The following is a 69,677-nucleotide window of genomic DNA, read 5'->3' on the forward strand; positions in this document are numbered from 1 at the left end:
GTGGAACCCCGATATAACGATCCTCGATATAACGATATTCCCGCTATAACGATAAATTTTTTTATGTCCCAGCAAAAGTTACAGTAAAATGTATGGGACAGAACCCCGATATAACGATCTTTGATATAACGATATTCCCGGTATGACGATGTGAATTTAGCGGACTAACGTAAAATCTTTTCTGATATAACGATATTATCAGTGCACAGTCACAATTTAAGCAAAATATTGAATTTAGTCCAATAACATTACAGTTATCGAGTAATCTCTAACGTCTCTGACAACAGCTTTGTACGATGATATACGAAAATGATACTAAGCCTCTTTATCCAGTTAAAAAGTATATGTTTGGTTTCTCCCGATATAACGATATTTTCGGTTATTTTACGGCCACATTGTTGTATCGGGAAAATCGATATAACGATCCCTCGATATTATGATATAATTTTACTGCTCCCTTGACATGCCTTGAGATATCGTTATATCGGGGTTCCACTGTATTGCACTTTGACTACTGAAGCAATTGAAGCAATTGAAGCGATGGAACTTTGCATAAAGGCGATCCGAGCGTGGATGATTACTGATAAGTTAAAGCTAAATGACGACAAAACCGAATTCCTAATAATTGGCACGAGACAACAGCCTAGTATCAGCTGCTAGGCTTATATGCCTAACTCCGCGTTTTAGTCATATAACTCCGGTTTTATATTTTTTACATTGGTTACCCGTTAAATTCAGAATTGATTTTAAAGTTTTAATTATTACTTTTAAAGCTATACATGGCAGAACGCCGAACTACATTATCGATCTTATTGACATCAATTAAGAGTCCCTCTATGTACGGTCTTCGTTCGAATTCGGAACTACTTCTCGCACCATCCTCCTTAAAGATAAAGAAGACACTAGGTGACAGAGCTTTTTCGGCTGCTGCTCCAACGCTTTGGAATCAATTACCGAGCGAAATAAGACACGAGGAGAATTTTAACCTTTTTAAATCAAAACAACATATTTTTAGGCTTTTTAATCTCTTTTTAGTCATATGTACATTATTGTAAATAGCTAGTTTTTTAAAACTCTTATATTCTTAGTATTTTTAATTTTTTAATTTTTTATTTTTTTTTTCTATATATTTGTAAGGCGCATTTGGTCATATTTACATGTTAATTTGCGCCTTAGAGATCTTAAATATTATTATTATTATTATTATTATTATTATTATTATTATTATTATTATTATTATTATTATTGCTATTATTATTACTTCGAAAAATGAATTCCCACTGTTGATTGCATACCTTAATTTATTTCAAGGTTAGATGTGAGAAAATGGAGGTACATCAAGATAGCATTGTTACTTGGCGATTATCTTGAACTTCGTACCCAGTCTGTTTGATGTATTAATGCTAGGAGAGTTTAGTTGTTCATCACCGAAACACGTTAATTAATTAGGCTGGTCATTAGCGCGCAATGTAATTTATTCTTAATAAATCTTAACCTTAAAGTTTTAATTGTTAATAATTACACCTAAGCAACAAGTTAATTAATTGGGCTGGTAATTAGCGTGCAATGTTATTAATTAAGAGAGATTTTCAGCTTGGTTAATTAACCATGAGAAACATCATTTAACTCTTATTGTTGTAGCTGAAAGCTTTCCCCGACAGCGCGCGCTTTTATTGGCTACTTCGAGGTCACATGACATCTTTCAATAAAACTGTTTCCCACCATAAAATTCGGGGCAAGCAACATTGAAAGACCTATGACGTCAGAGGGTAACAGTGCACTGTAACCCACGAATGTTGACCGATCGACAACCGCCAATCTTCCTAAGTCTGCGTTTTGCTAAATTACAAATCACTTAATGAGTGGCCTCCGCCTCAGGAAACACTGAGATTCTCGGAAAACAATATTTATTCCATCCCTCGGGACCAGCATAAAGTGTTATATTCCATACTTTGTATTCACTGTTTTCTCTTTTCGTTTAATACCGTTTAGTTCGTCTAGTTCGCTGCTTAAAAAAAAATTCTAGATAAGTTTAATTTGTGCTAAACTGCTATTTCATTTTCCTTGTACCTCAGTGTATCTGACTTCACTTGCTTCACGGTTACTTCAAACGTGTTTTCACTCAATACTGGTAAAGAGCAATGACTCTGTTAATTAAGCATTAATAACTGAGAAAAACAAAATAATACAGTCCTCGTATTTTGATTGGTTAATAAAAGAGTTACATTCGATCCCAGTTTTCTCTCTAACTTGCGGTAGCTCCTTTATGTTATGCCATAAAAGATGCCGGCCAATTTGTAATCAAGAAATTCGCCTCCCTATATGGTCATATTTTGTTTTCCGCGAACGAGTGTAGGTAATTTCTTTACTATTTTCTGTTGCTATAAATCTTTACCCAATTTTTTTTTTTTTTTTTTTTACATACAGAAAAACATCAAATTTGCTTTTTTGGTGATTACAGTGAATTCCACTCACATTGAATTTTGATATTTCTTTTATCGATTTATTTTCGCCTTCCTTTTTCCAGTGGCACAATCTACCCACAAAGTTACCGATATCATTATCCTAATTAAATATAATTTAGGGCGTGTACCCAAGAATCTCGCAATTTCGTCCATAACTAAACGTCATTCTCCCTCGATTACCTCAGTCACTGAACACTGGCAAAGATGCGAGCAAATCGACAACCTCCATCCATGATGGATTTATGTGAGATTTTCAGAAAGAGAAAAGAGTTCATGTGGAACCAAAACCAGTCCATTTCAGAGCACGATGAAACTCCCTCTGCCTCAAGCGAACCGTCTTCGACCCCACCAGTGGTCAATGAACGAAAACACACAATGGAAACTCTTCAAACTGGAAGAGAACGGCCATTACGTTCGACGAAAACTCGGCGTTCTACTAAAACCCACGAATCGCGAATTTCTTACTCGCTCGCGGAGAAAGAATGGAACTTTCCTTTTTGTGAAAAGAGAAATGGTTTGCAATTTCCTATTGCTGAAACAGCAACGGAGTTCTACGAAAGCGAGGCAGTCGAAAGCTCTTCGGACGAAGAGTTCTACGCTTTTGATGATGGCGACGCTCGACCCGGCCCGTTACAAAATCAACATCTCTACAGAATGAAGGCAAGAAATGCCGAACTATACAGAACGGCATGCGATAAAATGAGCCCACCACAAAGAGACGAGGAAAGAATTCCAATGCGACAGAGGGAGATGGCACGTGAAGGAAAACAGTCTCGAGACCGGTTCACACTTCCAAGCAAACCCTCGAGGTTATTCACGTGCACACTACCAAGCAAGCTTTTCCTCCAACGCAAACACTCGAGGCGCCTGTTCACCTCACCAACTTCAAGACAGAAAAGAAAAGCGGACAAGCCGTCAAACCATCAGGTCGTCCGTGTACCTGCAGCAGAACACACAACTAGAAGAAACGGGCTCACCAAAAAGAAGAAACGAATACAGTAACAGAGCTGTAACAACACTGCCACCAATACAACAGCGGCGTACCACGGCAGCCCGTCCTCGCCAGTTACACGGACCTGAAGGACAGAGAAGTCAACCCTCATCACGTGCTCGCCGGTGTGGCCGACAAGAAGTTTGTGAAGAAAGAAATTCTGAATACTGTTGGAACAGACGAGTTGGAGTATGCAAACAAACGGATACTACTCAGGGGCAGCGAACATTTGTCCGAGTATTAGGGAAACGTTTTTAAGGGCGAAAATCAGGGGCCCTTGGTAAATATGTATGCCGTAGAACCTCTTGAATTTCTCTTGCAATTTTTGCAATTTCTTTAGTCGATTAATTACGAAGATTTGATTAGTTTGATTGGATTTTCTATATGTGGCTACACGTAATTATTTTTGTACAGATTTTACTCGTTTTGTGTACATGACGGAGAAATCAAGTTTTCTAGGGCGCGTGAGACTGAGGATAACTCAATTTTCTCGCGCGCACCGGCATCTCGCAGCTAGTCTTAACTGATTTCTTACATTTGATATTTTAATAATAGTTTGAGAAATTGTGATACATTATGACAGTGTCCCCTACTTCATCTCACCATCTCTCGTAATAAGAAGTTAGATTTTGAACACTCTTGGAACACTGTATAATTACTGAAAATACTCTGACTTGGCTGGCAAAAGCCGAAACTAGTGTTGACGTTCGAGATCATCCTGTAGAAAATGATAACGTAATTCGCCTTGAATAAAAGTAGAACACTGAAGGTTTCGGAAACCATCCCTGATTTTTAATTTGATGTTTTCTTGAAAGTGGAGGGGGGGGGGAGCTGGGAGAAAAGAAGGCGGAACTCTACGGGAAGTGAAGCAAATGCTGTTTCGTTCCCAGTGTCACTCGGTATGTAAGGTCTTTCGGTCCCTTTTGTCCATAGCCTCCTGCGCAGACGTTCTTTGGGCTCGTCACACGTGACGAAGGACGTCTACACAGGAGGCTGTTTTGTCCATCGATTCGCTGGAGTCTAGTCTCCTTCCCAGTCGTCTCTAACAAGCAGGGAGAAGTAACATATGACGACCCAAACAACGGCTGCGAAGTCTTACTACTACGGTCGCTTTGTACTTTTTCCGAGAGATTTACTATCGGTTTTGCGTCTTTCTCTAACTCGTAGTAACTCGTACTTGCTTTTTAGGAGTTATTCGCACGGAGACAAACAACCAGGATTACAATCGGAACGTGTTGAATCATTTTTGTTACAACGATTCATGCAGCAAATCAGTATAACCGTTTTCAAGTTGAATAACACCCCGTTCACCGTGTACTGAATCTGTCTGGAAAGCATTTCAGTTTGATCAACTAATCAATTGCTTTATCTATTTTCGCCTATAGTAATACTCATTTCTCGACATTATATCTCCAAACCTAGGAGACAAAAACCAAGGAGGAAAGCCTGGATTTCTGTTTCCCCGCCAGCCCTTCTTTTTTGGTGAATCACGTTCAGTGTTTCATTGACAAGTTGCCGGATAGAAAACTAAAAGGAATTGGTCCAGATAAACCACCAGTTCTTTGATATAAGTGGGAGATGCTAAAAGTTAGAAAGAAAGGTTATATAGCTAATACAAGAAAGGATAATTAGAATGGGGTGAATGAGGGTTGCAACTTCAATTCCATTAGGATAATTCTGGGAGATGATGGATACATTTTCATTTTACCATTAAGTTGTCAAAGAACAAAAGAAAAAACAAATTAAGTTACTGGAAAGTAAAAAGTCGAACTTTCTCAAGTGCATCTATCGTCTAATGGTGTACATGATGAGCTGATTTGTCATAAACGAAGTTAAATGCTCGTCAAAGTTTCTTTTTCATATATCAGTTCTTATTAATGTTTTTTAGGAAGAATTCTTCTTGCTGCCAGAGCTTCATAGTACGGCATGCACTCCTTTACTTCTGCAGTAACTTCTGGTGGCAGATCTTTAACATTGCTGCGTGGGGTATTTGTCGTACCAGGCTCTTCATAACCTCATCATACCATCCCGTACAGGAAGCCCAGTCGGCAATAGGACGTGGCTGCCACGAAGGCCACGAAGGTTTTTTTCTTTGAACTAAATACCGACCGCCTCACAGTAATTTTGCATTATCTCATTCGGAAACTTCAGAAGATCGTTAGCATTTACCAGGGGCACCCAACGGAATATTTCGTTAAAATATCTGTTCGGAAGACGATTTGAGATCTAGAATTTTCGGAACATTCATTGTAAATTTTTTTTGCTTGCCTACCTTTCCTAGGATTTTCGAATATCTAAAAAATGGTATAATTGTTCATTTTTAACGGATTTTTTACTCTAAAAAGGTCACCTAGAATTTTCGGGAGCCTTTCTCTGGCTGGAATTTTCGAAAAGGTAAGTTTTGATCCCTATAACTTTCGGATCACTAGACTTTCAGCTAGAAAATCCGAACAGATAAAAAATTTTTAGGGGATAAAAATATGCCTATATCTACCGTTTAAATACTAAAATACGTTCAACGGTGCTATCTTTAAGTGGTTTTGAACTATATTCTCGATGGGTGCCCCTGATTTACAACAACTAGGTCTTTATCAAAGTGATGCTCGATAAACTCGGCCTCCGCTGGATCAAAGTAATCCTATCCCGCAAGCTCGGGATTTGTTGATAGTTTAAAGGGTCACCGTAATTCAAGTCATTTTTCTGATCGGTTATAAATTGAAGAAAACCTCAAAATAAGAGTTTTCTAACATGGAAAAACAAAAAAGAAGTATTAAAAACCCGAAAATAAACAAGGACGGTTTCGACTGACGACGACGGATTACGAAAGACAAACTTGAAAAACTTTGCCAATTTTTTCAAGTTACATACATGGATCCAGAGTTTCAGACTTCTGGTCCAAATTCAAAAGAAAAGTGAGCACTCATTAAGTCAGGCTATTGTGTTTTGCGATGTTTAACAATAGCCTGACTTAATGAGTGCTCACTTTTCCTTTGAATTTGGACCGGAAGTCTGAAACTCTGGATCCGTGTATTGTGACCCATTGTCCGTGACGTAGCTCCTTTAAACAGCGAGCGGATTGCTGGTTCGTGACTACTTCACCTGTGAAGTATTTGTCAAACTTGGCACATTCCCTTGCCCCCTCTAACGGCCCCTGGATCTCCAAGAATGCTTTGATGTATAACTATTAAGGAGTAACGTTTAGTTGTTCATTACTCTAAGAAGTTAATAATTAATTAGTTAATAAATAAATTAATTAATTAATTAATTAATTAGTCTAGTAATTAGCGAGCAATGTTATTAATTTTTGCTTAGGTGTAATTACTAACAATTAAGAGTGATTTTCAGTTTGGGTAATTAACCATGAGAAAGATTATTTAACTTTGAGCGAGCAACATTGAAAAATCTATGACGTCAGAGGGACACAGTGCACTGTAACCCACGAATGATGACCGATCGACGACCGCCGTTCTTCCTAAGTCTGCGTTGTGCTAAATTACAAATTACTTAATGAGTGGTCTCCGCCTCAGAAAACACTGACATCCTAGGAAAACAATTTTTTTGTTTCTCTCGGGACCAGCATTAGTGTTAAATATTCCATATTGTGTATTCACTGTTTTCGTTAATGTTTAGTTCGTCTAGTTCGCTGCTTAAAAAAAAATCCCCTTTTTTTTTCTAGGCAAGTCAAAATGAATTAACCGACTCTTTAATTTGGGCTAAACTGCTATTTCATTTTCCGTGTACTTCAGTGTATCTGACTGCAGTTGCTTCACGGTTGCTTCAAACCTGTTTTCACTCAATACTGGTAAAGAGCGATGACTCTGTTAATTAAGCATTAATTACTGAGAAAAACAAAATAATACAGTCCTCGTATTTTGATTGGTTAATAAAAGTGTTGCATTCGATCCCAGTTTTCACTCTTACTTGCGGTAGTTCCTTTATGTTATGCCATAAAGATGCCGGCCAATTTGTAATCAAGAAATTCGCCTCCCTATATGGTCATATTTTGTTTTCCGCGAACGAGTATAGGTAATTTCTTTACTATTTTCTGTTGCTATAAATCTTTACCCCAAATTTTTTTTTTTTCATACAGAAAAACATCAAATTTGCTTTTTTGGTGATTAGAGTGAATTCCACTCACATTGAATTTTGATATTTTTTTTATCGATTTATTTTCGCCTTCCTTTTTCCAGTGGCACAATCTACCCACAAAGTTACCGATATCATTATCCTAATTAAGATATAATTTAGGGCGTGTACCCAAGAACCCGCAATTTCGTCCATAACTAAACGTCACTCTCCCTCGATAACCTCAGTCACTGAACACTGGCAAAGATGCGAGCAAATCGACAACCTCCATCCATGATGGATTTATGTGAGATTTTCAGAAAGAGAAAAGAGTTCATGTGGAATCTAGACCAGTCCATTTCAGAACTCGATGAAACTCCGTCTGCCTCCAGTGAATCGTATTCGGCCCCACCAGTGGTCAATGAACGAAAACACACAATGGAAACTCTTCAAACTAGAAGAGAACGGCCATTACGTTCGACGAAAACTCGGCGTTCTACTAAAACCCACGAATCGCGAATTTCGTACTCGCTCACGGAGAAAGAATCGAACTTTCCTTTTTGTGAAAAGGGAAATGGTTTGCAATTTCCTATTGCTGAAACAGCAACGGAGTTCTACAAAAGCGAGGCAGTCGAAAGCTCTTCGGACGAAGAGTTCTACGCTTTTGATGATGGCGACGCTCGACCCGGCCCGTTACAAAATCAACATCTCCACAGGAAGAAGGCAAGAAATGCTGAACTGTACAGAACAGCATGCGATAGAATGAGCCCACCACAAAGAGACGAGGAAAGAATTACAATGCGACAGAGGGAGATGGCACGTGAAGGAAAACAGTCTCGAGACCGTTCACACTTCCAAGCAAACCCTCGAGGTTATTCACGTGCGCAGTACCAAGCAAGCTTTTCCTCCAACGCAAACACTCGAGGCGCCTGTTCACCTCACCAACTTCAAGACAGAAAAGAAAAGCGGACAAGCCGTCAAACCATCAGGTCGTCCGTGTACCTGCAGCAGAACACACAACAAGAAGAAACGGGCTCACCAAAAAGAAGAAACGAATACAGTAACAGAGCTGTAACATCACTGCCACCAATACAACAGCGGCGTACCACGGCAGCCCGTCCTCGCCAGTTACGCTGCGCTGAAGAACAGCAAAGTCAACCCTCATCACCTGCTCGCCGATGTGGCCGACAAGAAGTTTGTGAAGAAAGAAATTCTGAATACTGTTGGAACAGACGAGTTGGAGTATGCAAACAAACGGATACTACTCAGGGGCAGCGAACATTTGTCCGAGTATTAGGGAAACGTTTTTAAGGGCGAAAATCGGAGGCCCTTTGTAAATATGTATGTAGCCACAGAACCTCAGTTTTTCAATTTCTCTAGCCAATTAATTACGAAGATTTGATTAGTTTTGTGTCAAATTAGATTTTCTTTCTGTAGCTACACGAAATCATTTTTGTACAGATTTTACTCGTTTTGTGTACATGACGGAGAAATCAAGTTTTCTAGGGCGCGTGAGAGGATCACTCAATTTTTCTCGCGCGCACCTCCTACAACGCGAGCGTATCTCGCGGCTTGTCTTTACTGATTTCTTACATTGATATTTTAATATTAGTTTGAGAATTTGTGATACATTATGACAAGATCCCCTAGTTCATCTCATCATCTGTCGTAATAAGAAGCTAGATTTTGAACACTCTTGGAACACTATATAATTACTGAAAATACTCTGACTTGGCATCAGCCGAAACTAGAGTCGACACGCGAGATTCACAATAGATATAAAGGTGCTACTCATTTTGTAGAAAACGTTAACGTAATTCGTCTTGAATTAAAGTATACACTAAAGTAGCAGAAGTAGATTTGTTTACTTTGATTTTTCTTTAAAGCGGGGTGGGGAAAAAGGGTGGTAGCTGGGAGAAAAGAAGGCGGAACTCTACGCGATGCGGAAATCCCGCAAGGTTCCGGGCGGCGGGAGAAATTAAAAATAGGCAATTGTTCGAAGTATTTTGCAAAAAGGACGGAATCACTAGGGAAGGGGCGGGAACCAGGAGTAAAAGCCCCTCACCCCCTCACTCCCCCTCCCCCCTTCAAAAATAAATCCTCCCCGCAAATACGTACGCCCACCTGAAGGAGAGAACACACCGTGACATTGAGCAAATATAAGCCCAGGGCATATTTTTGGGACCCTTACCTGAAAAAATGATGAGGAAGAACTTGGCTTCTCTTGATGGAATTATAAATTAATTAGGTGAAATAATTGAACTTCTTTTCAAGCTTGCGTGAATTGCGCTCCTTGATCTTGGAAGCCTTGGTTGAATTACGAGCTCAACCAGAAGTTTTCTCTTCGCCGCAATTTTCAAAAATCTAACGAATCGGCACGTTCTCTACTCAAGACCAGTTTGTCACCGCTTGACAGGACACTACGCTGAGTGTCGAGCGAGTGTGAGTGTCCTGTGGCAGGTTCAAAGTGCGCGCCGCATGATGGGTGTTGTGAAAGCGAGGCAGCAAAGCTTTTATGTATGTGGCAAAATGTCGTGAACCTGTAAATGGCTGATAGTGGTCGCGAAGAAAAGCTGGCTGCGGCCAGAAGAAAGGTACGACAATGTAGTTATCGCTTTTTATCGTGAAGAGAACTCACTGTCGTTCATAGTGAAGTGATCTGATTTTTCTGTTGTGCGTTGTAGTTAAAGAAATTTCAACAAAAGCGGACGCCTTCTTCGAGTCCAGCGGTGAAAAATGTGAAACATACAGTGGATTGTTCTTCGACTTACTCATCAAGTTCATCGGAATCTGGAGGAATCCCATCAACAACAGATAACAATGTTAGTATTATGTAATTTCTGTGTTTATTTCAAGTGATAATGTAAGGCCGGTACAATCCTTTAAGTTTCAATTACCAAGAGTATGTTGTGTAGTGTTCGAGTCTTCTAGCGGGAAGTTGGAAGTGATAAGCTTAGTATAAGCTTATGTGTAAACACACGTTCAATACTCTCCACGGGTAAAAATATATCACGCACTATTCTTAATAGCTGCTTCTCCTAGCAGAAGTTTCATTGGGCTTGATGCTGATTTTCGTAAGAGTTTCAGATGGGTGGTCTGTTGCAGAACTGATAGTTTTTTCATTGTTTATATTCGGCCTCAGCTGATTTCACTTGTATGACGATTTGGCGAATCCTGGTTGGCTTGTGTTTTCGCAGCTCAGATTTTCGCTGAAATACGATCTATTCTTCCGAAATTAACTACATGAGGCTCTTTTATTTCTGTAAAACGTATCTAGGGTACTTTTGAACTAGTAGTTCCCCTATTGTTGAATTATTTTTATTCTTGTTATTTCAAGTGAGGGTTTCGAAATACTTTTGTTTATGATCGATTGCCCCAGTGATCGTGCATGCAGAATAGGTATTTTAATTCATTTGACACAAATTCGAATTTCAAGTTTCTCTTTAAAATGCAGTTGCATTAAAACAACAAATAAGGAATTTATTGTTGTAAAACTTATAAAAAGTTCATGTATATGACAATTACAATAATTCAGTTACTTAAAAGCTACAGTGAAGCAATCCAAAGAGTGGAGCCTTGCTCTACAGACATCCACTTATAATTATACATTGTAGTCACTACCTGTCTTCTCATTGCCAAGAGTCTACAGCTAATTAATTAATCTGAGAATCAGCACAACCTACAGATTATTCACTAATCTGCCAGCAGATAAGTTAATAATCTGTAGGTTGCGCATGTAATGCATGATTCCCGGAGCAATTTCAAATTCACATGTGGTGAGTGGCATCTTGCACACAGCAAAGTAAAAACATTGCTCGTCGATTCACTTCTTCGTCTGAGCAAGAAATTAAGAAATTGCTGGACTATAAAGAGACTCAGAAAACACAAAAAGAGTGACAAACGTTGAGGTTGAACTGTTCCATGAACACCTTGAGGAGAAAAAATACAGTACTGTAATTGTGTAAAAATTATCCACTTTAGCCTCGACTTGAAATCATTGTTCGCAGGGATTGAAGCATAATGTAGGAAAGGTCTATAACTTTTTGGGCACCAGTTCCTTTGGACAAGACACTTTTCTGTGGCCTGAGTTGCACACTGTTATGCAAAGTTATCCTCACTTTGCAGACCCTTATGTGTGCGCTGTATATTTTTCATTTGTCACCATAATGTGTTAACTGTACCCTACATGTCTACATACATGTATGTGAACATGAATGTGACTGTAAATTAACAGTGTACATGTATTCACTACAGTCAACTCCCTCTATAGTACTTAGCATGTAAGGGCATCATAAAAATCAAACTGATTTGAAAAAATTTTAACAAATGATAAATTTAACGAAAGATAAATTTAAACCACAATATATACATGTGATATGGTACAGGTCAGATATAAGCGATGAATGGGCACACAAAACACATGCATGCTATTCATGTTAGCACCTTTTTAAAATGGGTGATGAAGCATTATTTTTTTTTGTCTTCTAAATATTACATTTGTTTTGTACTGCACTGCCATAAATTTGCTTTGTGTGATTATAAATAGCAAATTATTTAATTGGCTTGTTGTACCAAAGGTCCAAGTCTTATTCATCTTCTACTTTCCTAAAGATAGAAATTCTTCAGTATACAGTTTGATTTTGATTTTTCATTTTCTCATATTCATTATCATAATTTGAAATAAAGGAAAATAAAAATCAATTGAAAGTGGTTTGAAAAATTTTTAACCGTAGATAAATTTATGCCACAGCGCCTACATGTACAGTTTGTCTCTAGGTCAAGCTATTCTGTGATTCAAAGGATACACTAATACTTTCAGATTATAATCATGGTCTTAAAAAATGTTTATACAGCTGAAAAGAGCAATGAAAGGACTGTTAATAGTGTACATGTAGTTGCCATTGTGTTTACATTGTACCTTTGTAGTCCTTCGACAATTTAACAAAAATGATTGTTCAGTGCCCAGGGGGGTACTTAGGATTTTAAGTGACCGGGATGATAGAAGGAATTTTTGGGCTGGTCATTTTCGATTCTGGGATTTTTTTGGGTAGAAAAATTTGTCAAGTATTTGCAACCAGCGAACAATTACCAGCGCAGTTCGCTGGGAGCAACTCTAATGTTGGTGAGGAAAGATTTCTCTGACGCTGACTAGCGATTCCATTATATACTCCTAAAATTCGCAGGCGCTTGTATTGTTCTCGAGCTATATTTGGCATTTAGCACGTGAACAAATGTTCCTGCTCATATGATTTTAATTAAATTAATCCATATTTGGTGCAGCGAAACATGCGTTCAATACAATTGAAAATATTGGTTTCCTGCTCCGGATACATAGTTAAAAGGGTTCAAAATGTTTTCAAACTCGGAGCGCAAATAAAATTTTGCGTTCAATAATTCCATATTCCTTATTTGGCGTGTTCGTACGTGCCCGTGTTTTCACGATGTCAACATGTTTTCACATCGCTCATGAGTTTTCTGAGCGGTTAGTGTGAAACGAAGACTAAAATGCAGATTGAGGGTAAAATGAAGACTGCAGACCGGGAGAAAAATGCAGACAGAGGGTAAAGTAACAAAATACGAGTCACAAAGCCTTCCGCCGACTCCAAAGTTCGAAGAAATGTATGTCAGATTATGTTTCGCATGAGCGAACACGTGAATGGACTGGTGGTATTAAAATGTTTTTATGCCGACACAAAATGTGTTCAATTTTTTACTTTTATTACGGACTTGACCTTGTGAGACTTCAAGTCTTCGTCACCAGTAAACTAGATGAAACTGAATGGTTAACAGCCCTTTCAGCTGTTTCAGGCTGTGCCCTTTCGGAAATTATTTTTTTACGCACACGAACTCATTAAAACTCAAGTCATTTGTTTATCGCTCCTTGTGTTGCAGCCATACATGTCACGAAATCCTCGATCGTCTGCAATTCGCAACGCAAGCAACCAAGTTAACCGCTCGCTATAAACATAAAAGTGTTGTACCTTTTATTTTTTTATATAGTGTTTTATTACGACGGTTAGCGAAGCAAAGCGATTATTTATAACCTTACTGCGGAAGCGTTTAATCTGTGCCAGTTAAAAACGCTTGAAAGAGCTGTTGCGGTGGAGTAATTTGATCGCTGAACGTGACCTTGCTGTATCGGCATGGTATAAAAGAGAATTATTTTTCTAAATTATCCTTAAACCGTCCAGTTAAATGGGTTAAATCGGGTTTTCAAACGTATCAAAAAGTTAATTTGATAGCTTTTGATCAAATTATCTATTTTGTATGACATTTATCACCAGTTCATTTTCATGATAGCTCATGCGCAGCGTTGTCTGGCGTACATTTCTTCGAAATTTGGAGCAGCTAGCCGGCAGGGAAAAATGGCTTTGTGACTCATATTTCGTTACTTTACCCGTCGGTCTGTATTTTACCCCTGGTCTGCAGTCTGCATTTTACACTGACCGGATTGAAAAACAATAATTCACATAAAACATAACTCATTTCTAGAATTCACATTCCTGTAGTTTCTTTTATTTCACAACATTTTTAAAAGATAATTCTATACAAAATACACATGGTCGCACTACTTAACGTATCGTTATTACTAGTTTATATTTGTAAATGTACATGTATGTATGTGCAGGAAAATCAGATTGAGCTTTTATAAGGCTTTTATGAGGGTTATGTATAAGTCTGATAGCTAGAGAGTCTTTTATTTTGCTGGAGCTGTCATGTATTTTTTTTTAAACCTAAAACAAATTTAAAGCACAGCACAGTCTTGTACGTCCTGGCTAAAGCTTGCCTGAAGGGCAACTGCACTTTGCAGTCATGTTTTAAATCTCATTGTCTGTTTGTTAACTCTGTTGTTTGCATTTATTAAAGGTAAATATTACCTCACATGACCCATCGTCTTCATCACCACCCGTAAATGGGTAAGTACATGTATTTATTGAAGAGGCTAACTGAAATTTAGGCAAGGTTAAACTGGAGACAATATTCGCTGGCCAGCGGTTGCTCTCCTGAACTTGGGGCAGTCTCAGGGTTTTATAAGTGGCCGCAGTTACTTTACAGCTTTCCTGTGGAGTTCAATCCATTTTACTCACATTGCCTTTTGAACAAGGACTGCCAATTCGCCTTTTCATCCCCGCCCTCCCTTTCCCATAGGTAAGTATCAGTAAGTATTTAGTGTTGCCTTTCCACTGAGTTTTTTCTCTCAGTGTGACAGTTCCTGGTGGTTGCCACTCGCAGGGTTGTCATGGTTACCTTTCGTGCTTGCTGGCGGCTCCTACATGTACGTAGACTCAGGCACCATCCCCACACTCATCTATTGGTGATGAATTTAATGAATGTAAAGAAACCATAATTATTTTTCAGATATGACTGACATTGTAGAGTAAGTAATGATACACGTGTCCTTCAAACCCAACCCACCCTGCAGAACCCTGGTTAAGAAGAACTATCATGTTTATAAAAGAGATCCAGGTTACCATCATCATGAAGTTTAAATTTGTTTTTGTTTTTTGTTGTTTTTACAGAACCTACCTTCCAGAGGAGCACAACACCCAAACACAACACGAAGTCAGTGTACATTTAAGTACTTTACAGTAGTTGTTTATACAATTCGGCCATAAATACATGGTGTATTATGTTAAAATCTCCCAAAGTGCTCATCAACACCTACAGCTTTCATCTGTATGGTCACACAATGCCTGTTCTTTATCTTCAGACCTGAATGCCTAAACCACATTTATTTAACTTATTAATTAACATGACTTGTAAGGTTTGACTGTGTTAGGGAGAGGATTAATTTTTATTAGAACTGCATATCTCAGAGAATTCTCACACTCTGATTGGTTATTGATGCAAGGGATTAAGCATGGAATTGGGACTTGAAAGTGAGGCTTTGCGTGATATTGCACCGGCGGTTCCTATTCCTGTTGTGTTACACTGTAGAATTCAGTAGAATTCCGATTTCTCAAACCCTCAGTTTCTCAAAACTCCTTATTTCTCAAACCAATTTTTGTTTCCCTTGGATAGCACTTCTCTGTAATTTTACCCCAGATTTTCTCAAACCAATTTTTGTTTCCCTTGGATAGCACTTCTCTGTAATTTTACCCCCGATTTCTTGAACCTCCTGATTTCTCGAAGCAATTTTCATTTCCCCTGGAGGTTCGAGAAATCAAATTGGATAATATGCCTTTTGTTCATATTTTTAGGCATTTGACAATAGTAGAGATCTTGAGCCTCTTCCATCCAGTTCAAATGACAGGTATAAATGAAAGATGTTTCAAGCACTTTATTATTTTGCAGTTAATTTTTTGATCTCAGTTAATTTTTTATTTTAACTAGTTAGTTTTATTCTAACTAGTTTTTTTTTATTCTAGGTTAATAAGTAGAAAAAGTAGAACACCTCCCCCCCTTGATATCTCATCCCTCCCCCCACATCCTTACTAACCCTCCCCATCCTTACTAACCCTCCCCTACTATTTCCTGTTATCCCCCTCTGCTAAGTATTATCATTTTTTTTTTCTTTTTTACTAACCTGCACTGGATTTGAACTCTCAACCTCTGGATTTGCTGTCCAACCCCTTATCCACTTTGCCACGTAGGAAACGTTGGGTGAACCACTATTTTTTTAAATATATGATACCCTAACCCTAACCCCATTATTTAACTAGTTAAAAAAAATCAACTAGTTAGAAAAAACTAACTAGTTAAAATAAAAAATTAACTGCAACGCATATATCATGAACAGCTGTTTAACAACCACATTAAATTGTGTCTTGACTAATCTAAATGATAACTTTATAATTATTACTCAAACACACATAGAGTGTGTGTGCATGAACAGTCCATTCATCATTATTTTTAGCTGTGTATTGAGTATTTATTTATCAAGTGTGATTAGTTCTAAATCCATGGTTACATGAAGCAGTCTGGTACATTGTAAGTTCTTTTCATGTACACCTGTACAGTATGTAAATGTAACTACAGTCGAACCTCGATTATCCGGACTCGTTGGGACTAGGCTAAATAGTCCGGATAATCGAGAGTCCGGATAATCGAAATTATGAATATTAATGAGCCAAAAAAATACGCCAGAGCATCTGACAGGATGCGTTGGTGCAGATCCGCATAGTTCGCTAACTTCTGCATCCTCCGCTTCTTCGGCGCATTTTTCCACATTAAACAAAAAAAAGAAACGTCGCTTCATAATAGCGACAAATCAGCTGTTAACCATCCTCAGAAACAAAAATTCCGAGGAAACTGATCATTTTGAGGCAGTTTTTCTCCAAAAAAGACGACGAAAACACGCCGATTCGTTCGCAAACAATTTTGAACCTCCAGGCGTTCCATGCATCTTTTCGTGATGGGCCTGGTGACTAGACGTGGTGCTAATATTCGGTCATTCTCGTCCCCATAGCCCTTTCGTTTTCTCTTAGCCGGCTGGGCCTTGGCACGAGGAAACAAAGGGCTCTGGGGACACAGTATTTCCAGTCCTGGATTCTAGGACTTCCGGTCTTCATGTATGCAGTCATGACGTTTCAAAAGAATGTATGAGAGCGTCGTTACGTTTTCGACTTCCGTTTAGAAATTCTTTGTTCCAAACAGCCAATCAAAAAAATTCGAATTTATTCAAAAATCCTATGTCCCCAGAGCCCTCCGTTTTCTCGTGCCAAGCCGGCTAAGAGAAACGAAAGGGCTATGGGGACGAGAATGATATTCGGTGAGGACCGATCGTACTTTCTACGATGTTTTTCACTTCATAGAAGGATTCAAACATTTTGAATTTTGCCATTTTGCCTTGTAAACTTCAGTATAATACAAGTAACCAAAGACAGAAAGCAAATTTATTTGTGTGAATGTTTTTATGGCTAGCGGGAACTGAATAAGGAAGTTGCCTGACTGTTGCTCAAATTGGAAACTACACATCAGAAGTTTTCCAATGTTTTTTGACAGGTAAACCACCTTGAAATAACGTTTAAATCGTTGTAGAACTTAGTTATATCTGGTCTTGAATGTGACTTATTAATATTCATGAAAAATTTGGGACTAGAGATGGAAGTCCGGATAATCGAGAAATCCGGATAATCGAGGTCCGGATAATCGAGGTTCGACTGTAACATGCACTTACCTATTATTTTGCAGGGAATACTCAACTACTGAAAAAATTAAACAACTTGTGAGTACATGAGCTATTCCTGGTTTGAATGGCATTAAGCAACTAGGATTATTTCTATTCCCCTCTGGATGGGATGCGACCCCTTCACAGGGTTAACCCAAGCATTAGATTTGCCGGTACCCATTTATACATCTGGGTGAAGAGAGAGGCACTGAGAGTAAAGTTTCTTGCCCAGGAACACAACAAAGTGACCTTGACCAGGACTGCCCAATATGGAATCCAGCACCCTAACCATTAGGGTGCCACACCTCCCATTGTGCTTGTATAAGTTAACGTAAAAGGTTATAGGATTTGGGTTTTAGGTTTGTGGCTTGTTTCGTCAACAAGCGTCAAGTATGGAAACTTCCAATAGAATGGTAGAGTTGAACTTACATGGCCTTAGGTTTTTCGGACTTCTGCTCCAACGATTTTCCTGAAACTTGGCTATGTGTATATAAGCTGATTCCTGAAATTTAGCAAAAATATATCAGCAATATTTTTTACTGGATGCGATTTTGTCCAAAAAGTGGGGTCCAGTTAAACTCCAGCAACATTTAAAATATTTTTCATCAGTGAAATCAAATTAAATCATATTATTACTGAATGGTAGGCGAAAGTTTTCCCAAAGTTTCATAGCCATCGCTCAAAGCCAAAAAAGTTACGACGCAAAGTTTGACATGGACACAAGCACCTGGAATAACCACAGAGGCACTTTAAACATAGTCAAGGGAATCCCCCCATCCCTCTGGAAATTCCAGTTAAACCCCATACTTCTGTTATAATTTTTGGATTTTGAGACCCCCTACCCCCTCGGAATTTTCAGTGACCTTCCATGGGGTGGGTATGGATGTTTTGTGGAACTGCACATTGTAAGAAGTTACTGATGCTAGAGTTTGTTTTTATTTTCAGTGTTCTCAAATCAATGGACTTACAGTGAACCAGGTAACAGGAAAGAACTTTGGATTGGCAGTGATTTAGTTGACTGTATATTGCTAATCTTTCCTGCTGACACACTATTATTTGACGTCATACATGTAGTAAAAACTGTCTGTTGATTGTTGGTTCACATGTACACATACAGAGTAACAAGGTATAATAGTACACAAAAGTGAAGATTTCATGTAATATTTGTTGTTGTTGTTGTTAAATAATGATATATGTATGTACATCTTTATAGGATCTGTATATAAATGGTGATGATCCAGTGTTTCACGAAATCAAGTCTCTTGAGGTAGGAACTTGTACATTTTTGGTAAATCTCTTCTTCTTTTCTTTATACAGGGGTCAGTTCAATAAAACATGTACAAGTGCAATTTACAAGTACATTACACTTGTAAATTACACACTTTTAAATGTTTTATTGAATTTACCCCTGCATGTAAGTTCCAGGGTCAGGTGAAAAATTATGATAAATTGTTATTATTAACTTATGACGAATTTCTTTCTGTCTTGGACTTTAGAGTAAAAACCATGAGCTTGAAGATAGAGTACAGTCATATAAGAGATCTAATGAACAACTAAACAATCAAGTTAATGAACAGGTAGAGTGCAGTGTAACTTGTAAACATTAATTAAGTTGCATCAAGGGTGGCACATTTCAGCTTTTTAATGTTATCGCAAACAGTTTGTTTCTATTCAATTGTACACACTGCATTTAGTGTAAACAAGGGTTTGCAGTTCAGTGATTTTTTTTTATTATTATTTCAACTTGATTGCAGAGAAGACAAATAATCCAGTTTCAAGAGCAGATAAAAAGGGTAAGAACTGAAATCAAATCTACAGCTATATGATAAACTGTTACTTTTAATTATTCTGGATTACCGTTCAACTGCCAGGCCCAATTGTCCACTGGACAGCGATTTATATATGTAGTTACCACTCAGGACGAGGTGTATAATGTGCCAGTACACAGAAAATAACCGTTGGCAAAACCAGGCAAAATAATCTTGTGACTGCTCTGGATAATCATCTCATCATTTGACTGTATTGTACAGTTTAATGCTGTCTCATTCGAAAAGATGTAAAAATTAATGAACCAAGGATGTTATTGCGACCAGCGAACAAGCACCAGCGCAGTTCGCTGGAAAGATTTCTTTGACGCTGACTAGCGATTGTCTTATATACTCCTAAAAATTCGCGGGCGCTTGTATTGTTCTCGAGCTATATTTGGCATTTAGCACGTGAACAAATGTTCCTGCTCATATGATTTTAATTAAATTAATCCATATTTGGTGCAGCGAAACATATGTCAACATGTTTTCACATCGCTCATGAGTTTTCTGAGCGGTTTGGTGTGAAACGAAGACTAAAATGCAGATTGAGGGTAAAATGAAGACTGCAGACAGGGAGAAAAATGCAGACAGAGGGTAAAGTAACGAAATACGAGTCACAAAGCCGACTCCAAAGTTCGAAGAAATGTATGTCAGATTACGTTTCGCATGAGCGAACACGTGAATGGACTGGCGGTATTAAAATGTTTATATGCCGACACAAAATGTGTTCATTTTTTTTACTTTTATTACGGACTTGACCTTGTGAGACTTCAAGTCTTCGTCACCAGTAAACTGGATGAAACTGAACGGTTAACAGCCCTTTCAGCTGTTTCAGGCTGTGCCCTTTCGGAAATTATTTTTTTACGCACACGAACTCAGTCATTTGTTTATCGCTCCTTGTGTTGCAGCCGTATGTGTCACGAAATCCTCGATCGTCTGCAATTCGCAATGCAAGCAAGCAAGTTAACTGCTCGCTATAAACATAAAAGTGTTGTACCTTTTATTTTTTTAATATAGTGTTTTATTACGACGGTTAGCGAAGCAAAGCCATTATTTATAACTTTACTGCGGAAGCGTTTACTCTGCGCCAGTTAAAAACACTTGAAAGAGCTGTTGCGGTGGAGTAATTTGATTGCTGAACGTGACCTTGCTCTGTCGGCATGGTATAAAAGAGAATTATTTTTCTAAATTATCCTTAAACCGTCCAGTTAAATGAGTTTAATCGGGTTCTCAAACGTATCAAAAAGTAAATTTGATAGCTTTTGATCAAATTATCTATTTTGTATGACATTTATCACCAGTTCATTTTCATGATAGCTCATGCGAAGCGTTGTCTGACGTACATTTCTTCGAAATTTGGAGCAGCTAGCCGGCAGGGAAAAATGGCTTTGTGACTCATATTTCGTTACTTTACCCGTCAGTCTGTATTTTACCCCTGGTCTGCAGTCTGCATTTTACACTGACCGGATTGAAAAACAATAATTCACATAAAACATAACTCATTTCTAGAATTCACATTCCTGTAGTTTCTTTTATTTCACAACATTTTTAAAAGATAATTCTATACAAAGTACACATGGTCGCACTGACTTCATTGGCCAATATATTTAATTTCCTTTAGGAAAGGACAGAGTTAGCAAACAAGCAGCTTTTAGAGCAGCGGTCTCTTAAAGAACAGCTTGAGGTAAGAATTTTATGTACATTTTCAGTTAAATTTCACATAAAATTAATCTGTTTTAAGAACCATAAGGAGTGGTAAAACTGCTATGTTGTGATTTAGTGATAATTATTTTAAGCCTTTATTCTTGCAGGGAGAAAGTTAATCTATAATACATATTAATTTCTGTATCCAGTTCTGGCTCTTAGCAACAGTATATGGCTATTAAAATATGCAAGTGATCACAGCCCTCTGGTCCTTCTAGTCAAGTAGCCAGCAGTTCTATAGTCTTAAGCTCTAAAAGCATCCGTTCAATGTCCAATTACAGTCAGATCTGGAAAAAATATAATGTAGGTTTTGAATTTAATTTTGAATTTATTATTTAACATGAACTTTAAATCCCTTGTGGTTTAAAATAGCTACATGTGTAGTGGATATATTCTGAATATTGAAATTACAGGCTGGCAAGACATCCCTGAAAATTTATTTTCAATCTATCTTGTGCTTGTATTAAACCAGATAATTTTATTTTGCTTCGTAGTCTTTTTTTGTTTGTTCTTTATTTACAAAGCTGTTCTGTCTTTCTTGTGTTGTAGGTCCATATTCAGACAATAGGAATTCTAGTAGGTGAGAAGCAGGAGCTACAAAGCACTGTGTCACAACTGCAAAGGAAATATGAAATCAAACAAAGTAAGCTGCTGTTGATTGCATTAATGCCTCACTTAAATCAAAGCTTACTTAGAACATACTATGATTTTTTTTACAGTTACATGCTACATGCATGAAACTGGATCAGTACCAGTTACAAGCACTTGCAAAATGTGTTGAGTTTGCATTGAATGCTTAACGTTGAGAGAACTCATATCCAGTACTAAACTGTTATTTAACAATTTTTTTTTTTTTTTGGAGGGGGGGGGTACCCCTGACTTTGTTCCAACTGTCTATAAATAACAGCTATCCACTTACCCCTCCCCTCCTCTTATCACCTACACCATCCCTGGGCAAATCCTTCCAACTGAACCCTAACCCTAGCAGAGTGAGGAATGGCAGAAGGAAGAAGGAAGGCTTTGATAATTTATGATTGCCATGCTTGTTCTTGTTATTGGGTTTCTTTCCCCTTCTCTTGCAACCCTTTGAACAATTTCTTTATTGAAACCACATCTTGAAAAGGCTTCTTTCGTTTGTTTTTATTTCAGGTGAAAATACTGAACTAACAAGCAGATTGCAAACTGTTCGACAAAAAGCAGTTGAACTTGAGAAAAATCTGGCAAATGTTACTGCAAGCTGTGAGAAGAATCAAGATGTAAGTATCTCCAGGGTTAATTTATACAACAGGTATAATTTTAAAAGTTGTTGTTAGTAGTATGTTTAACATTTTGCATGTACCCTACGTTGTAACTTTTTAATTATTATTTTTACATGTGATCCGCTGCCTTGTGCATGTACAATCAAACCTCTCCTTATGGGCTTCTCTATAATATGGACACCTCCTTACTGTTACACACAGTTCTCTTGGCCTGAAAGAGACAAAAATTCATATAAACTCTACATTGTACCTCTGTAGTACAGACACCTCGCTAAAAGGGACACTTTTCCCTGTCCGCAACTATTTCAGGTATAGAAAGTAATGTTTAAGTTTAGTTTACCTGTTAGTAGAAAGACATACATGTAATTAGTATTACACATATAGGTATATATATATAAAGACTGCAAGCAGTCGGTTTTTGTTCCTGAAATCCTACACAAGACAGGAAAAGTAAAAAATATGCAAATGAGGGGGAAAGGAGGGGAGAATGAGGCGAGGCAGGAAAAAACTTTTTCCTTTCCTCCGCGCCTGCACTTCTCACAGCTAGCAGCTTTACTGCTCACCCCTCACTTTTTGCTCGATCAGATTCGTGTTTTCTCCTCGAATGTTTTCTCCTGGCATGCTAGGAAAAAAAAGACTGGTCACACTCTACGTATATAGCTATTTATTTTATTTTGTTTTTTCAAAGGATGCAAAGCAACTTCGGCAAGAGAGGGATAGATACCAGACAATAAATTACACACAAAGGTATGCTCTTATGTATTTATTTTTTTGCTCCATTTGCTAGCAAGGTGCAAAGTGAACCTAACGTTTCAGTCTTATCAAGGGTGTATTATGTTAACAAAGTTTCTGTAACAATCATCTTTGAATTTTCAATGTACGCAGTAAGTTATTACATTAATAAATTATTGTTGTCATTTGAATCTGTTTTTAGTCAAGAAAAAGAAGAACTTTTACAACAAAATGCTGAGCTCAGAGTAAAGTTAGAGGCCAAGGTGTGTATTGAGCCAGTTTTGCAGTCATTACCTATTTAGCTTGTTGCAGTAATTCTGTTTGGCATTCTCTATCAAATCCCAACAAAATAATCATATAATTTTTATCACCGTTAAGGCAAAACATCCAGTAATTACATGTATATCATACATTCTCCTAATGCCACCAAATTTTCAGTTCTGAGCGTGAAGAAGTGTAAGGAGAATAAACAAAAGTCATAATTTTAGGTTTAGCCAAACTGATCTGCCTCAGTTTGGATTTTAAAATATTTGTTTTGGGTTTGTTCATGTTGGCCCTAAAAGCCCCACAAAAATGTATTGTTGTTAATTTGTGCACTTCATTTTCTCAGGTTGCTGAGTGTGAAGAGTTGAATAAGACTGAATCAGAATTGTCATTCAAGCTAAAACAGGCTCAACTTGTTGTACAACAGGTTTGTCAAGTTTATTTTGCTGAAGGATTTACTGTTATTTATGGCTTTAAGGTGTGTCTTTCTTGTCAACATGCCTTTGACAGTAGTACAATTTTTCACACAAAACTTCCATGTACAGTCAACTCTCACTATAACGGACACCTTCAGGACCACAATTTGGTGTCTGCAATAGAGAAAGTCCATAGTAGCGGGAGTTTTTTTCAGAAATTCTTATTCACCGGGACTTAAACTCCTGTCCGTAATAACAGGGTCTCCATAATAGCGAGGTGTCCGCAAGGCAGGAGTTGACTCTATAGGTTACATTTTAATGAAAGCATGCTGCCAAAAAACTCTTATGCATGTAGTTTGTGTTCACTTAATTTTTTTAAAGTATTGGGTCAGTTTTAACACAACAAAGAGAACTGGTGTAAATCAAAGAATAGGGACAGGTCTTAAATTTGCACCTCTTCCACCTCCTCCTCCTCCTGTTTGCCTTGCACCCTCTTCCTTGGCCTACTGATACTAATAGTGAGCACCTGGATGTCTCAGTACACTCCAATTAAAGGGACAGTGTCACGGATTTTAGCCAAAATTAGGCATAGGAAATGACCATTAAATTTGTTGAAATGTATAAAATAACCTCTTAAAACAGTGAAGGAATATTTAAATAACATACCAAATGCAAAAGAAGGCACGGATGGCCAAAAGTGACAAAGATTGAAACGAATTGCGATATGGGTTTTTGAAAAGTGATCCGGCGGAACAGTTTTCAAAGTTAATCTTGTCTGCTTGTAACTTTAACAGTGTTTAAGTTATGACGCCCAGGAGACACATTTAGCTGCAAGGAAGCTATGGTTTTGTCATTTAGTATCCAAGAATTGATTTCTTTGCAAACATTTAGTTTCATAGCGAATATTTGGCAAAATTTAATAACAGAAGATTAACGTACCCGTGACATAGTCCCTTTAAAAAGTACAATGTATTTTTGTTGTTTTATGGCAGCTTTCAGGAGAGCCAAACTCTTCAGCAAGCCAGAAGCTAGTTGAACAACTACAAAACGAGAAAGCAGAGCTTGAAAGTAAATTAGAACAGGTAAGGTTTAATGCTGCACTTCTGATACCTAAAACAGACCATCTATGGGATGAATAAATGTTTTATCTAGCCATACAGTGCTTTCATCCTATGAATAATTGAGCATGATTTTGCATGCGCCTGTTCTTGTTCCAGACTTTCTCAAGTGAACAACATGGCTGTATAATTACACAGTTGTGTACTTCACCGCCATACACTGTTAGCTAACTTCTTTTTACTGGAGATGTTTATCATTTAGTAACACAAGCTACACACTGAACTAAGAAAAACATACTGAGTTCTCCCAACAGGATTTGCACCTGTAATCTGGTCAGTTTTTTTCCATAAATTATGTTTGTATGTGTACAGAAAGGCTCAACTCCTGTTGGAAGAAGTGTGGTTTTTCTGCTAACGTTTTCTTATGCACTTCTAGGAGTCTGGGTCTTAGTATGTCCTGACCAAAAACCCAATTGGCCCAAATGAAAAGACAGGAAATGTATGAAAACCTTTTAAAAGGGGAATTTAGATGTTGACAACTTTTACTTATCTTCTGTTGTTATCACAGGTTAATAACACAGTGCAAAGACTTGCCGCTGATAAAGGAGAACTTTTACAGCAACATGCAGATGAAGTAGATCAGTATGAGAGAAGAATTAGATCCCTGACTGAAGAGGTCAGTTGGTTTCATACAAGTACATGTACAATGTACATGGGTATTGTTTTGATCAGGCCGGCAATAATGGGATTCGTTTGCCTTGTTTATTTTTGCCAGTATATGTTGTCAATTTTTCATTCACTTGATTCTTCTTCCAACATACTGTAAACACCGACAGATAAGCTGCACCCTGATCTTAGCAACTCAAATTTTAGAAAAAAAAGTTTTTCGAAAGAAATTCAAAGTCGAGTCTTTTTAGAAGTCTTTTCATCAAAATTTTAAATTCATAGCACCTTTTTCCAATGTTCCCACAGATAAGCCACACCCCTGATTTTGATTGAACGACGATTTTTGGAAAAAAGGTGCAGCTTATCTGCGGGTGCTTATGGTATCTTGACTCTTACAAAAAAAATCGAGATCTGTATAAACTCGGGTAGATACATGTGTATTATGACACAACATATCACCTTATTTTACACAAACACACACAGATACATGTACACTATAATGGTTAATTTGTTCAATAATTTTTGGGGTAAGAGAGTGTTGATTTCTTTGAAATTTCAATTGAGCGTGGACACCTACCGGTAATCAAGGAAATACAATGAAAATGTGTCAGCGATTTAGAAATTAATAATTTGGCTACCATTATTTGTAAAACATTGTCTTTACACAAAGAACATTTAAAACATCTTTGTTCGGTTGGGTGATTATGATAATGTTAATAATTTACGTGCTGTTTTGTTGAAGGTGGAACTACACGACAGAGAAAAGAGGCTGTTGATTGCACAGGAAAGTGAACTTCAAGAAACCGTGCAGAGTTTGCAGAGAGACCTAGGTATACCATAAAAAATAGATTTAATAAAATAGTTTAACATATTAATGTCGCCAACATGCATGGGGCACGTTTACCCAAACTTGTGGGCAATATCAGGTATAATTTGCATGTGTTTATGTTAAAATTATTCAGTATCTTTGTGACTATTTGCAGCTGATCTGCAGGACAACGAAGCCAGTCAGCAAGTGGAGTCCACACAAGTTGCTGCAGCTGAGATTGAAAGATTAGTAGAGGATAAACAGAGATTAGCTGAACACTTACAGCAAGAGGTAAGAACTGGATTACATGTACCAGTCCACTGGCTCACAGCATCCTATTCTTCCTGCCTACATCTGGGGGGGGGGGGGGTTGCAAAGGGAGTTTGCGTCAGCTTTCTTGCCTTTTTTCTCTGTTGTACATTATTATGGAAATTCTCTCAGACAGAGCCTTGTTAGTCAAAGCTTAGATGACACTAACCACCAGATAAATCACTTTAAGTGGATTGCATACTTGTACATGCCTGTAGATTGGCTTGGCATGGTTCCCAATTGTGTGTGAGAATATATATATATATATAGGCTGGATAGTGGTTTATCCGTGAACAGCATTTTCCTCCCCTTGAACAACAGGAACCACACTGTGCATTTGTATGATGCCGATTGCAGTTAAATGAATGAAGAGGCTAATTAACTGCGCTGCGCAGTTCTTGCTCTGCAAGCGGTTTTTTTTTTCTCAGTGACCAGACTGATGCCCCGCTCGGCCGGGCTCGGGTCACGCAAGGTTTAAAAGCTAGAAAAAACTTACCAATGGGAAATTTTCAAATGCTTTGGTCTTAATAAGCATGTTTAGCATGAAATGTCCAATTTTGAAGCGTTTTACTCAAAGAAATTTCTAAATTTTCATGCGTCAAAAGAAAAATATATTTCAACGGGCCAGAATCTGTGAATAAATTACGTTGGTGTAAAAGAATGTGCTGACATGACAAGTTTCACTTTTGATCGGCTAGACCTCGAGTCACGTAATTTTTCAAAGCTATTATCAGCTTCCTTTCAAATCTTTGTGAAGCCATTAATCTTTCCTTACAAAATTCAGTGTGAAGTATTTTGAAAAGTTTGAATCGAAGAAAATACTAAAATTTCACGCTTTAAACAAATACGCTTTAGCGGGCAAGAATTTACATTTATTTACATTACGTTTGTGTCCTGGAATGTGCTGGCGTTAGCAAATTTTTACTTTCACAAGGCACTGATCGGCAAGAATCACGCAATGCTCTGAAAGCTTTAAATCTGCCACAAACAGAAACTAAACAAATCCTCTGGTCTAAACTTAGCATGTTAAGTGTGAAATGTTTAACTTTTTAGCGTTTTTTTTTTTTGGAGCTGTGTCATCTAGAGGATTTCTGAAATCTGATGGAAAACCACTGAGACAAACCCTGACTTGCAAGGGTTATGTCATTGCTAAATTAATTCCCCGGGGAATTCCCATTCAGCAAAACACAGGTCTAGTGTTTTTCTCAAATTTGATTTAATTATTTGCTCCAATATTCCATTTTCGGAGCTGGTTATTCAATCTTTAAACGGTAATTCAAGACAACACTGGATGCTGATTTAAAAGATTTTTTTGTTTCACGGATCAGGATCGTGGGAATTAAATTTGGCCAGCATTAGCATATAAGAAAAATATTTAATTTCGGATGGAACTAGTCAACCATGAAATGTCACGCAAGGTGTTTTCCCACCATCTTGTTTGTCAGTCGCAACATTGTTCGACGCAGGTAAAGGGGATAAGGGGGGGGGGGGTGGCGCATTTTTTGTTCCCCCCACATGGCTCCCCTAAAGTGCTCACGAGACCAGCGCAGTTGTAAGCTCTAAGAGCTCTTGTTAATCTTTTCTTTCAGTGTGATCGAATTTGTAAATATTTACCAGAAATATCTTATTTCCCTTTTATTCCGGTAGGGAAAAGAAAATATACGACTTGTAAGGTATGCAGTTTTCTTTCAAAATAGTTACCTGTGCATTTTGTATTTATGTTAAGCTATTTCCGTTTTTCATTTATTACGTATTCTCTTCCCACCCTAGGGAGCAAGAGAGATATTTGCTGAGAATACAAGAGTTAGAGACAGCTGTGGCTCGCCTGGGAGAGGAGTCTATTGATAAAGCCACCCTCCTGGAAAGTGTGCAGAGTGATAAGGAGACCATAAGCAGGTCAGGGGGGACAGCTTGACTCAATGAAAAAGTTGTAATACTGTAGACTGTTCACAGCTTTCTATTTCCTCATACTTTTCTTTGATCGTTGAAATGCATGAAGAATTTGAAGAGAACTGATTGCTAGTGCGAAAACACTTGTGCTTGCTTGTCGGTGCAATGTGTCAGTTGCTGTTTCTCTCACGTTCTTTCTTTATGTTGAAATAATAGCAGGGTTCGTACGGGTCATGGAAAACCTGGAAAGTCATGGAATTTTAGAATTTCATTTTCCAGGCCTGGAAAGTCATGGAATTTAAGAATGGGTCATGAAAAGTTTTGGAAAATGGTATTGATTGTACAAAATAAATTAGGCAGGTTATTTTTTGTGAAGAAAAGGTTAAAAACGTAACCGAAGATCAAGATAATTTTTGAAATTTCCAAGAAAAATGGTTAAATTTAGGTCATGGAAACTTTAAAAAGTCAAGGAAAGTTATGGAATTTTAAAAGCTCAAAAGAGTACGAACCCTAGACTGTCCACAGCCCTCTATGAAAAATCGAGAGGCTGTGGACAGTCTATTTGAACCCTGAATAGGGAGGTTGTGAACAGTCTACAATATTGTACAACAGGTAACTAGCTTCTCTACAAGGACAAACCTTTAATATTAGCTACATACTGTACCTTGTAGTTTGACAAATCCTACCACTTCTTTTCACATGTAGCCTTCTTAATTTAAGTTATCTTTCTTCTTTACAGGGCTTTAAAACAGAACAAGGAACTAAAGACTAAAACAGGAGAGTTAGAGGAGAGATTTATAACAATGGTATGAATTTTCTAGTCGTACGTAATGACCTTTTTGTGTCAGTAGTGCAGCAGCTCTTGTAAACTTGTAATTCTACTGGTTCTCTAGTGTAGCAGTTGCTACTGTTTTTGGAGATAGGGGCATTATTTCTGTAGTTTGTCCTATTTTTCTCCAGGAGGGTAGTGAGCTATTCATGTCACACCTTACAAGAGCTGCTACATCTTTATTATTTACTACAAATTTGATGATATTGACATTGCTGATCCTAGCAGTATGCAGGACGCGTGTCACTTATCAACCTAGTAAATGGCCTAGCTCACAGCAAGTCTCACGTAGCTCAGTTGGTTAGAACGCCCAACCGGTATCTGGGAGGCCATGGGTTCGATTCCCGTCGGGGACTCAGATTTTTTCTTTGTCCCACGCTCGTGTCATGTAGAATAATTTCTTCACTATTTATCACCGAGCTTAAAATCTACCATCTTTATTATTTACTGCAACACATCATGTTGTTGCCAAGCACCGCTCTATTTAAATCTAAATTGTGTCATTGTGTTTGAAAATATTTTGATTCATGAAAGGTTGTTGCTTAAATTCAGTGTTGTTGACTATTCAGTCCTCGATAACACTGAAATGTAAAAGAAAATTGATCATTAAGTTTTTTGTTCCCGCCCCCCCCCCCTATTTTCATTTCCTCCTCTGAAGGTCACAAGTCAGTTCGACAACTGAAATTTATTTTGCTGTTAATACTTCAGAACAGAGCCCTTTTACAGAAACTTTTAAAAGTTATTCTCGGAGATGTGGAAATTGTGGAAAATTTAAATTAACGTTTTGTTTACATCACAGAGCCAAGAGAACATGGAGCTCACTACCAGTTTGGAAACAGAGCGGCACATGGCTAAAGAACTAGCTGCTAAACTCAGTGAAATGGGAGTTGAACTGGAGGAGTCCAAACAATTGGTGAGTAGTTCTAGGTCTCATTTATTGTATATGTTGTGGTTTAAATTTATTGTTGGTTTGAAATTAATTTTTTCAAACCAGTTTGATTTTTATTTTGTATTGTCTCATATTTATTATCATAATCTGAAACAGAAAGAAATAAAAATCAAACGGGTTTGAAACTTTTAAACCAAAGATAAATTTATTTTAACCACAACATATTCATGTACATACCACTTACATGAAGACAAACCTGATTAATAAGTTGAACCTCTCTCTCATGGTGATGCACTTCTCGTGGTCTCAGTCATACAATAAGAACACTGCATTTTTTTAACCTACCATAAGGGAATGCCTTTTTAGGAGGACACCTTTTCTATTCATCAGTGTCTGCTAAAATCATGTCAACCGTAGTTTGGTTGTTAAGTCTTACATCATTTATTCATCCCCTCATTTGCTAAGTCTTACCTTTTAACCTTTAACTTATATTTAAAAAAAAATAAGCTGCCTTTTCTTACTTGTCTCCTATGCCCTTAGCATCCCAATTTCTTAACTTGTTGCAAATGTCTCGCAGGAATGCAAGAAGTTATCCTCTAACTTCACATAAGTAACATTGCTAAATAATAGTTTGTTTTTGTTGTTGTTGTTTTTTTGTTTATTTGTTGCTATTAGCTCGCCACAAGGAATGCTGAAGTACAGTCACTAACACGAGAACTACAAACTGTTTCAAACAATCTCAGTGAAGAAGTGAGTACTTTTGTTATTAATTGCTTTGCTGCTTGTCATACTTCTCCTTGACACACAGCTTCAAACAAGTTTATTTACTAGAGCAGTTTTCAATTGAGTGTCGTAAAACCAAAACCAAAGTAATTACTCTGGCCAATCACAAAGGACACAGACAACCTAGTGAACCAATCAAAACTCGAAGAAAATACATGTAGCTGGCACGAAGCGCGGGAAAACGTGCGCGAGCAAGTCACGATTGGTTTTGGTTTTACTTCTGATTGGGCGAGAAAATGGGGCGAGATTTCTAAACCAATCATTTAGCGTAGTGAACGCAAAACCAAAGCAAACACAATTTACGTTCGACACTCAAGTGAAAACCGCTCTATTATATGTGATAGATACAACATTCGTGTCCAATCTGTATGGGTATTTAGAGTGGCTTTCCATTTAAATATTGTGAATACCCACACAGATCGACCGCCCGTATTGAATCTATCACTTTTAATATCAATTACTCAAACAGCTATAGTTCTCGAACTGAAATTCAGTACGTGTGGACTTTATATATTGTTTACTCACCATAAAGTCTCCCTTGACAGGTAACCAAAGGCGAAAGTATGATTTCTTCACTACGGGATGAACTCGATGTGTCTTCACAACAATTCCTTGACCAGGTTTGTCGCCCAGTATTGTCACTTGATGCACACAGATCTGTATGGGCATTTTACAATGGGCTGAAGGGCAAACCATTGTAAATACCTGTACAGATCAGCTGCTCATATTGTATTCTTTTCTGTTGTGTATTCACAGCTATGATGACACTCTAAGTTAAATATTGATCATGATTACAAGATTATACGCTATCCTGAGCTGTGATATTTTATGTAAAATCGTGTTATGTTTATTGCTGTATAGTTCCCATGAAATAACTCTCCAGATGTAGCAGTCCTTCCTGAAGTTTTTAGTAGAAGTTTCTTTCAGTTACTGCAAATTTAAGCGCAGGAGTTGTCCTTTGTGTCTTTGTGTCTAGAAAGTCTAGTTTCCTTTAACGAATTTACGGCAACTGCCAAACAGCATCAGTGCGGGATAAGTTAGGATGAGTACAGCTTGAAATTGAGGCATCCTCACTTTCATGCCCCTTGCCCCAGTTCGCCCCTGCCACAAACCTCATGAAACAGCAAAAACTAAAAGTGTGGGGCTAAGGGAACTTTACAGAGGATTTCTGCTAGGGTTTTACATAGTGCCGTAAATCTTACTAATATAGAATGTTGTTCTATTTGTAGCTTAAACAAAAGGATTTTGAACTCTCGACCGTTCGTGAAGGAATAGATGTATCGTCTCACCAACTAAGGGAACAGGTAAAGTTTTATTGGCTGCGATGCTCCATTCATAACAAAACCCGCAACATTTAACTTGGAACATCTGTTCTTTTCTTTGTTTTACTTCCATTTATCAAGTAATGCTTTTCAAACTTGAAAGTGAAAAAAAAACATAGTTCCTTTGCTTACGTTTTGTAGAGAATATGACATAATTATAAATGAGAATCTGATTTTCTTGCATTACTGGACATAATAAATTGTTTTCTTCGTTCTAACCATGTAGCTGGCCAAAAAGGATTTAGAACTGGCTTCTCTCAAGGACGAACTGAGCCAATCAGAGTCGAGGCTTACTGAACAGGTACGTCATATAACAACACATGTCCTGTCCTAAAACATTGTTACTTTAACTCATCATGGAACGGAGTAGTCAGATTCATATTCCCCTTAAAATAATTATAACAACAAAAAACTTGGACTGCTTTGTTTGCACTTTCAGTTTCTTCTGAATGAAGATAGTTACATGAATAAGAGTCAAGCTGAGCTTGCTGACAGTTTGCAACAAGAGCTGCAGTTAGCGCAGGTTAGTGATCAACTTAATTTGTCTAAAGTAGAGCTAGCGAAGTTCTTTGTTGCAAGCTTCTAAAACCAACGTAATCGCACTGGTTATCAAACCGGCGAGAAATGCAGCCAAAAAAAAATGTGACAACTGACCTACTGAAGCTATGGATGATCGTGTAAGCCAAATCAGAAGTGGTGTTACCTTTGCACTGACTGACTGAAAACCCTTTCAGTTTACACTGTCAAGTTCTGTTAGACCAGTTTAAAAGCTTGGTAAAGGCTAGACTTGAGCATTTTGAGTAAGCACGCGTGAAAGTATTAACCAAAGTAATTGGATAAGTTTTGTTCATTTAAGTAAAACCTCTGCTACATCTGCCTTGTTTCCGTGGCTGTGTTGCGGTTATGTTGGTATTACAAGTAATATATTCAGTTGTATACTCACCATGATTATTTCGTCTTTAGGACACGGTCAGACATTTAACGGTGGAAAATTCGCAGCTGAAGGAAATGTTGTCCACCACTGAGAACCGCAGCAGCCTGGAGCCCTCAGGAAGCGAAAGTACGTTTGTGCATTTACATCAATACGTTAGGTACTGGCGTGATCCCTCCCCCTCCCCCTGCCCCCAATCGGAGAGCTCTAAATTAATTTTGGACTTTTGAAAGGGTGGGGTTGGTTTTAATGGAGGGGGGAGGGGGGTTAATAGAGAGGAAAGTCTAAGTTCGACATTAGCTTATATAAAAGGTAAACAAATGAAATTAAGAGACAGATTCCATATCAACCTCAATTCCAGTAGTTTCTTCTTACCCCTCCTGAGAATCATTTTTTGTTACGACCGCATGTCTGGAAGTGGTAATTTTGATTTTCGAGCATCCAACTGCAAGACTAACCTACCGTCAGTTTGTTGACAGTTCCTTTTGGGGGAAAGAGTTAATTAAGCTGGTTAGTTAGGTTGGTAGGACCTCCCCTTCTGTAGACAGTGGTCCTACCAACTGAACTAACCACGAGATTCTGCTTTTAAATTTTTCTTATTTTCCAGGTTCAGACGAAGACGAAAAAAGCCATGTCGTGCCCCACATGCCTAATGGCAACGCAGACAATGAAGATGGCGAGATCCACATCAAGAGGCTGCCTCCTGACGTCATCCCGGTACAGGCAGCAGAACACATGATAGAGGAGACACCGCCCTACATGAACGGTGACTTGAGTGAGGGAGAGAGCCCTGCTGAGACGGACTCCAGCGAGGATATGAATATGGCGCCTCACGGGATACCACCCCCTCCTCCTCTGTCCAAGTATACCAACCGAGAGGACATGGTACGAGTAACCTTAGAGTTACTAAAATGCTGACTTAGGCTTTGCTAACACTAATGCGTTTTTGCATTTTCGTCTATTGTCCACACTGGTACGATCGAAAAGGATGCGTTTTCTAAAGCCCCCGTACTCGCCGTTTACACTGATACGATGACGCTCCATTTTCAAACGTCTCCAGTCGGGAAAGCGTTTTCAAAAGTATGCGTTCTCGATGGGAACGATGAGCCTTTTTGATCGGATCAGTGTGGACGACAACGCGAAGACAGATCAACGGAAACGCGTCAACGAAAAGCGACGAAAACGCATTAATAAAAACGCATTTTGTGTGGACGGACCTACTGCAGATGTTGTTTTCTTGCAGATGTTGTTATCTTTGCAACACGCAAAAATTGGTATTTGCTTTTTGAGGTAGAGAGTGATATTTTTTGTTTTTTTTTTTTTTTGTTTTTTTTTTTTTTTTTTGGTAGACTCTTGGCCAATAAGAGCGCGCGCTGTTGGAGAAACATTTCTAGCCGTATAACAAATGGTCTTATGCTCTCTGCCTGTCTATCGGGTTTTGTAGGTTGATTCACTATCTGCGTCGATCCGTCAACTTGAGATGGAGAGAGATCAGTTAGCTGACATCTTACACAGAACTCAAGATCAACAAGAAGACGACTTCCTGAGATTACAACAACATCTGGAGCTACAGCTTAAACAACAACTCCAACAACAATATAGACAGGTATATTTTGTCAAAATTTTAAACGAACAAAATGCACTGGGCCGCGAACAAAATGCTGCTAGAGTACGCATCCCATAGTATTACCAGTTACATCACCCGTTAAAACGTGTTCAGTTATGATCACTAATTTTCGTCTTTAAGTTTCATCATATATTTTTGTATGTTATTAAACCGTTATTTTAAGGTGTCAACCTTTCTGTGGGTTTAGGAATTTCCTTAAACAATGTGACCTTGCGTGACATAATCACATTCACAGCGTGCGCTAAATCCCTGAGATAGAATAGGTTATGCGTGACGTAGCGTGACATAATTACTTAAAAGTGTGACCTTCATGAATCATGTCGTAACTGGCAAAAATAGTGCGACCTTGCCTATCCTAACATTATCGTAATGCAGCAAGACATAATGTTTGGAAATAATGTGAAATGGCGTGACCTAATAGCCAATCAAATTAGCGTGATCTACAGCTTGATAGAATATTGATGCCTTGCCGTGACATGGCCGGTAATGTCCCTTCAAATAGTGGGATCTTGCCCCTTTTCAACCATTCCTTTCATTTGACAGGTGCAAGAGCAGTTCCAACAGCAGCTTCATGAGCAGCAACAGAAGATTCAACTGTTACAAGCTGTGGTAGAAAAACAGAAAGAACAAATTGAGAAGAAAGAAGAACCAGAACTGCCTAACATTCCTCTTGATCAGCTCGGTCAGGAAGACATGTCACACGACGCCATCAAGATGGCTTTCAGTAAACTGCAGGTAAGAAGCGCAAGCTGCATTTGTCACGTTTCCTTTCCGGGTGTTTCAGTGACTTGCGTGACGCCTCCGGTGCTCCACGAGATTTGACATCACGCAAAGCAAGTCACGCTAACTCTTCCTTTGCGGGTTTAGAGTCTCTTAGTAAAATAGAAATCTCTAAAGAAATTTCGTGTGACTGTGTAGCGCATATAACTAGTGAATTTAAAATGATAATTAAAATGAAAAATGCGCTTGATGATGGTAGTATATTGTTTCCATACGTTTCGGGGCTACTGCCCCTTCTTCAGTGGAAAATGTGAAATGCCATCTCACATGCCATTTCTGTTTTTAGAGTCTCTTGCCAATTGATCAGGGAAAGTGATGAATTGTTTTGATTGTAGTTTATGCCGTAAGAGTAATTTCTTTTTTGTTTATTTTGTTGTAGGCGCGGTTTATGAAGTTAATGAATGAAAAAGCGTCGCTAATAGAAAGAATACAAGAACTTGAACATATTACGGTACAACTGTCTCACGAAACAGAAACTATCGGTAAGTAGCTATGTTTGTGTATCCCTACACATTGTTTAATTCCTCATTTACACCAGCAAAACAGGTTTAGTTAAACCAAACAAAATGAAAATCACCGACAGAAACTTAGAGACTGAATTTTACGGTGGGTTCAAGTAGCTCAGCGTGCGAAGACAAACGGATTTTTCCGGCTGTTGTGAACGTCCGTGTTCTCAGGCTAAGTAAGCTCTATTTTTTTTTTTCATTGTTCTAAATTGGAAGTCAACAAAATATAGCAATGCAATTTCTACGAAGAAAGCATTTAACTGTTTTTCTAAAGAGCTTTTAAACGTACTAAGAGTCAGTAAATGGGGCAAAAGTGATAGTTGCTATGAGAAATGATGAATAACCAACATGTAGCAGAGAATCCTTAGTTGTCGTATCCTGAATGCTGCCGAGACGACACGATGGATGGACGTTTTGTAATAACAAACGGCCTGCCACAGCCGGCGAATGACGTTAAGATCGGGTTGAGATGTCCAGGGTTCGATCCTGGCCATTGTTCTGTAATGAAAAAACGTTATCCTGGGCATTTCTGTAAACCATGATGCTATTATGTTCTTTTTTCGCCCCTACAACTTAACTTCCTCACTTTATCCAGGAGAATACATCACTCTTTATCAAACCCAGAGGAATGCTCTAAAGTCTTACTACAAAGACAGAGAGAGAATGATTGCTCAGATGTCAAGCGAGAAAGCCAACATGCAGGTCAGTGCGATCGTTGTCAATTATCTTGATCCCTTAAGTCCCACGATAGAAGTAGTGATTCTCCTTACTAAAATTCTTCATCTTTCTTTTAATGGCAGTTCTGAGAATTTGGGGTACATTAGAAAAATATTCGTTAGTTGATGAATTTGTTGTTATCGTTGACTGCCTTCTTGAAAATTAATTGATACTATTAAGATAACTTAGATGTACATCGATCTGATAACCGTTTTATAAAAACTATTATTAAATAAAAAAAAAACTTTATGTACAAGTGAGTTATTTAGAGCGGCAAATGTAATCTCGTCTCAAAGGTACCTGTAGTAAAGCGTTGACTCATGGAGCAACGCTGTGGTGAAAGCAGTCCCATCCAAGAGCCTACATTTCTTATGGTTAGCTGTCTCGATCGCGCATGCTCATCTTGTGACACTTCCCCATAAAACCTCATTCTTGGTTGTTGTTTTTTTCTTAGGAAAAGATGAATCAACTCCAAGACTTGGTCAAACAAATGTTGGACGAAAGAAAAGAACTAAGAATCCATCAACATCAGTTACAAAACGTTATAAACAGTCGAATGGTGGCACACGAACACGAAGCCGTCATTTCTGGTTACCAAGATGGCGACGAGGTCATTGTACCTCACGACGAAATGACCATGGAACACGAAACGAGCAGTCGCTACTTGGACGACAGTGATCCATCAAGAAGTTCGATCCTCGAAGAAACAGAAACTGAACTCAGTCATCTTGACGATGACGGGGAGTTAGATCAAAACGACGGCACTGCGCGTCAAATTTTACAGATTCTTGAACAATTAGGACCTTCAGAGGAAGGTGCTCATACAGGATGGATGTCGCCTGATGTACGGAGTAGAGAATTTCTACCTTGTCGATACTGCGGAGATCGCGTCCTCAGACTGTAGTGTTACAAATTTGGTATTATAAATATAGATATTTTAGATAAAATCGAATTACTACTGACTCATCCCCAGTCGTCTTTTGAGTCCGTCTTGAATCTAGGAAGACTGTATGAAACTGAACACGGAGGGAATCATGGGAAGGAAGGAGAGGCTGACTCGTCCCCAGTGGTCTCGTATGCGAAAATTGCAAGACGCGAAGGACGATGATTCCCATCGTGTTCAGTTTCATCCAGTCTTCCTAGACTCAAGACGGACTCAAAAGAAGACTGGGACGAGTCAGGAATTACTGGGTTCAAGCCTCAATGGCTGACTCGCAATGAGCGTACCGCAGGGTTACCTAATACCGCGGGCTTCTCGCTTCCCTGTGCTGAGTGCGTTTTTATGCGCCGATTGCACAACGAACATTATCCCTTAGTAAGGGTCAGCCAATCAAGAGAGGGGAGATAATCTATAAAAACAGTTCCAGGTATTACTTCTAGTGGGTCTCAAAAATGGTATTTTATTTTCAGTACGTGGAAAGTTCGACACCTGAACTTTGCTACCCAATTCTGCACAGAATTTCTGCTTTGTCGTTTCTTGGAAGTAGTTTTAAAAGTCGTTGTCACTCACGTACGTCGAGAAACAACAAAAAAAAAATAAACGTGACAATAATATTCGGCGTTTGAATCAAATCGATTTCTGCCAAATAACATTTGATTCAAACACCAAATTTCTGTCGTAGAACTTGACTGGTGGGAAAAGTTAGTTTTTTACTAGTGAATTACACCTTTGTCTTTGCGCAAAAGCAAATTGTTCTTTCAGGACGGTATTGACTGAAGAACTCCATTTATTAAGTTTAACACAGAGTTCCCAGGCACTTGTGCTGATTTTGACGAATTCTCATATATTTTTTCAGAATAACTCCGATTCTAATTATCTTATCAGCTTGTTGCAATGAAAACAGTTTAAGTTACTAAGCAACCTCCATGCTGTCTTAGCGCGCGCTCAGTCGTTTTGCGGAGGCTGGTTCCTAATCTCCAACCGTGAGTCTTGCGTGAGAAGTGAACTATTTTATCACTTTAATTTTCAACTAAGGCAGAGTGCCTGCCACACAGCGTAGAAACGTCTAAAATGGGAAAATACAGTACAATATGAAGTAAAATTAGCCGTAGAGGTAAATCATTTATTTATTGGGGAATTCAATAGATTGGTCAAAGCATGCGTTTCGCGTACATAGCTTCAGTGATACCTTACGTTAACAAGGGACGTAGTCGGGACTAAATAAAATTAGTATGTACGTATTTATAATGAAGTGCTTTACCTGGTGTTTCCCTAAATATCAAAAAAATATGTATATTTATCTCATGCCCAGCGCGTTACTGCCAGTCAGAAAGCGACCCTTTTCGCGGGTATCACACGGGCTGTATACAGTGGTATTTCCCTGCGATTATAGGTATAGCTTGTGCAGTGCGCTCATTGGCATGAAATAAAATGGTTATGCAATGTTTTCTCGTGATATACCATAAATATCCCATTCTTGACTTGTGTCATCGTATGCACAGCTCGTGTTCTTTCAATGAAAATCAAGTTACATGTGGGATATTTTGTGTTATACTACTCGAAAGCAATGCATAACAAGGGTGTACTTATATATTTGCGAATTTAGCCTTGTCGGCAACCGATTAAATTATAATTTTATGGAAAACTAAATAAAAGTAGTTTTAAACTTGGTCTGTTGTTTCATTGGTATAATCCTTTTTCGATGCTGTGACTTCAGTTTTAGTGGCTTCACAATACAACTAATCCATGGAACTAGCTTATCAGAACTGACAGCCGTGCTGTTAGAGCTGACCACCGCTGACCACTACAAAAAAGGGATGGTAGAGCTACTTCAGAGTCCATCGTACGGAAAAAGATGGCGGCTGTACATTTTACAACAAGACCTTGCAAACCTAACGCAGGTAATAGGGCACAAAGACAGAAACGTTTCTTTGAAACGTAGTAACGACATTGTCCATGCAGGGTTTAAAGTTTTTAGAGCTTTTCTGTACCAGTCGCCATCTTTTCCGTTCGGTGGATTAGTTCCTGCAGTACCTACGCGTTGATATTGCTGCCAGCTGGAGACTATCTCCAGCCGTTTTCGGATTCCGATTCAGGTTGGAAATCGAGGCTATCAAGTTTAAAGACAGGTTTGTGTAACAACCTTTAGCCTTACAGCAAAACTTGCACCTTGAGGACACAGTTATGGAAGAATTGACATTCAGAAATTGCAGGACCTGGAATGGCGTCCCGCCATACCGCATGGCGGCCTTAAAAGTAAATAATAATTAAAGGTCATTCTTTCGCGGTTCTTAGGGTTTGTTTTAAACTTTCTACGATCACAGGAGGTTATTGGAGCAAGAAAGGACTCATCTGCACTTCGCGCCCCACCCCCACCCCTTTCTTTTTGGACGGCTAGAACCCAGTCCCCTCTCCCCATTTATAAACTACTTTTTAGCCGTATTCTATTCCATTACCGTCAATTAGTTTTTCCACAGCTAATTACCTTTGGCACCTCGAAAGTCCTTTAAAGGTAGTCATTCATTCACTCTTAAATTTTTTAACAGTAGTCCAAGTGTTTTTGACAAATGGGAAATTTGATCAAATGTCAAAATACGGAATTTCTGTATCCACAAAAAAATTTACACGAAGATTCCACGTTTCTACTTTAGCAACCATAGCAACCTATATCTATACGTACATAACTCGCCCTTACTTCAGTTTCAGAATTAACTAAATCTATATCTACCCAGAACGGAAGAACAAGATTCCCAAATTGAACGAGAATAAAGACCACATTGATTTTAACTCTAAACGCTTTTTCATGAAAATAACCTTAAGCAAAGATCATCATGTTTACATTTGGCAAATCAAGCTTACATTACTCATTCACCTAACACGTAGCCTTTCCATTCCATTTAGTTTAACTTTCTATTTTCTGGCTTAGTTCAATGAAATTAGGCCACGAAAAATAACGTGAATAATTTCAAGTTATAAAAGAGCAGGCTGCTCTTTTTGTTCGGCTTTACTTTGCATCTCTAAACAGTATTTGAAAAACACAGTCAATAAACCACTCTTGCGCATGTGTACACGGAGAGTCTTCAAAACCGAAACGAAACAACCCCAAAAAAATTTTCTAGTATTATCCGAAAATTAAGATGTTATCCCAACTTTTAAACCAAGTAAGCAGACGTTCTAGTTACAATCTTGAAACTGCAGCTGGACAACAGTTCTGTTCTTATGACAGAACTGTTGTCTCTTCGGGAGTGCTGAATCACGTCTCCCACAAGTGAGCGAGCGTTGCATTTGTAACCTATAAATATTTCGTTGTTCCACACAGTAAATCGGTCCCGTCGGTATTGGTGCACCACTGGCGGGGCTCGGCAGTAACCGGATGGTTGATGGAGTGAGAAGTGTTGATTAGCGAAGGTTCGCTATCGTTCCTCCAGGGCCGGTTGCTGTCGTTATTTATTTTTATTTTTATTTTTTTTTTTTGTTTCTCTGTGTCATAAAAAAACTTCTCTGCTTTGTTGATTCTAATATTATAAAATTTGAAGTTTTATTTGATTTAAATTTGATTTTTTTGGCTGTAAATACACCTTAAAACGGTAGCAAAGAAATTTAGCACTTATGCGCATGCGTACATAATTTAAGTGAACCAACTTTGATACATCTAAAAAAGCGAAAGAGCTTAACGATTTCGAAACAAAAAGAAAAAGCTTATCGCAGCATTAAGGCTACATTGAAGATAAACATGAAAATCTTGGTTCAATTGAGCTTTTTCAAGAATCCTGCTGTTTTACCGTATGGCTTGGGCGTTTCCCACAAGTGGACGCGCCGATTATGTGTGACATATATATACTTTGTTCATCATATCCTCTAATCGGCCGTGGTACCTGGGCGGGCCCGCCGATAAAGAGAGTGAGTCGTTGTCCATGTAGTCAGGGGGCCAGACCCGAAAAAATTCGAAAATGATGGCCGGCTTGATATAAAATTCCAATGTATACCATAGTTTAGAGTGATCATTGGGGTATATGAATCGCGTTGTTGGACTTGACGAAACTCTTGCAAAACATGGGAACGAGGCTCTTTTCCTGGACCATATACGTTAAAAGGTTATTCCACTGGAAGCCATGTTGATGTCATTCACAACTTTTAAAAATCAATATCTTTTGATCTAAACATGCAAATCGGATGAAATTTGGGGAGATTGTCCAAATCAAAAAGTATTTTAGTTTGGATATGTTGAAAATTAAATTAATGTTGCCATGGCAACGGTTACCAGGACATTAAGAGTTTACCGTAATTTTGTATGAAAAAAGCGTATTTTTCACGTTTGTGACGAAAATGTAATGCCAGAATTCATTTTAAACAAACAAAAGGCTTAATTTGTTATTGCTATACATCGGTAAACTTATATACTACAATATAGGCTATTTTGTGTATGGCATCCCCGTGTGAAAACTATAGAAAATCAGTCAAAGTTTTAAAAATGCCGTTTTTGACCTGGACTTCATTATAGACATAAAACAAATTAAACTTTTGAGAAAGAGGCGAATTGGACAAGTTTGGGGAGTTGTTTTAAACTTCCAGACTCTTCCTGTTGCAAAATATACCTTATTTGTCATAAATTACCATAGCAACGGTTGCTAGGGAAACATAATTTACTACATGTTTAGTGGAAAAGGGATATTTTAATTAAGTAGATGGTTAAAATTTCCTCTTTAACTTGATTTCAAATTGGTATAAACACATAACTTTAAATTCCCATATTTCTAGCGGCTAGTATCTGGTTGCTATAGCAACCAAAAACTGACTTATGATAAATAGTATAATACTCACGAAATGTTTAGTCACATTTCTATGTAAAACTATTTACATATCAAATGCTGGTATCAGTTTAAACACACAATATTGACTATTTTATGTTAAAGACATATCTGGCAACATTTCTGGTGTGCTACTTTAACCTATAACACCTTACTGTAGTTATTCTTTGTTGAATCTCTTGCAATTCAAAGCTCATGAAATAACTGCAACGAAAAGGTAACTTTTAACCTTAGTTATACTTTGTTGAATCTCTTGCAATTCAAAGTTCATGAAATAACTGCTAACGAAAAGGTAACTGTTAACCTTAGTTATTCTTTGTTGAATCTCTTGCAATTCAAAGCTCATGAAATAACTGCTAACGAAAAGGTAACTGTTAACCTTAGTTATTCTTTGTTGAATCTCTTGCAATTCAAAGCTCATGAGATAACTGCTAACGAAAAGGTAACTAATGTAACGTGTAATGAAATGATTGTTCACTCGTCGTCTTCGGAGGAAGATGAGGTTTCGTTGTCAGGCAACCTTCCACAGGTTGGTGCTTTTCCAAAGCATGAACACCGGACGCAACACTCCACACCAGCTCGTGAACAAGAACATGCTCTCAGGCACCTAGAGGTCTTGCACTTGCACGATGTGGGCTGCTGGATGATATCTGGCTTCGGGGGGAGAGTCATCATGACGGGGCATAAAATACCATTGATGACTGTACGACCGAACTCTGTTGGGTTTGGAAGGTCAAGTGTGTTTCGGTGCGCACGCTTGTATGCTGCCAACTGGAAAAGGGCCCTTAGGACGTGTTGCTTGAATGCGTCATTCGTTGGCGGGAGGGACCTCAGGTCTGATTTGGAAGACGCAAGCAGGTGTTGCCGAAGGATGTTGAGGTCGTTACTTCCCTTCCTTCCGTACAGGGCAGTAAAAAACAGTGTCGCTTCTCTGATCGTAGCATTGCTCGCCTCCATGCTTCCATCTCCAAACGACGACAGATGTGTTAAACTGGAAACCATAGACAAAGCTATTCTGGCGGCTTTCTTTTTTCCTCGTCGGAATGGGAAGCTGACGGTGTCGCAACCACTGAGCACGTAACAAGATAGAAGGGTCGAGCTTAGCTCCTCTGGAACCTTCTGGTACTTTTGACAGAGTGATTGTAGAAGGATGTGGATAGGAAGGTACTTGTCAGGCGACTTTTGGATCCAAAGCTCTTCCAAAGACGAAAGTCGGCTAAGCTGATACAAGGACTGAATGATGACATCTGTGTCGGATGCATGTATCACTGCTTTCGTACAGCCAAGGCGATGTACGCTATAATTAAGATGTGCAAAAATCCTAGTGTCAGCCTCTTCATGGTCCTTGCAGGACAGCTCTTCATCAAGGATAGAGTGTGATGCTCGCGTGATTCGTAGTGTACGACCTGGATCTTGGGCAGTGCATCCCCCTAGGATAAGCGTGGTATCAGCTGGGATCAGATGCTTCCTCTCGCAGAGTGACGAAGAAAGAAATTCCAGTAAGTTCCTTTTGTTCTTTCCATTCGATATGAACGCTTTGAAGTCGGGAACTTGCAAGGTACTTGCTGGATGGAATTCTCTGGAGACACTCGCATGGCTCCGCCGCTGTCGCTCATCTCCTTTCAACGATACACTGTCGTCAAAATCATACCTATCTGCAACAATGTGTACAACTCTACAGTTCGGCGGCTTCAGACTGAGGATTTTCCGTAGGTACAGAGAGATGACATCATCGAATGTGCTGCAGCCAAGAAACTGGAAGCGGTTGACAAATGCCATAACATCGATCAAGAACACGTTTGGTGCACTTTCTTCTGGGAGATCAGATGAGACGGAGACAGATGAAATAGACACCAGAGCAGCTAGGTAGTCTGATTTGTCTCCTTTGCGCATTACGTATCCAATCTTCATACGAGGATTGACTTCAAAAAGCGACGAAGGGTAACTTGTCCACTCATGTGAAAACGCGGTGCCTCTCGTTTCTTCATCAGAGCCTTGAAAAAAACATAGAGCCCGGGACACACTACTTTTATCCTTGTAAATTCCGACTAGGGCCTTTGTTTTAGAGGGTTTCCCCTTCTTTCGGCTTGCGAATGTTGTAACATCAGGTGGAGTGATCTTGGTGTCGCCCTCTTCTTCAGCCTTTGCCAAAGCTTCAATGCCAAGCTCTCGGGCTTTGAGGATGTTGTTCGACTCCGCTTTCTCGCCGGTCGCAATGTTTAGAAGCTCGTCATTCTGCATGGCAGTGAAGGGGTTGATCATTCTCTCGTTCTCTCTTTTTGATGGTTTCAACTGCACTGTGGTCGGAAAGGGTTTGCTTCATGGACTCCCCGTGGTGGTGAGAAGTCGTGCGACGAACCTGAGCCATGTCTTTGATGTTCTCTGAAACTTTGGTTAGGAACGGCACAGACTTGATGTATTTCTCACGAGCAGCTGGATTGAGAGAGATGCCTTTTAGAAGTGATGACTTTCCTTCTCTGTTGTATGTCTGCTCTAGAGCCATATCCGTCCAAGTCCCATTGAACGTCCCTCCAGTGCGATGTACGGTTTCAGGAAGTTTTCGTAAACAGATGGATGTTGCTGCGGTAGTGCTCTCATGTCGTCGAGATAGAGCGGCAGGGATGACATGTATTTCGTATGCTTTGCCGCAACGATATACGGTAGCATGTTACCGGCTTCTTCTAGGTGCTGCAGCCAGTCTCCAGCCCTCTCAGCTCGGATAAAGCGCTTTAGTATGGACACCATTTCCACGTACATCACCAGTTATTCGAGAGATGAGATAAATCGCCACAACAAGCGAGTTCTATCCGTGTTTTTCACATTTTAAGTGTCAAAAATAAAATATAAATGCTTATTTAACAGTAGAATATATAGCTTTCCGATTTCAAAGCATAAAATGGGCGAAAAATAACACCAAGAAAGCAGAGTTTCGTCAGAAGCCGCACACCAACGTTTGAATTTAGTCCAACCGTCGTCTACATCCGGGATATTGAAAAATGCCCCGAATCACGTGCTAGCTTCAGACGAGCGTATTTTACAGCAAAAAACGCGTGTTTCCTTCCTGAAACACAATGTAGACAATCTAGCTTGTCCATTTCAATCTTACAAACTTAATAAATTAAAATACACAGAACAAACAAAACAAAACTGTCAGTTATCAGCGCAAGGTTCTCATTGAATGGAGCATCGATCGGATTGATATCTTCTTTTTTGTATTGCAAGACACGGCAAGCGTGTGGTTTTTCAGCTGTAATATGCATTTAATTTTACGGAATTTCCTCAAGTTTATGTAGATGCAGGCTTTGATGAAGAGTGACAACGATTTTGTTACTTGTTTGCATTACAATCACACAAATTTCAAATCCAAGATGGCGGATTCAAAATGGCCGCCGACTGTATTCTAGTGATTTAAGCGTTATTTTCTTTGATAACAAAGTTAAAATCAATTAAGACTTCACTTATCTTCAACAAACATCACTCTCACATACAAAGCATGCCATAGAATAAGTACACCCCTCTTTGTGGGCAAGTTATTTATTAATTTTAGCCATAATTTGATGAAAAAATGTAAATTTCTAGCGATTTTTTAAAAGAAACTGATCACGTGACTAGTCCGATGACGTCATTCTCGGGGAAAAGAGATGAACAAATTCCCTGTCCTATCATTCCTTTCATTCTATGTGCTTGTTATGGTTATAAATGTAGAATTGTCTTTAAAAGAAGAGAAACAAACAGAGTAACTGTTCATTCGTTCACTGGTGTGTAACACAAAGGTATGACGTCATCGATGAGATTATCACGTGGTTTGCAAGAGTTTCATGAAGTCCAACAACTCATTTCCTACTCTCCGATATATACCCTTTACATCGGTAAAGGTTAAAATTTTATATCAAGCCGGCCATGTCAAGTCCATTTTTAAGCCACTTTTGGCCACTTGGCCCCCTGACTAATGATTTGAGCGGCGGGAATGGCCGGCTGATGGACTGGAGTGACTGTTGTTGAACTCTCGGTGGGGTACGACACGGCATTTTTTTTCTTCTTCTTGTAGTTCTTAATTTTTTCTTTTTTTATCATTAACATGCACTCCAGAACGTACTCGTAAAAACACTAAAATCAGGCCAAGATCGACTCAAGAATCTTTTATGATTTTACTTATTTATTCAATTTACTCATTGACTAAATTAATACCATTCATCGTCACCAGTCTCTGGTTGCCTTTGAAAATGGCCGTTTACACGAACATTATAAAGTGTACGTGAGTTGTTTGCATGGTTTTCCCTGTTTCTTACTTGAGTAGCTGTCCTATCGTGGTATGGAGGTCACTCTTTCACTGAGGTAGGAGATGTTAGCGTCGAGTTTGGTGTTTCTTAAGTCAAAAAAGTGTCAGAATCGACTTGCTCTCGTACTGAACTAGCTTACTTGTTAGATCTTTACAAGAACTTTTGTAGTACATGTAGGGTTTACTACGTAAAAATGTCATATTACGTTTTGCTCTCACATGTACTACCACTTTAATAGGACTACATGTACCTGCATGTACTCGTAGCAGTTTTCAGATCTTCTAGAATATTAATGGTAATACTAATCATTTTGAATACAATATGCATCAATCAGTGTGTAAAGTTCATTTTGAAAGTTGTTCAACTGGGGTCTTTGACAAATTGACATGGAGAATCGCTAATAATAAATTAATGTAACAACAAATTGATGTTTATTGTATAAAAATAAATGACAGGATTTGTGGAATGTATTTGAGGAGACTTAACAATTCGTCTTCATTTTTGAATATATAAACAGTTATGATTGTAAAAGCTTTGGTTTCTGTAGCATGAAGTGACTGGAGCAGTCGATGAGCTTGGACACTAGGAGTATCCTTACTCCCCCTGGGATATGCTAGTCCATTGCGGAGGGGCCTGAAGTGGTAAAATGGGAACATGGATTTGGGCAAACTTTCACTGAGAAAATGGGATTTGGTTTATCCTACTGGGAATTACAAACAACTAAACAATAGAACTGGGGTTGGGATTTGGGAAATCGAGAAAACAGTAGGCTGAGAAATGTGATTTCATACAACTCTTCAGGACCCTCACTGAGGGGTTAACATGCTCATGGTCATGGGCTCCTGGTACACCCAATTTTTAAACTCCCGGGTAGAATCGAGAAATTGAGGTACCTTGGGAGCTACATGCACTGTATCTTGCTCAAGAATGGAATACAAAGGAGCCAGTCCACTCAATCCGTATTCCAATGTGTGAACCATTAGACCAATGTTCCTCCTGGTTTTTGTGTATACCACAATATTGCCGCAATCCCATCATCCATGGGCTGGCAAAACCTGGTCATCGATATGTGAGGGTCTGTTATGTCTCAATGGCATGTTTTTATTACACCCACTTTCTGTCAACATCCATTTTTTTGACATGCTAAAGAAACAAGACAGATCAAAAACTGTCAATCAAAGCCCACTAGCATAACCATCTGGACTTGCAGGCTCATTTGCATGAAACCAACACCAGCATGCGTTGGTTTTGATAGGCTAATTTTAAACATGTCGAAAGACAATGTCTAAGGAGGAAAAAAGAAAGATAGCTATAATAGACAATACAAGATACAATGATGGAAAATACAAAAATTACCACTTTGTACGAGAGTTTTTACGGACCCCCACCCCCATAGTTTGCGACATTCAAATGTATAACCAAATATGGTCATAGCACGTATAGTGACTTTCTCAGAAACTGGAGAGACGATGCAGCGAGTTGAACTGTGAGCATACTGTGAGTTATTTAGTGAGTTTTAGCTGCGGAATAAACCTGAAAACTAGTGAGTTCTGTGTACCGTTGTTGAACGGCTCAACTTAGTCAGTACACGTTTCTATTCACTGTCACTTTCAATTACTACTTTACATCACACATAAAGAAGGTGTAAAGTAGCCTGTAAAACAACCACAACAACCATTGTTCTTGGCCACTATGGGGGGTAGGAGAAAGAATATTATAATAAATTTTTATAGCAACTGCAGATTCTAGACTCTGTCTGATATCTGCCCTGAATCCAGACTGAAGCACCTTATTTGCATAACATGTATAATATTACAGATATGTTTAATATTTCTCTTGCAAACTAAGATTGGTAGCAGGAAATGACAATGTTTGCAGAGAGTATTGTATTTTAAATAATGTAATTAATGTTTGCAAACTGGGAACAAGAGGTGGTTGAACTTGCAGTATTTTGAGGTTTTAAATTCTAATAAGAAGCTAGCACTAAAAATTACTGAGCATCTTTTCTGGCCAAAAGAAGACTCTAAAATAGAGAGATGATTGACAATCATATCCCATGTAGATATATAATGTAATTTGGTCATTACTTCTATGACATGATCAATCAAGTTACGATGGCCTAAAACCAAGAGTCTATAAGAAACAACCAATTTTTGAGTGTGTTATATCTAATTATATTCCATACTTACTTGTGCTGTAAGTGACTACACCATTTCTGTTTTCCCAAAAACTGTTTAGGATGTATATATGTGTAGCCTGTTTTGGGCTCATAATGGGAAGAGAATGGTAGCTTTTTAATAACAATTTCCACAAAGTGGTCCTTCATATTCACTGACACTGTAAATCTGATGATCAAAAGCAAATATAAGTGGTTTTCACTGTCATGCCGCGTAAATAACTCCAAAACTATTAAGTCAAAAAATCAAAGATATAACAGGCTGTACATTACGGACCGGTCATAAAGTACAGGGGGGTGGGGGGGGGGGGGGCTATGAAAAATTGGGGGTGGGCCACTATTTTTAAACATGTCAAACAGGGTGGGTCAGGAAAAATAATGCACTGCATTAGGGGTGGGTCATGACTATATTATTCATTAAACAGCATCTATAAAAGTGCAAACATTATATTAGGATGCCTAAGACAGCGTTTCTGAGGTGCTAAGAATCAGACCCCCTAATTTGCCATGTACCAAACATCATTAACTCAAGAAAACCAACTATTGTTATCCCTTTAAACTGCAGAGACTACATTTACAATGGTACGAATATTCTACAAGAACACCTAAAATAGTATTTCTGAGTTTCTAAAAATCTAAATTTTCCCGGGGAGCATTCCCCCAGACCCCTCTACACTGCCATGGGCTCATGGCTTTGCTTTGTACAAACACTTTTTCAAAACCACCAACTATTAGTACATCCCTTTAAACTGCAGAGACTACATCTACAACAGTACAAAAATTCTACCAGAATGTCTAAAAAAAGCACTTCAGGATTCTAACACTGACATGATTCAAACTTTTGTTCCCCAAGTTCCTATCTACATTAATGATTTTGTTTGGGGGGGGGGGGGTGGGGGTGGGCCACTAGGTTTTTCTGTACCACTCCAGGGGTGGGCCGCCTCAATTTTGTCAAATAATTCGGGAGTGGGCCACTGAAAATCAGTACTATCTTATCATAATTTGGGTGTTACAGAAGAAGCCATTCAAATGATGATCAGACAGAACCACGCTCCGTCATCACTCAAGCCATGATGGCAGTGAATGTTAGTGCCAAAGGACAATAAAGAACCTCAATCAAATAACGAACGGAATGGCAACTCACTCACTCAGTGGGTGTTCATTAGGCTTCGGAGATCGGAGAATTCTCCTTCTACTACGTAGAATTCTCCGGCTAAATTTCAAAGGCCTGTAACTTTTTTTTTATAAAGATGCGGAACCTTTAAAAATAATTCTCCGGTTACTTTACACCATTCTCCTGCTATTACAATTCTGAATGAAAACCCGAGTTACTTGCGGTTAGTTCTACTCTGGTTTGCTTGCTGGTAGCTTTCATTTCTTAGTTAATAGGGTAGCACAATATGCAGAAATGGGCTTCAGTCACCCAGTGGATTTCTGATTTTGGATTATCCATTCCAGTCACAACCATGAAAGAGAATTATCATGTACACGAAAAATAATTATTTATTTCACTTGAATTATTATCGATTGGCACCAAACTACTTCTAAAACTCCACAAACAACTGCAAATACTTTCACCTACCATTGAAATTCCAGAAATAACTTCAAAACAATACAGCCATAACACGAAAACGTTTTGCGTTCATGGCCACTACACTCGTAACATTTAATTCAACGACTTCCTCGTCAAAACGCCTAAAAAGTCTGCAAATAACAAATTCAGAGAAGCGATTAAACAATTTTGAGATTTCCACTCTTGACAATGTTCGGTGGCTGACTAAAACTCTATTTCCCTGGATATATAATAACCCTGTAATGCTTTCTATGACATTTTTGCTATCACTTTAACTTCGCCCATGTTTCAGCCATTCCTTTAAGAAAAAAGTCCAAAAAGAGCTTGCTGCCGAGTAGGACCCGTAGGATAGGGCGAAAAAAGAAACCAGCGAGCGAAGATCTCCTTGGGAGACTGTCGTCGCTACGATTTCTGCCCGGTTTTCCTTCGTTTCGCCCCACTAACCGCCCCTAGGTCTCCGAGGATGGCCAGTCCAAGATGGCGTCCAAACCCTAAAATCGTATGGTATTGCTATCGACACCCGCGGGACTGATACGTAAAGCCCACTGGAGTGTTTCAGGAGAAACGACACGATTAGTGTGCGCAATCATCAATTTTTGGTTTAAAAATTCCATTTTGGTACTCGCTCTCTATTATGCTAGCATTTAGTGTTGCAGAGGACGAATAAAAAATGTACCAAATTAAAAAAAACGTGCAGAGATGTTATACAGTTCATCAACGTGCAAATCGAGGTTCAGTGGGGAGAAGGGATAGGACAGAACGGAAAATTCTAAAAAGTCAAACAAGAGAGATCCTGCCTGCAGGCTTTCTTGTTTAGAAATAGCTTGCAGAACAGGCGGTTTATTTTCCTTCGCGCTTCGCGCTCGCCCCCACGCGACCCGCAAAATAAAAACTCGCACTTCACGCTTCGACCCGCAAAATAAACCGCCTGTTCTGTAGGCTAGTTTAGAAAAAGAGCATATTGCCCGAGTGGATTGCCATTACCGGCTACATTGCTCAGAAGAGGTTTTGTAACATTCTCCACTGCACCGCTTTTAATGAGGGTCCAAAAAAGGCTTTTGCAATCCCACATCCCGCTACCCTATTTGGCTCTTATCCCGCCATTCTGCCTAGCTGAGAGTTTTCATCCCGATCCCGCCTGCTCACGTCTCAATTCATCGACTTTTTTCCCATGAAGCCAAAAAGGATAAGTTTCCTCCGTCTGTTATATGCAAAAGGGAAGTTTACGTTAATTGTTTACTAGTAGCTATTGAAATCCAAATTACTTTCCTAAGCTAAGGCAAGACCAACTGTGTGGAGGGCTCCAAGTTGCTTCATAATATGGAAATCGTATTACTGAGCTACGGCTGTGAACGCCACTTATGCCACTAATGCGATTTTGATACTTTTTCACCTTAGTACTACAGGCATAGGATTTGTAAAACAAATCGACAGACTTAAAAGTAGCTTACTGATGGTGAAACCACTGTTCTCTTCTACAAAACCTTCACCCTCGAGCTCACAAGTTTCATCCACTGCCCGAGTCGTATTCAGTTGCTTTTTCTTCTAGGGTGGGATTCTGCTGTTCTTGTTACACTAGTCGGGAAACAGTTGATTTTTCTCTACCTGGAGAAAATACCGGTTGCATGCGCAGTGAAAACAGTTTGATTTTGAGCTTTAAAAGAGTTAAAATTGATAAACAACTTTAAAAGACCTTAAATTGCAAGCTGGTTTTAGGCTCTTTTCCGAGGTCCTGCTAGGATAAATTTCGAGAAGCGACAGAGCATTTTAACATCGACATAGAAGAAATAAAATTGTGACGAACGACAAGACTCTTGTGTTGTAATAGCGACTGTGGCGACAGTAAAGGAGAGAATTTTGACAACTTCGGCGAATCTCTCGGTTTCTTAAATGTTCGACGGAGAACTTATGTAGTCAGAACTCCCCTGCACCATTAACAAGAATTGGTCCTTAAAATGTTTCGTAAATACAGCGATCTCTCTAAAGTATCCCTGATGAAGGGAATTTTTCCAGCAGATTTAACAGGCAAAAGCTTCCAGTGGATAAACGCAATGGCAACCAACTAACATATTACATTCTGATTATCAAAGTACAAGCATACCCGGGCAAGCATATAAGGCAAATTAGCTCAGATATCATTGCAGCCGAGCGAGATGCAAACCCACTTTTGAAAAAACCGCAGAAGATGAATGCCAGCACACTGAGATACCAGTTGTATGTTATTACACGACCCTCGAAATATAAACGATTTGTTTGGGAGAACGGTTTATTTAAAAAATGAAAATATCAAATTTGTTGATGCCCGAGAAACTCCTGCTCTTTTGTACTTAGTTTGACCACATGTACTTGACATGTGTACTTAAGATAGTCACATCGCTTTTTAATCTGTCGACAGGAAATGCACGAGAAACTCCTGCTCTGTGTACATAGTTCAGAGTCACGTTTGTATTGTATGTATATAGGCTGGTCACATGTACTTGGCATGTGTACTTAAGATAGTCATATCGCTTTTTAATCTGTCGACTAAAAATGCACGAGAAACTCCTGCTCTGTGTACATAGTTCAGAGTCACGTTTGTTTTGTGTGTATATAGGTTGGTCACATGTACTTGGCATATGTACTAAGTTAGTCACATTTGTTGACATTATCTGTCAACAAATTAAACTGTAGTTTTATCGGTTCTATCAAAATGCACGAGAAACTCCTGCTCTGTGTACTTCGTTTAAGAGTCACGTTGTTTTTAATCGGTAGAGAAATTAAAACTGTTTTAAATACCATATTAAAGTGCACGGGGAACTCCTGCTCTGTATACCTAAGTTAGTCACGTTGTTTATAATTGGTCGAGAAATTATAATTAAACTATTTATTTTGGTAGAAACACAACAGGCTTCGAAACAAAGTTTATGTATCAACAAAGATCGTGTTTGATACTTCATCTCGCCTTAAATTTCAGAACATCACAAATTCCGCCTACTAAAAGGAACACATCCCGGTCCCGCCAAAACAATTTCATCCCGTATCCCGCCACTAGAATTTTTTACATCCCGCATCCCGCCTTGATTTTGAGCCCCATTTCGCATCCCGCCAAACCTATTTTGGACCCTCTTTAATGTGCCGCACTCGAAATCACCCGCTTTGTCTTAAAGTTCTATTCGATTCTTTATTATGCTCTGATTTTAATGCAAAATGGGACATACGGTATCCGCGTCCGTACGGACCTGACTCATTCTGGCAGGATTTCTTTGCACGCATTGCTTGCCTTTGTTTTGGCGACCAGCGGTTTCGACATTTGATGCGAACCAGTCTGACCGGTCCACAACAACACGTCATCAAGATGGAGCCTGCTTCAGGTGCAAGGCACAGATTTTGCAGTGAGATGATTCACCACGTTGTCTACAGCCCTTCAGATGGCAGTTATTTCGCCATGTTTCGTAAAATATCAAGGATCAGGCTATAACAAAAGCCTGAGTCATTTTTTTGCTATGAATTTTATTTCAGCTTTATTATTTTTGCTTCTATTCATCGCTTATATCGGCCGGTGAGTAAAGTTGTAGCGCGTATAAACTCGTCGTTTCGTAATGTTTGAAGAAGTTTACAATCACTAAAACTCTTACCTATGCTTCATTTATAGCCTTCATGCCCCGGACGGGAGCGAGGAAGCTTCGAACATCTCTGAGCAGGGAAAACCGGAATTGTCGGAGTCATCAACCTTCGTGATAAACACAGTAAGTCATTGTGTTGCCTAGATCAGCGAAAGAATGTTAGTTAGAAGTCCGTTTCAATGGAGAATTGTATTGAATGAAGGAAATCACAATTTTGTCCAAGCTTTCACTTTAAGATTATTCTCCTATCTTTCAGATTTGGGATGTTTAGAACCAGTTTAGAATGTTCAACATCTGTTCTGATTTCAGTGTACAGAACGACAAATTTAATTGTCAGCTAAGTTTAGTATTTTGACCGTATTCAGAGCAGCTGAGGACAGTACGGGTTTTATTGTTAAATCATTGCTATTACAAATTTCTGCACTGTATTTATATTTCTCCTTGATCTGTTGTAAAAATTGGAAAATGTGTGCAGTGTTTAACACTTAGCTGTGGTCTAAATTGAGCACGTTTTCCGAAGCTTGGGCAATCTTGTTACTGTCATTATTATTTTTAACTTATTCCATTTCATTTTGCTACAATCGTCGTAGAGAGAGTAAGCTTATCCTCTGACAAAACTTGAAAAAAAAATCAAATTTTGACGGAGATCAATAGATTATAATCGGGCCTCCACAATGGAAATATTAACTTTTTTAATATTTCAGCATAATATTATTTTAAATTTCACCTTAATCAAATCACCACTAAGTTACTTTGGAAACCTAAGTGTAAGAGAGTTATGAAATCTTGGTAAACCTGTCCAAAATGTCTGTCACATTTCCTATTTTTAATTTTGTAAAAAGTAAGATTAGATTTCATTGCAATATTATGGTAAACAATTTTTAAGTGGCCCAATATAACTTGTTAAATGTTAACTTATAAATTAATATGTGCACATGTTAAAAGCTGAGGAAGGGAGCAGCATTTATGCAGGCTTACTAGGAAATTTCTTGCTTCTTTGTGGTCTTTGAAATGTCTTTACTCAGTTCTGTGTAGTAATTTAAGATGATATTGTTAGTAGTTTTGAAACGAGGAAGTACACTGTTCATTATACATGTGTAAAAGACAGACAGATGCATGCTGGGCTGAATATATTATTTTCTCAATTACATGCACAGCTGTAGATACTTCCCCTCAGGGCCCAGTCGTTCAAAGGGAGGATAATGCTATCCACCATTTAAATTGTTATCCAGTGGATAGGTGTTGGCAAACCAAACTTCATGTACACTATCCACTGGCTAGTGATTTATCCTTTGGATAATGTTAGCTATCCATTGGACAACTAGGGCGAGATGATTGCCTCCCTCGCATAATTACCTCCTTTTCGAGGAAAACATTTGCCTCTAACACTGGTTAGATAATAATGCTTCTCTCCAACACATGTACAATCATCTCCCACCACTTGGTTATTACAGACACCTTGTTATTGACAGGAGCTGTCCATTATAATGGGAGTTGGATGTTTTAACCTGTTTTAGAGGCAAATAAAAATAATTGCCCCAGGGGGTCATCAATATTCAACCTTGAAAGTCAGAGCCAACTTAGCCAACTTATTCATGGCGAACAATTTCATACAGTCAGCGGCTGCAATTGCTGACGCACATTTTGTCAGCGTTGGCCACTGCGGGCACGGATTTGATCAGCGGCTGGGCACGACGGGCGCGTGTTTTCCTTAAAACAAAAATGGCGGACCAAGGGAGAAAAAGGCCCTCAAGCGGCTATTTCAAGCAATTGTCGCGGGTTACTAGCGATTTTTTAGAGCCGGTACGAAGAAAAAGAAAGGCCACCAATCGTGGAGACTATTTTAAAGTTGAACGGGTCATTTCGAGGCGATCGCTGGATCACAAGGTACGAATAAACGCCTGTTATTCTGTGAGTTGAGCTGCTAGTTACCTTGGAAGAGAATTGTGATCTGATATTTAAAGAACGTTTTGTAGTGAAAAGAATAATTTTGTTTTCCCAGATTGAGTACCTTATCAAGTGGGACGGTTACAGCTATTTTAGCTGCAGCTGGGAAGAAGAAGATAACCTTACAGTCGATCTCGTGCGGTAAATATTTAACTTGGTGTTTTCCGTACTTAAGTGGTCTGTAAATACAGTGTATGCTTTTTAGAAGTACCACCTTCTGTAAAATACTTGTTGAGATAATAAAAAAAATTGACCAGATCAAAAAACCTTATGCTGCCATGTTTTTATTTAGGACATTTGAAAGACCAGTGATCCCACAAGCTCGACTACAGGAAAATATTGAACATTTGCTCCTGGCAGTTACATGTAAATTAAAAAGTAGATCAAGAGGACCATCAACTCTGTTTTTCCACCATGATTGTTACCGCTTCCTCTTTCTGGATAAAGGTCGGGCTAGCAGAGATGGCAAATCTACTATGCTAGAGAAGCATGACTTTGAACATTGTAATTTTCATCACCTATGGGATCAATGTTTAGACAAAAATGGAGATGGTGCTAGGATTAAATTTCCTATAAAAGTGCACCTGAATTTATCATGGTCTCCTAAAATTTCTGCAGTTGAAAATGGCATTCTGGTAAACCCTCCAAGAATGCCTCTTGAGAAACTTACCATTGACTTTGTACGGCAGCCATTTTCTATCCTAAATGCCTGACAATTTTTTTCACACGCATTGTAGGTTTCAGTCAAGACTGTTGCTTTATTAATGACAAAGACAATAAAGGCTGTATTAAATAAATGAACCTGTGAACAATTTATAACTAGGCCCTTCTAACCAGCTCTTTTTACTTTTTTAACATCAGTCTTGCTTAAGGACATGAATGTATAATGAAATTGTTATTGAATTCCATCAAGGGGCCAGGCCATATGTTATGTAACTAGGTATTAATCTGATTCGCTTGAGGGCCTTTTTCTCCCTTGGTCCGCCATTTTTGTTTCAAGGAAAATACGCGCCCGTCGTGCCCAGCCGCTGGTAATCTGTTTCTCTTAATAATTGTACAAGCTGGTGTTTTGTTTTCTTAGCAATGCCTTTGATTCCTCATGAAATTGTTATTGAATTCCATCAAGGGGCCAGGCCATATGTTATGTAACTAGGTATTAATCTGATCCGCTTGAGGGTCTTTTTCTCCCTTGGTCCGCCATTTTTGTTTCAAGGAAAATACGCGCCCGTCGTGCCCAGCCGCTGGTAATCTGTTTCTCTTAATAATTGTACAAGCTGGTGTTTTGTTTTCTTAGCAATGCCTTTGATTCCTCTTTTCTTTAATTCTTGCTTAAGCTGAGGTACTGTCATTTTTGTAATTTCAAGTGAGCTCGATGGCGCAGCAGAGTGAGGTTGTGGTGTGAAAGCACTTTGACTGCTCTGTAGATCACATATAGATTGACCTGTAATTTCTGGGTGTGATTTTTTTTTCCTTTTTTTGAATATTTCCTCCTCCCAGTACTCTGCTTTGTGTTTCTGATAGGATCGAGGATTCCGTTCTCTGTTTCTTAACTGCCATTGACGTGACTCTTGAAGAAGGACATCTCGAACAGAGTCCCACTTGTTTGATTTTCTCAATACAGTAGACCTAGCGACATCATTGTTCCTTTCAACCCCTTGCCCTGTAAATATCTTAACTGCTTTGTACATTTGAAAAAACCATGGGATGTGGGCAACCATTATGTGTATGTATGGGGTAACTCTCTCCCGCTCATAACCTTCCCTTAATCCTGCCAGAGAGCTAAAATCGTTTACCCATTGTTTTGCTTTCAGCCAAAAATCTGAGGGGCTTGTATTTGGTTCCCAATTACTGAGATTTTTGTACAGTGTTGCAAAGTCCACCCATAGTTTTATGACCTCGTCAGCAGTTTCAGGCCTCAAAAAATCATGCATTTTCTCTGGAAGGTGATACAGAAGTTTTTTCTTGTCATTCCCCATGAGACTTGTACAGTCATAAATGGAGCTTTCTTTGCCATCTGCATTCTTTTTCTTCCACACATCAAAAGACACTCCACAAGCCCTTATGCTGTTAATAAGTTTATTTAGGTGTACCTGTTTGTTACGGGTGCTTTCCAAGTTTTCCTCAATATCCCACTCAACAACTTCCATTATTAAATTTTTTGTTAACTTATCAGTTATTCGTAATAGGAGGTGAAGTTCATCAACAATTATGTGATCTAATTCAATGTCCAGAAGTGGTTTCTCACAGCAGCCATAATTATCCTTTTTTTTCTCGGACATTTTCTTGATTTCTTGTAAGGACCTTGAAAGTGGCTTTGAATTAAAATAACTGAAATGTTGATATACTTTCCATCTGTCATCTTTGTGGATTTTACACCATGCACATGCATAGTTAGCTGTTGCTGCATTTAAACCTAGCATGGTGAGTATGAATTTGTAATCACCACCAAGGAAAAATTCTGTTTCAATTTCAGTGTTGCTGACCATTATTTTGGCTTCAGTAATCATACTGTTAATTTCACTGAAAATGCCTCCAAATGATTCTTTCATAGAGCTATAATCTTCTTTTCCATTAAGGATTGCCAAAGTTCTGTTTCCTTTTGTTTTCATAACCTCATCACCTGTTTGTAGAATGGAAAATGACAACAAAACAAAGTTTGAATTCCGAGTCATCCTTGCCCCATCACCATTTATTTTGATTTGGATGCTTTTAGTTGTGGGGTTTTTATTTAGGTACTCTTGTACATGCTCCTTTATCAGCTCCTTGACAGCACTGACTTTTGCCCCGGGTGCCGTTCCTGGCAGGCTGTCAATGTGGCATAGCTTATTTAAATTGGCTCTACATTGCTGAATTAAATATGACTTTGGAAGCCCATCAGTGACCATAGTAAGTTCATGGAAGAAAGAATCACCCACACAAAACTTGTCAAGCAGGAAAAGAATTTCTTCTACTTGCTTTTTTTCTTCTACAGAAAGGGAATCATACTTCAGGTTTGTTTCTTGTTCTTCTGACAAATCACAGGGCAAACTTTGCTTCATGGCTATAGTATGTTTTACACCTGTGTCACTCTCCTTTACCAGAATGCTTTCAATGTCTAGTCCAAAAAATTTGCTGAACCAAAGAGCAGTTTCAGCCCTTGTAAGAAAATTTTTTAATGTTCTTCCTTTGTTTTTGCTGGATGCAAGTGGCTTTCCTTTGTATTCAACATTGAGGGATAATTTCTCTAGATTTGCCACATAGTCTTCCAATTCCTTATTTGTATTTTGAAGATGGCTAATAATTCTATCCTTCTCCTGGACAGTCTGAGTCATTTCTTTGAATAATTCCTCTTTTTCCTGTTCAATGTTGTTGCATTTCTTTCTCCATTCATTGATTTCCATCTCTAGTCTGGTCATTTCCCTTTGAAGATCCTGAGAGGATTTCACTTCTCCCTCAAAAATGTGAAATTTTTTAACCCTGACATTCAGGGCCTCTTTTGCTCTACCTTTTGTTGTCCTGTAGAGGCTTGCTACTGAACCAGCTCTTTTTGCTAAAGCTTTGTTCATTTCATTTCTCTTAGTTTTATCATCACTAAAGAAAAGTGCATGGTCCCTAATTGCTACTTGTAACAGGGCAACATAATCCAACAGATGCTGATGGTCAAGCATAACTTGTGGGTATTTCTCAGTGGGTTCCTCAGAGATTATTCTATGCCATTCTCTTAGCAATGGATAAGGTATTTCTAATGCGAAAATTGGTTTCTTCTCCAAAGCTTTCGACGCATATCTGAGCTCCGGTTCACAGAACTCAACTTTTCTTGCATATTCATGTATACAGCTCCTTGATTCGTCCGACATTTTGAATCTACTTCTTTTTGCAATACTTGATTTTTGAATAAAGCCCGCCAAAATGATTTTGTCTTGGTTGCCTTGGTTACACAAGGAGAGGCTACCTGGCTAGCAGAAAAATTTCAAAATGGTGGACGAAGTAAGCCATTTTCACATGGTTTTACGAAGGATTTTCGAGGGAGCGCACGAAGTTAACACCTGGATGAACTCGCCTAGTTTGAGAAGGATATTTTAACCTATTTTTAGGAGTGCTAGGAACCATGAATTCTGCTTTTTATACGCTGTTTTCGGTGAAGAAATCGACTTCGGCTGTCGATCTAGCGATTCAGATCTGGGAACATTAAACATCAGCAACGGGACATTTGCTACGGACATTTTGCGAAAGCACCTTCGCACTAATTTTGAGGGAAACAGGAGAAGAATTATGGCGGATTTTCTCGGAAAAAGAAGTAGATTCAAACGCATTGGGAACCGTCGATACACCAAATATTTGTAAACAAGATCGCTCAAAAGCAAGATAATATATGGCTCTTCTAAACTGGATTTGGGAACCTAAAGGAATTCTTATTCATAATGCATAGAAGCGAAATTTCGACTGAGGTAAGTCCACCTTTCACTGTGTTCTTTGTAATTACACACGCACCAAAATATAATCTAAGTCCACGCAGACATGCGACTCGCATGCGCGGCGGCCATGATGTATGAAATTGTTCGCCATGTATATATCAGTACCCCAAGACATACATGTACATCTACACAGGCATTTCCCAACTTTAAACTAATACACTAGTCAAATGTACAGAAATCACTATGAATTTTAGGTTTGACTCTGGGAGGGAAATGACTATTTGTTAATGTTGCTTTTGGTAAGTTTTTTAAACAGAATAATCAAAGTTATTACTACCACACTGTGGCTTTTTGATCCCTTTTACAAGGAAATTTATTTATTTTCATTAACTTGATAAACTTGTATATGCAAGTGTTTCAACATTATTTTTAAAGATTCTGCTTTGTGAAAATTAGTTGCACAAGAAACAGATATATAATACCATTTACTATGGATTGTTTTTATTTCACAACTTTGTCACAAAAGAACATTCTTATTATCCTGTTTATTCCAGTTGTGGCCTTGTTTTATTAATTTCCCTATTACCCATTCTTGCTTAATTCTCTGTTTATTCTATCAAAACCTGTTTTCCCTTCTTATGACTTGAATTCAACCAGAATTGAACATGCTACAGGATGTCAAATGTTTTTTGACATGTACCTGTGACCCTTTCAAGTGTTAACTTACACATGTGCCATAAATAATTAAGAATGTAAAGAATTTGGATAAAAATTCAGTTAAAATATTATTGTTACTAAGTTCTGTGAGAAATTATAGTTACTGTTGCAGTATGTTTTCTCACTTTTTTAATTTAAAGAAATAGAGAATGTTAAAGTGTATCTCCACTTTCATTACTTGAGAAAGTTGGAGAGAGTTTACAGTTTATATTATTATTAAGTACTTTTAATTCTTGCAAACGTTCTCAAGTGTTTGCATCAGCCTGTGTAAACAGAAAAAATAAAGCCATCAAAGACAACTTTTTAAAATAGAATCTGATGCATGGATCATGCCATGTTTACGTACTTGTAGTCTTATGCAAAATGACATCACAACCAAATTGTGTCCATGTGCACATTACTTGTCCAAAACTTTATAATAAGGATCACAAAGCTTAAGCTTAAGGTCATTTATGTGAAACATCTTAGTGTATAACAGTGTACATGCACGTATGAACATGATAGTAGTTTCTGCAGTTACATTTACAAGTTGTAGCTTTGTTTGTTTGTGTGTTTGTTTGTTTGAAGTTTTAGTAAAAGTTAATTACAACAGGTCTGGAATTTGCATTGTCACAACTTTGAATTCAACGAAATGCATGTACAACTTATGAACTTGTATAATTTTCTTGCAGTTTTTAGTGATATGCGAATTCTGAAATTCAATTCTCTACCAACCTCCCTTTATGCTTTTTGCTGCCATCAATCATCCTAGGGAAACAGAAGTTCACTTCAACCGAGTCAAAAGGTCACATCACTCAGTTGTGATTGGTAGATTTTGATCCATTTTGTTTGTTTCTGTTTTTCATGGTCCGTTGGCTGTCACCATAATTATGATTGAAGGCAGCGAAAATGCAATTGTCAGTTGGATTTTGAATTTCAGAGTTTGCAAATCACTGAAATTTGCAATTACTTAAAGAGTGAAATTTAGCTTAAATGCAGTTGGTCTTTTGCCGGTTTTCATCACAAGTTCAATTTTCCCTCTTTTGCAGGAAGATACCAAGCACTCAGACTCTGAAAATACTGATGAGAAATCAATTCCTCAGCAAGAGATTTTATCGCCATTCTCATCATCTACATCAGAACTGGAGGAACTTGTCACTCCAACAGTGGCTCCTGCCACTCCAAGCTATGACGCAGAGCCTTCCACTGCCGCCATAAACACTGCTAGCAGCATTGTTTCCCATTCACAGGATAATAACTATGTGTTCTCCTCTGTGATCCTGATTCCTCCTAGTAATCCAGGGCAGGTACAGTCATCAGAGGGTGCTCAAGATGATAAAGGAAGCATTTACTCGGAAGCTGTTCCAACCAAAGAGCCAGAAGTTTTGTCATCTGCTGTTGACTCTGCGTAAGTTGGTTTTTTATAGTTTGATGAAGCGTGGGTAGTAGTAAAAAACAGTTACTCAGGGATCCATATTCCCAGTCGTCCGGTCGTCCGAGACGACTAAAAAATCGTATGGACGACCAAAAGATTACATAAACTCGTCCGCTGGATGACTTAAGTTTGACTTAATAAAAAAAAACAATTATTAAGTTTTCTTATGAGTTACTTGCGTTCTGACCACTTGTCATCCATTCAAAACTTTTTGAAAACAGAAAATTATTTGCAACTTTCTGTCGTGATAAAATCATAATTTTGGCCACCATCTTGGCTGATGCGGTATTTTCCATCAATGAAATCACTGCAGGCTCAATTTTCAAGCTCTCAACCGCTGATATTTTGTATTGCAGCTGCATCCGCGAAAACACGAGGCGATCGCATCAGCTGATGTTTTGATCAAAGTTTGCCGTTATCTTGGTCTGGCACCGCCAGCAAAGAAATAAAAACAATGTTAACACTTCAGAAAAACAAACCAAATATGAATAAGAAGAGCAAAAGCGTTCTTTTCTTCCGTGGTTGCAGTCGAAGAGGCCCTGGCTTTCATTTGTGCCCGCATCATACGCTTCCACCAACATCACAAGCCGCTTGGGGGCGTGATGTTTTGTGAAATTTGTAAACCGGCAGCCAAGGTAGACAAGTAAAAAGTCTCATTAACAAATACTTGTGAATCAAACTTTATTATAACAGATTCGTTGTCTTGTAGATTTCATTTTTTTTTTTTTTTTTTTTTTATGTTTACACAGTGTTACATACATGTGATAATAACAAAAAAGTCAACTTTTCATTTACTTGTTGTACGGTCACCATTCTTCACTTTTGAACGGGCAAGTAAAATTTTGCCAGGGCAAGTATGTCATCTTGCATACTTGCCCGGCTGACGACTTGGAGAAAAAACGAATATGGATCCCTGGTTACTGTTTTAAGTGCCCCCTCTGTTTCAATCCCCATCCACATTTTCTAGGGTGGTAAGGCTTGACAAATGTGGGAGGCACGGTGGCCTAATGGTTAGTGCGCCGGACTCCGGATCGAACATTCTGGGTACAAGCCCTGTGTTGTGTTCTTTGGCAAGACACTTTATTCTCATAGTTTTTCTTTCCACCCAGGTGTATAAATGGGTACCAGCGAAATAATGCTGGGGGGGGGGTACCCCAGCATCCCATTCAGGGGGGAGTAGAAATACTCCTAGTCGCTTAATGCTACAGAATTCGGGAAAAGCTCCAGATGGCAGTATGGGCCGTATGGCTCAAGGTTTCCCCTTTCATGGCTTGACAATATTAAACAGCAATGTCCCCTCTCTCTCCCCCACTCCTACTCTCCCCCTCCCCAAGAAATTTTACAACAGAAGTAAGCCCTCTGGGCTTAATTATAATAAACATACCGGTATGTAGCTTTAATGTCCACTACTGCAATTTTACAGCCCATCAACTCCAATCAGTGATAAACCGGCTCCTACCCCACCTACACCTGCAGTGGCAAAGGAGGAGGAAGATAGCATTACAGCTGCTTTGAATCAAGCAGAGGAGGAAGGCAAACCAAAAGAGGAGGATGAGGAAATGCCGTCATTTGATGAATTCAAAAGAAGAGTTTTACAAGAGGAGGAGGAGAAGAGCAAACAACAGAGTGCCGAGAATGCCAGTGGAACCGCCCACAAACCTAAACCCAAGAAAGTCAAGGAAAGAAAACAGAGCAACTATGCTTCTGTGGATTGCGGCGCAAAGATTCTTGGTCACAATGAGGAGGCATCAAATGCTGACAGTATTCTGGTAGAGAACAAGGACTTGTATATGCTAAATCCATGCAGTGCAAAAGTTTGGTTTGTTGTTGAACTGTGTGATGTAGCCCATGTTAAAAGCATCCAGATTGCCAACTTTGAACTGTTCTCGTCCACGCCTGAGAGTTTTAGAGTTTACGTCAGCAAGAGGTATCCAACAAGAGAGTGGACAATGTTGGGAACATTTCAAGCTCGTGAGGAGAGAACAATACAGACCTTTCCCTTAGATGAACCAATTTATGCCAAGTACTTTAAGGTATGGTTCTCATACTCAAACAGTACAGCTTAGTGATAAGCCAACTATCAAACACAAATAACATGCATTAAAAAAACAATCAATGTTTCGGTGTGTTATTGACAGTTTACCAGTATTTTCCAACCATGTTAATCAAGGTGGGAGGTACGATGAACTAATGGTAAGCATTGATACTGGATTCAGGATTGAGCGGGCCGGGTTTGAACTTGGTCGGGGACATTGTGTTGTGTTTTTGGGCAAGGTTCTTTACCTTTACTCTCTCTACCCATGTGTATTAATGGGTACCGAGGAACTATTGCTGGGGGGTAACCCTGCAATGGACAAGCACCCCATCCAGGGGGGAGTAGAAATACTCCTAGTCGCTTCATACCACAGAAACTGGGATAAGCTCTGGCCTGTATGGGACACTAGGCTCGATGCAGACTTAACCTTACCCTGTTAATCAAGACATTTTAGCTTTTGTTGTTTATTTTGCCACTTTCAGTTTATTTTCTTTCATGCTCTTTCTTCAATAGATAAAAAAGGCAATTATATCACCCTGAAATAAATGTGCATGTACCACAATTTGACTTAAATTGTTTGCCAGCCAATTTTTATTTAACTGTGAATCACGCTTGCCATTGCAAAAAATGTAGAATACTGATGTGAAACCCCTTAAGAGAATACAATCATGTATGTTTTTTTCTTTACAAAACGCTTTGCCATATACATTTACATGTGCATGTGGTCATTTAATGTTGTGTATTTGCTTTGCATTGTAGGTAGAGATGTTGAGTCACTTTGGCTCAGAGCATTACTGTCCCCTGAGCCTTCTACGTGTGTATGGCAGCAGTATGATGGAGGAGTTGGAAGATCACGAGACAGATGGACAGGATGATAATGACAACTCTGACGGTGATTCAGATGTGCCGGTATTACCACCTGAACCTGGGGCTAGGGTTGAAGATGAACCTAAAAAGCCGAATATCCTTGAACGAGCTGCTGACACTGTTATTAGTCTTGTTAAGAAAATAACTGGTAATGGGCATGATAAAGAAAAAGATGATGATACCATGGAGAAAGGTGATGCCCTAGACATCCCTGATGCTAGCGGTGAGAAAGCGTCAAGCAACAGTGAATCGCAAGATGCAAGCAAGAACAAAATTGTGACTCTTGTTGGTCACGAAGAACTTGAGGAAAAACCAGTGGAAAACAAGACTAGCAATGCTAGTGACATATCAGTAGAACAAGATTCCAGTGGTAAAAAACACGCAAATTCAAAAGACGGAAAATCTATATCTGTTAACACCAACAGTGTGGATAGTTCACTTTGTCAAGAAGTGGAAAGTGATGAGAAATCAAATACAACCAGCACTGCTTTAACTCCCTGTCAGACATTTGCTCAAGCAATTGGACAATATTGTTTAGGGTGTTTTATGGGACAACTGTTGTTCTCTAAGAAGCAGTACCAGGATTTTACTTTTCTTGTAGATGGTATCAGCAGTAAGAAAACTAAGCTTTTTAACACAACCAGTTTTTCTAATAGCAAGTTAAAGAAGCAGGATGATGAACCTCACCAAAACATAGAAAGAGTCGACCAGGATGGAGTGAACAAACAGGAGCTAAAAGTGACTATCCAGGACAAACCATCTGTTAGCGAAAGCTTGGTAGAGAAACATACCCCATTAGAAAAGGAAAACCAAGGATTTTCTGTTAATGTCCCTGAACCTTCTTCCAGCAGCTTGGAAGTGAAGAGTGAAAGCACTGTTTCTAGTCCATTGAATGTTGTAGAACCTGGTGGTGTGTCTTCTAGAATTGTAAAACCTAGTCAGTCAATAGACAGTTTGGTCACACAAAAGAGTGAAACATCTGATGACCAGACCCCTTCTCTAGCAGAAGTGTCAGTTGTCACGGAAACACCTTTAAATTCTGCTCAGTCATCATCTTCCTCCACTATGACACTTCAAAGTTCAGAATTACCAGTGTTTAAGGAATCTGAAGTCAATGATGTAAAAGAAGAGTCTGGTATCGATGAGAAGCAAAGTGACAAGGAACCACTTGTGCAGCAAAGCTTACCGCCAAGTAGCGAGTCAACAACATCAGATATCCAACCTTCCCCATCAGTAAATAAGGAGACTTCTAATGAACCTGCCCAGGATGTAGAAGTTAAGGAAGTTCCCAAGATTGTCAAGATAAAAGAGGATATTATACCAGATAAAGTAGGTGAGAGTACGTGTAAAGACGATAAAGTTGGACCAACACCAACAGAATGCAAAGCTCCAAACTCACTGCACATGGTCCAACATTCCTCTCCAGATATTGATGTTTTAGAGACAAAACTCACTGACAAAGAAGGACGAGAAGGGACAGCACAATTGCCTGAAGCAATAGAAAAAGACGCTTTGCCAGTTTTAAATGGTGCATCACAAGACAAGCATGTAACTGACTCTGAGGACGCCAAAGTTGAAACTGAAGATGCTGAAAAGAAAGAGACTTCTCCTAATGTGGAAAGCCGCGAGAGTGGCCCTGAAAGCGGCCCTGAAAGCCCGACACCAACCATAGCAGTGGAATCTCAAAGCGTAGAGCCGTCAATTGAGCCTGCCTCTCAGCCAATCGGCAACAATAATGACCTTTTAGACTCTGTTCTTCCATTGCCAGCTCCTCCCATAGCAAGTGTGAGTACCCAGGAGCTTACTGCAGCAGCATCGGATGCCAACCTCGATGCCACCATGCTCAGTAAGGCACAGCAAGCAGCAGCCTCTTCAGCTGGTATGTCTACAGCGGTTGGTTCAGGAGGGCACAAGGAATCTATCTTTGTTCGTCTCAGTAACAAGATCAAGGCTCTGGAGCAGAACCTGAATATGAGCACACTGTACATGGAACAACTAAATCAAAGGTAAGTTGAGTCTGTGCCATATCATCCTTGGAAAATGATCCCCTTCAATTTAGTTACTGACAGCGACATGAAGAGTGATAAAATAGCGACACGAAACATTTTCAAATTCAGACAAGCCACACAAGAACCCCCCCCTGGCAGGGCTTCTATATTTTGTGGACAGGAGTTTGAGATAAGTTGATGCCAAAGTCTGGAGGAAAAACAATTGCAAGCAAGGAAACATCCCTTTCTGTCTTGTGCTCGTGCCTGTTTACCCACTCTAAGTCTTTCTATAATGTCATTTTGCACTGAAAAAAATAATGGGTGTGCATGTGCTACACAATGATTGACAAAAAATAATTATTCAATGGCTTGATTCAGCTGATAAATTTCCAAACTTAAGAAGATAACTGCCTAAAATCACAATTTTGCCGAAGGCATTGTAACTTGTGTAAGTATAAGTTGCATTTTTTCAGTTGGGGTTAGCTATTTAGAATCCTGTTAGATTTTTTTATCTCTTATGTCATTTTCACTTACACGCCTTTATTCTGTATACAGGTACCGCAAGTCACTAGATGAATTACAGAAAAGTTCTGAAAAGAAAGTCGCCCTGTTAACCAATGCTACCAAGAAGGCTGAAGTTGTTGTATGTACTCATTTATGCATTCAGTGTACTATTTACACTGTAGTTTAAATTTGTTTGAGGAATATTCTTGTACAATTTTCTCTGTAAAATGATACCAATACTTACATGTATTTGTGCTTGACTTCCTTTCCTGGCATCAGTTGAGTTAAATTTCTTGCTTCTTTCTGGCCTTGCTTCCTATGATTTTTGTATGTGGGGGTGGGGAGGGGGGAATAGTCTGTTGGGTGTGGACTGGACTCCAGATCAAGAAGCCAGATCTGGCTTGGGTCATTACATTGTGTTCTTGGGCAAGACACTTTATTCTCGCAGTTTTTCTCTGTACCTTAAATCCTGACCACCAGGTGGATTTCTTGAACTCCAGGGGAAATGAAAATTGCTTTGAGAAATCGGCAAAAAAATTACAGAAAAGTACCATCCAAGGGAAACGAAAATTGGTTTGAGAAATGAGAAGTTTCGAGAAACCAAGGGTTTAAGAACTTGGGATTTCTACTGTGTGTACAAATGGGTACCACCAAACTGTCAGGGTAATCCAACACCTACATGTAATGCTGTGGAAAGCATGCAATTTGTGGGTTCGGGTGGGGGGGATGGAAGCAACAGTATTCCTACAATGTAGTTGCTTCATGCTTAAGCTGTGTACACTCCTTTTATACAAATGTATTATAATACATACTAGTTATGCAACACTTTCTCGTGGTATACTATGAAATATCCCACGAGTCACTTGTATTTTCTCGGTATACACACGAGCCTTTAGGCGAGTGTGTATACCAAGAAAATACAAGTGACAAGTGGGATATTCCATAGTATACCACGAGAAAGTGTTGTGTAACTATTTTATACCATGCCATAGAAAATACGCTTACTAAATTTCGTCGAGAATACAATCGCAGAGCACGATGGGAAGGTTGGGTTGAATACCGTCGAATATACAACGGCTTTCCTGTATTCTGATTGGCTGTATTTTTTTATGGTATGGTATAAAGGTACATACACTGTATAGTAGATGTGCATGTACATGTGGTGTCTTCTCATATCTATTATGATGTTGATAAGCTGCAAACCCCCTTACCTATTTTCATCTTGGCCTGCAGTAATTTCTTAATAACTGATGTTTAATTTTATTTACAGATCAATAGTCAAAAGGAACAAATCACAAAACTGCAGTCCAAGTTAGATAACCTGACCAGTGTGGTGACAGAGATGAAGGCGCGCATGGATCCTCTCAACAAGGAGGTGATGGAGAGGCACGTCATTGGTCTTTGTATCGAAGTCGTCTTAATCGTGATGCTATTTATAGTATTTGCAAAGAGAAACAACAATCGCAATGTTCCTGACACACCCAGAGAGCCTGTGCACATTA

The 69,677-nt window shown here is 38.8% G+C and overlaps 3 protein-coding genes across 3 annotated transcripts in view; 2 read left to right on the top strand and 1 right to left on the bottom strand.

Moving 5' to 3' along the window:
• The first annotated feature begins 10,028 nt into the window (after positions 1–10,028).
• Positions 10,029–39,540, top strand: LOC144642271 (golgin subfamily A member 2-like). The gene is made up of 36 exons (XM_078501251.1): positions 10,029–10,115; positions 10,206–10,343; positions 14,389–14,438; positions 15,042–15,096; positions 15,723–15,775; positions 17,656–17,689; positions 18,578–18,610; positions 18,846–18,899; positions 19,129–19,209; positions 19,387–19,425; positions 21,062–21,124; positions 21,694–21,787; positions 22,294–22,400; positions 23,092–23,150; positions 23,338–23,398; positions 23,746–23,826; positions 24,808–24,897; positions 25,442–25,549; positions 26,282–26,369; positions 26,523–26,638; positions 28,304–28,329; positions 28,427–28,552; positions 29,286–29,352; positions 30,175–30,288; positions 30,940–31,014; positions 31,593–31,667; positions 32,277–32,351; positions 32,596–32,670; positions 32,809–32,892; positions 33,333–33,429; positions 33,908–34,185; positions 34,745–34,906; positions 35,471–35,662; positions 36,087–36,189; positions 36,809–36,915; positions 37,385–39,540. Exons 1-36 carry the CDS (start codon positions 10,068–10,070, stop codon positions 37,832–37,834), a joined length of 3,558 nt encoding a protein of 1,185 aa, XP_078357377.1. The 5' UTR covers positions 10,029–10,067; the 3' UTR covers positions 37,835–39,540.
• Positions 39,541–53,578: 14,038 nt separating this feature from the next.
• Positions 53,579–69,677, top strand: part of LOC144661770 (uncharacterized) — a 19,610-nt gene continuing 3,511 nt past the window's right edge. The window contains exons 1-7 of the mRNA XM_078522601.1: positions 53,579–54,245; positions 54,339–54,432; positions 62,396–62,754; positions 64,205–64,814; positions 65,576–67,689; positions 68,227–68,314; positions 69,446–69,677. The exon at positions 69,446–69,677 is cut by the window's right edge and continues 72 nt beyond it. Of these exons, the coding sequence (XP_078378727.1) occupies positions 54,115–54,245; positions 54,339–54,432; positions 62,396–62,754; positions 64,205–64,814; positions 65,576–67,689; positions 68,227–68,314; positions 69,446–69,677 (3,628 nt within the window). The 5' untranslated portion in view covers positions 53,579–54,114. The remainder of the gene's footprint in view (positions 54,246–54,338; positions 54,433–62,395; positions 62,755–64,204; positions 64,815–65,575; positions 67,690–68,226; positions 68,315–69,445) is intronic.
• LOC144627902 (uncharacterized) lies at positions 57,465–59,801 on the bottom strand. Its single transcript, XM_078489304.1, has one exon. It carries the CDS (start codon positions 59,799–59,801, stop codon positions 57,465–57,467), a length of 2,337 nt encoding a protein of 778 aa, XP_078345430.1.

Source organism: Oculina patagonica, chromosome 1 (genome assembly GCF_052425735.1).
Source record: "Oculina patagonica isolate OP01 chromosome 1, crgOcupat, whole genome shotgun sequence".
Classification (NCBI taxonomy): Eukaryota; Metazoa; Cnidaria; class Anthozoa; order Scleractinia; family Oculinidae; genus Oculina; species Oculina patagonica.

Coding starts and splice junctions, on each gene's coding strand:
- LOC144627902 (XM_078489304.1), bottom strand. CDS start 59,801: ATGAACAAAGCTTTAGCAAAAAGAGCTGGTTCAGTAGCAAGCCTCTAC.
- LOC144642271 (XM_078501251.1), top strand. CDS start 10,068: ATGGCTGATAGTGGTCGCGAAGAAAAGCTGGCTGCGGCCAGAAGAAAG. Junction 18,611..18,845: donor ATGGACTTACAGTGAACCAG/GTAACAGGAAAG, acceptor ACATCTTTATAG/GATCTGTATATAAATGGTGA. Junction 23,399..23,745: donor GAGTAAAGTTAGAGGCCAAG/GTGTGTATTGAG, acceptor TCATTTTCTCAG/GTTGCTGAGTGTGAAGAGTT.